General features: G+C 41.0%; 2 protein-coding genes across 6 annotated transcripts in view; both read right to left on the bottom strand.

Moving 5' to 3' along the window:
- Positions 1-21,433: 21,433 nt before the first annotated feature.
- On the bottom strand, positions 21,434-59,448 carry TOM1 (target of myb1 membrane trafficking protein). 3 transcript variants are annotated; one of them, XM_042467600.1, is made up of 16 exons: positions 59,291-59,448; positions 46,703-46,787; positions 43,026-43,104; positions 42,335-42,484; positions 41,297-41,431; positions 40,170-40,316; positions 38,113-38,229; positions 37,748-37,881; positions 37,610-37,643; positions 35,421-35,532; positions 34,662-34,782; positions 29,774-29,849; positions 28,526-28,588; positions 25,346-25,405; positions 23,524-23,563; positions 21,434-22,597 (listed from the first exon to the last, which is right to left on the bottom strand). In XM_042467600.1, exons 1-16 carry the CDS (start codon positions 59,340-59,342, stop codon positions 22,449-22,451), a joined length of 1,554 nt encoding a protein of 517 aa, XP_042323534.1. In that variant the 5' UTR covers positions 59,343-59,448; the 3' UTR covers positions 21,434-22,448. The 3 variants fall into 3 exon arrangements, with proteins under 3 accessions (XP_042323534.1, XP_042323535.1, XP_042323536.1); XM_042467601.1 differs by lacking the exon at positions 28,526-28,588; XM_042467602.1 differs by lacking the exon at positions 46,703-46,787 and having other exon boundaries at positions 59,291-59,437.
- A 3,790-nt stretch (positions 59,449-63,238) lies between these two features.
- The window catches only part of HMGXB4 (HMG-box containing 4), a 21,204-nt gene continuing 12,353 nt past the window's right edge, over positions 63,239-72,089 (bottom strand). For all 3 annotated transcript variants that reach the window (XM_042468557.1, XM_042468559.1, XM_042468558.1), the window contains 2 exons: positions 69,018-69,140; positions 63,239-65,841 (listed from right to left, as the gene is read on the bottom strand). In XM_042468557.1, coding sequence (XP_042324491.1) covers positions 65,797-65,841; positions 69,018-69,140 — 168 coding nt within the window. In that variant the 3' untranslated portion in view covers positions 63,239-65,796. The remainder of the gene's footprint in view (positions 65,842-69,017; positions 69,141-72,089) is intronic.

The following is a 72,089-nucleotide window of genomic DNA, read 5'->3' as shown; positions in this document are numbered from 1 at the left end:
TCATGTCATAAATCTTTTGCTGTCATCTTACTTTTTCATGAGTATGGAAGATGACGTGACCCCATCCCATTCCCCCCCATTTTTGTCTCAAGGAAATATAGTAAGCCTAAGCAGGACCCAAAATAAACATACTAGAGAAGGCTGACTGAAGACTCTTTGGTCAGGCTGCAAATTAATAATGTTTGTCTTTTTTAAAAAGAGGATGAGGAATATAGTGTCCCTCAGTTGTTGCTGGACTTAGCTCCCATCATCCTTGACTACTGACTATATTATCTGGGACAGATAGGATTTGAAGTGCTGCATCTGCAGGGCCACTCATTATCCTTCTCTGTTTGCCTGCCTTCTATCTCTCTTTTCTTGTTTTTGGGGTATTTTTTTGCTATTAATGCACAGTTGTGTTGAGTGTGCGTGTGCACACGCACACACGCACGCACACACACACACACACACACCAATAGTGGTAGCAACTCAACAAGATAATGGCATGAATTAAAATACATGATTTAGTCAAAAAAGGCATGACTGTCAGCATACCAGGGGTTTGTTTTACTGCAGTTTGAGCTATAGAAATAGTAGCAGTTAGTTGTGACAGAACTTGGAAAAGTTATTAGTTTGACTGTCTATGGAGAGTTGCTCAAAAAAAAAGAAACTTTTAAAAGCTCCGAGTTCAGAATGAGAAGTTCTGCCATTATAGAACCTCTTTGGTCAGCAGCAGTCTATCTCTGCATGTAATATTGGAGGCAGATAAATGGAAAAGCACTGCTGTTGCTTTCATGATTTGCTTATCAGAGCTTCACAGAAGCCAGATATTGTTAGACAAAACTTTGATTGGTTCAACATCACTGTGCTTTTAGGAACCCACAAGACAAGCTTTTTCTTGGCATGGAGATTAGTGGACCACATAGAAGTATCTGCAAATCAAGCTGCTGCACAAGGCACAGGAACACAGAGAAGATTTTAAAAGTGGGTAATGGAAAGCAAACAACAATAATAAAACTCAAATTAATGATGGGAAGTATAGTGTGCTGAGAAGAGCCACAATGAAAACTATGGAGGACAAAGTGTGGCCTGGCCATCCACATATTGCTAGATTGCATCTCCCATCAGCCCTACCCAAGATAGCCAGTGGTCAGGGATTGTGGGAGCCGCAGTCCAAGCCACACACCCTTAATATAAATATCTATGTTTTATGGGTCAGGCAACCTGTGGCTCTGAGGCTAAAGTCAAAAACCCTCTGAGTGATCAGCCCAGGCTTCTGGCATGAATAACCCACTCCTAGCAACATGAAGGAAAGAGAGTGGGAAAAGAAAAGAGGGAGGCAGAAAGAGGGAGAGAAATGGGGGGGGGGGGGGGGGGTATCAACTTTTGCCTCTGGCTTTGCCCATTACCCATACGTGAGGCACCTGACCGTTTACCCCCCCCCCCCAAGGAACATGACCCCAAGAACAAGGATCCCCAAATGCGATCTTCCATTTGCAACTCTAATGCAGATTCAGGATCATTCCATTACTGAAATGTAGAAAAATGCTGAAGCAATTTTTTTTTTTTTTGTCTTAGCTGAAGAGGTAGACATTTGAGTGAGCTGGGTGCATACTTAGGACGTTATCAGACAAGAGAAATTGGAAGTATAATCCAATGGCAATCCAAACGCAATCATGGGGTTTAATGTTATTGTGTGACAGACTACCACACGCAATTTCAGGCAATGGGAAGTCAGTCCAAACACAATCATGGGGTTTCACGTTATTGCACGATAGACTACTACACGCAATTTTGGGCAATGGCAAACTATTTTTGGGCAATGGGAAGTCAGTTCGAATGCAATTCAAATTCACGTAAATTTGCTGAACTAGCGAATTCACATGAATGCATTCTGGCCCCACTTTCTTTTCATTCGAAATTAAGAGAAATTCCTCCCGTGTGATAAACTCCTTAGGCAGTAAGACATGCCATAGCATTGCTACTGGCTCAGCTGAGCTTCTTCTCAACTTCTGTTTTCTTCTTTCAAAGTAATTGGAACCATTTAAAACACCACCGTAAAACATTCTCAGTTCTACTGACTTATTCCCTGGCCAATAGTTGTCTCACAGTTGTATTCATTCTGAAGTATAACATAAAACAGTTATACAGTCCTGCCAGAAGTCATCATGTACCCAACATCAGGCTGATGAATCTTCTCATGGGACCAAATTTGTGGGTGAATATTTAATTGATCCATGTGAGATGACTACTGCGTTGTGTTCACCAATTACTGAGGAACTCTTGACAGAATCCAGTTTAAGAAAGGAGTAGCAGAGATGAAAGCTTTCAGAGTGAATGCTTTTCCCACAGCCCACCTGAATCACATAGGGTACTTTCAGACAACCCATTTACCTGATGGAAAACACAGTAATCATGTTACCCTAGGAGTTTCGCTGTCATCACCCATCTGATCATCAATTCTGCCCAGTGGTTTTCGGTCATTTTTTTCTGATGAAAAGGGGGGGGGGGAGATAGAAAAGGAGGAATGGAGGTTAGGCAATATGGTATATGTGATGTCACAAAGACCTTGCATTTTTCAGTGATGAAGAACAATTCATATCCAGTGGGATATACTGGAGAAAGCAATGGACTCTGACCAGAGTGACCTAGTTTTGAAACCTTGTTGTTGCTGCTGTTGCATGCCTTCAAGTCATTCCTGTCTTATGGCAACCCTAAAATGACCTATCATTGGGATTTCTTGTTTTTTTTAGAGGGGGTTACCATTTCCATCATCTGAGGCTGAGAGTCTGGCCAAGCCAGGATTTGAGCCCTGGTTTCCCAGTGGCCTCATTCAATGCTTGAAACAATATACCATGCTAGCCCTTGCTCAGCTATAAAACACATTGGATGACCTCACTCTGACCTACCTCACTGGATTGCTGAGGGGACAAACCAGATGTACCATTAATGGCTCTACCATTAAGCTGAGAGACTAGGCCACCAATATGTTTCTGGTCTGAATGTCTGTGATGACATAATAAGTTTTCAATGACCTGGGATTTCCATACATGAAGGGACACCATCTTCTCCTACTATGTATCTACCTGAGCACTGGGATCTGCCAGAGAGTCCCATTTGTGGAAGCAATGCACTGATATGAATTCAAAGGAGGCAGTTTTCTTTGCAGTGGTACCACAGTTGTGGAGTGCCTTCTTGGAGACAGAATTGGCACAAACATGGATTTCAGTTGGGCACAAGCATAAAATGTGGCTCTTTACCACTTTAGTGTGTCTAAGGATCTTGAACTGAATCTGTATATAAGATTTGAAATTGTCTTAAACTTACGTTGTTTAAATTTACAGTGTTTTCTATTTCTCTTTATTGTTTTAAATGTTTTCTTTAAATGACTTCTTTTTGTCAGAGATTGTCTCATACAGGGCATGATTTTAAACTGTATCAGGTAGCAAGTGCTAGAAGGCAAGGGTCGGAGGCCCCATTGCTCTTCCTGACCCCCAGTTACTTCTCTCTTTAGAGGATAGAGATATCTGCAGAGCCATACAACCAGTTGCCTTTTCGCTTTGTTCCATGTTGAAGATGCTTTTCCATTGCCAGCATTGATGGAAGATTAATCTGCCCATCCAGTCAGATTCTGTACATAAAAATGGTAATGGGTACCCTCTTGTTCTTTGTCTCAAGTGGAACTGTTTCTAGGCACAGCCCTATGGCAAGATCTCCACAACAAATAGCTGGAATATTTTATTATCAACTTCTAGAATTTTAATAGTTTTGCTTCTTTGCCTTTCTAAGGAATGATTGTTCTTGTGTCCCTTCAAGTTGTTTCCAACTTTTGATAACCCAAAGGTGGGATTTTCTTGGCAAGTTGTTTCACAGAGGGGCTGCCCTTGCCATTCTCTGAGCCTGAGGAAATGTGACTTGCCCAAGGTCACACGGTGGGTTTTTACGCTTGAGTGGCAATTAAAAGAAAAGTTCATTTATGATGTTTTAGACGGTTATAACGTATATTAATGTTGTTTTGTTTTCATTGTACGCAAGTTTTAATGTATTTTAATATATACCTTATTCTTCCCTTGCGCTTGATTTGATGTGTCAATTGTAATAATAAACATGACTTGACACTGATGTATTTCCAGTCACTGCACATAAGAGTAAATCTAAAAGTCAGCTTTAAGTTCTTTTCCAGACTGGCTGTCTTTGTTACAGCTGCAGGGAACAAAGCCAGAGGCTAAACTTGGAGGAGGATGTATGCATTACTCAGCAAAAGCAATGCCTTCCTTTCAGGATGTATTGAACAATGACACAGCAAAAACAACACTGAAGGGAAATGCTGACTCAAGGAACATCACATGCAGCTGTGCAACAGGAAAAAGCAACGGCTTTGGGAGATGTGGCAACTGCTTTGTGAAGATTTAAAGGTGCCCAGTTGGTGCAAAAATAATCTAATCATTTTTATCCAGCTGTTAACACCACTATCAGCTATCAAGAAAGGGAAAGTATTGCCAGTATCCAACAGAAGACTTGTTGGAGGACAGGTGATAAATTCCTACAAATAAATGCAGCTAAGCTGTTGAGACATTTCCTGAGTATAAGCCACAGAAGCTATTGTCCTCCCTCCATTTGTCACCCTCTGATTATATTGGCAGAAGGTAATTCATCCAATTTGTTGTTGTTACTAACTGCCTTCTAGTTGCTCCTGACTAATGGTGAACCTGTGGATGAGACATTTCCAAGACCCTTTATATTCTGCTTCTCTGCTTAGGTCCTGTACATTCATACCAATAACCTCCTTAATAGAGTCCACCCATCTAGCATGTGGTCTTCCTCTCATCCTGCATCCTTCCATCTTTCCTAGCATTATTTCTAGTGATCCATGCCTTCTTTTCTAGTGATCTAGGCTTGGTTTCTAAGGAGATTTCTGGCTTTATCTGTTCTAGGACAGATTGTTTGTTTTTGCTTTCAGGATACCCATAGTATCATCAACACTCTTCTTCAGTACTACATCTGAAATTAATTCATTTTCTTCTTGTCCACTTTCTTCACTATCCAGCTCTTGCATCCATATGTGTTAATGGGGAATACAATGGCTTGTATGATTCTTTCGTGCTCAGTTGTATGTCTTACTCTATATGATCTTCTCTAGTTCTTGCAGAGCTGTCCTCCCCATTCCTTCTGGTTTCCTGAATGTAGTCCCCGTTCTGATCTATGTACCTCTCACATAAACATTTCCTCCAAATGTCGGTAGAAACGCTAGACCCTTACCAAAACACCTTTCTCACAATTAATCACAATCCATGACCTTGGACCATGTTTGTTTCCCTGAACAAAGCCAACAACACTATCCAAACAAATTTAAGCTGGACTCTTTCTAGCCTACACATATCCAAACCCAATGAAAGATAGTGAATATCATCTGAGGGATGTCCCTCATGAATGTAGATGTTAACTTCTGTGACAGAACAAGTAGTTGAGAAGATTCCTAGAGTTTATCCTTTCAGAGGACCTCAGCTCTGTGCCCTGAAGGAGCTTCCTCTTCTTGACAGGATAAATTTTTGACAGAAGAAACAAAGGAACAGAAAACAGTTTCTGCTGTGGGAGCAGGAAGAAAATCCATAAGCACTTTCCATAAGCAGCCTGGCAGGTGGGGGAAAATGAGATGTTATTTATTAGCAGCTGGCAGCATTGCCACCTGCAGCTTGGATAGTGGGGTTCAGTTCCCCAGTGGAGAGCATCAAGCTCTCAGGAGGGACCATAGCGCAGTAACAGGATCCCTGCTTTGCACACAGAAGACCCCAGGTTCAATCCTTGCCATCTCTGCTTGAAAAGACCAAATAGCAGATGAAGTGAAGTAATGGCATCAATAGGGGCGGTGTGTGTGTGTAGATGCACCAGGTGACATCTGAGAGGAGGGATGACACACGGTTGGGTCCTCCTCCCGCTGAAGAGGCGAGCACACCCCTCCAGATTTTTTTGCAGGAGGAGGCCGCTGTTGAAGTGATGAAGAAGGGCAAATGTGCCCTTTTGGCTGCCCACCCCCCATACTGGGTGACACCAGGTGTGGGGGCATCACTGATGTGAGGCAACCTTTCCCTGGGATGCTGGAGAAAAACTTGGTTTTTCCAGTCTCTAGGCCTCACAATCTCCATTGATGCTGTCCCACCCAAAAAAATCTTTCGGGAAAAAAGTAATTTTCTGACTGTGGAAGCTCAGGAGATATGGTTTTGAAATAAAATGGGAGATAGGGAGAGTGCTATGGGGTAAAGGTGATAGGAGAGAAGTGTGCTTCCTTGTTGAAGTACCAGATGAAAAGGCTCAGCTCATCAGGAGCCTGATGATGTCAGATGGTGTGGCCATGCCCCATGGCATCATCCAGCCTGTGGGAGGTCACAGGGTTGGCCCTCCACTCTGATATGCTTCCTCAACTCTGCTATAAGTCCTCACCTAACATGCACACCACATGAGAGGTTGGGCCATGTGCTTAGGATTCCATGAAAACAGACTGTGATCCTTTGGCATATGGATCCATTGAAACGTGTCTGTTCATGCTGATCAATAGGTAGATTGTTAGATAACAGGCTTCAACATGGGTTGATCTGACTCAGTAATACACACAGCACAGATGAGATGGAAAGACATGTGTTTCTAGAGTCACAAATCAGAAGATCACAGAACAATAGGATGTCAAGAGGTCACGGGAACATGAACAGGTAGCAAAGTCAGCTTGACAGGCAGACCTCATTTTATGCCAGGCACAGGATCATAAGAGGAGCAGGGCATGTTTCAAAGAAGCTTTGCCCAGCTTGGCATCCTCCTGATGTGTTCAGCCTCAGTTCCCACTGTCCTTGCTAATTGGGTTAGCATAAATCTTAATTCAACATATTGGGAAGGCACTAGCATGAGGAAAGATTTAAATGATTAATGGCTGCAAATTGATCTTGGAGATCAGGGGCTGTTGTCCATCCAAACGAGAAAACAGGAAGCTTTGCTTCTTGTAGTACTTTTCATTCCACTGCAGCAAAGCTCAACATCCTTAAGAAGGCTCATCCGCAATTCTAAAATACCTGATGACTTTGATTCTCATTACTTTATCAAATGACTCTTTGTCTAGTTAGACATAGGCACACGAGTTCTAGCTAATTACTCAGAGGTGATGTAAGTACATAGCAGATATTGTGTATGGCATGGGAACTCACCTTGCTGAACCACCACACACACTTATACAATGAGTCAGAACATTAACATATTTGTTAGGAATTCTATGGGAAAAGCAGCTGTCAGGTTGGTACTCAGAAGAAATAAATAGACTTTGGCCTGCCAGATGCTTTGAAGTACTGTATAATACCCACAATCCCTTACCTTTAGCCTCGTGAGGCTGATGGAGGAATCATCTGGAGGAAAGCTTCTCTACTGTAGTTCTTGAGTGCAGAAAATATCTTCTGACACTGGGTTGGAAAGGATAACATTTGTCTCATACAGATGCATGAGCATAATGAGCTAAGGTGAAAGATCTCCTTTCACCACTTTTACTATGGGATGTTCTGGCCTCCAATATTTCACAGATGAAATCAGAGACACACGTGGCCAAGCAACATCAGACTCTAATCCAAAGACAAAATGGCAAAAGATATTATTGAGGAAGAATAAACAAGCTAGGAGAGGCTGCAGAAATTTGCTTTTGCCGTCTCCTTTCCTCTCCTCTTCCTGCCTCCTGAATTAATAGAGTGCAAACTACAGTCAGCTGTCCATATCCACATTTTTTTTATCCAGGGATTCAAGCATCCACAGCTTGAAAATATTTTAAAAATATATAAATTCCAAGAGGTAAACCTTGATTTTGCTATTTTATATAAGAGACATCATTTTACTATGTCATGTATTTAATGGAACTTGAGCATCCAAAGATTTTGGTATGCATAGCTGGTCCTGGAACCAAAACCAAACCCCAGCAGATTAAGGTCCACTGTACTTTTGCATGTCAAACTCAGTTTGCGGCAACTAAAATAAACTGAGGACAAAGGAGGAAAGTGGGAAGAAGAAAGTTGGATATTTTAAAAGCAGTAGAAAACATGGGGCAATCAGGACTGTCCCTGCCATATCAGGACAGTTGGAGGACATGCTCTTCTGGTTTTTTTTCTTTTTTGAGAATGACTACTCTATTTGAAAACTAAGGGAAGAGATCAGAAAATAAAAGATGGTGAAATGTGGGAGATTTTACTCTCAGTTCAAGCCAGGGGTTTATAACATAAGATTTCCAGTTGTCTTTCTTATCAAACATTTCATTTGTATTGGGTTTCTCTCACTAAAATCGAGTTTCTTTGTGTTTCTCTTATTGGCCTCTCATTTACCATAGTTATTAATTTGCTTTTGAGTATTGAACCCTTCCCCCTATTTTCCTGCCTCTTGTGTTGGAGGCTTGGTGTTGCCACCATTTTGTTTTTTCCAGAATGCCCCCAAACATTCTGGGCATTGTGAAGGGAAATGATGTCCATGTTTAAATGCAATCAGCTATTTCCTTCAATAGTCAATTTCTCCCCTGGAAAAACTCAGTCAGTAGTAGCTATAAATAATAAATAAAATAAAACTTTTATTTCTATCCCTCTTTTCTGTGACGAAACAATCAAAGCAGCTCACAACACATTAAAATCCACATTTACAAAATTATATCCCAAATTCCCCCCCCCTTAAAACAGGATTAAACAAGTTACAATTAAAACATCTATTAAAAACACAATAAAAAATACAGCGAGGACAGAGCGGTGGGCTAATACATGATGTGAGGGGCAGTGATTCTGTGGCCGGGCACTTTTATTTGGGAAAGGCTTGCCGGAAAAGATCCGTCTTGACAGCATTTTCTTCAGTGTTCCATTTATTGACATGAATGGCTGCACATGCCTAATTGAAGGAAAATGGAATACAAGCACATGGTTCCACAAATATATCCAAATTCTTTTAAAAATAGAAATAATGATCTTCTAAGTTATCCACCTCAAGAGCTTTAACTCTTTTCTGGACTAATGATAAAATCATTATAAAGTGATTTTTAAAATCTTTGTTGTACGTTATCTTATTTCACTTACACTATGATGATTCAAGAGAGCCAGTGTGGTGTAGCAATTTGAGCATTAGATTATGGGCCTGAAAAGACAGACCAAAATAAAGCTGCTTCAGGTCACTTTGGAGGTATGCTGTTTAAATGCTTAATGTGTCCTAAGAGGCTGGAAGCTGTGCCAAAGCCATGCTCTAGTCCTAAGGACTGGAGTGCAGCTTTGGCACAGCTTCTGGCCTTTTAAAATGCATGTGTTATTTAAACAGCATACCTCTAAAGTGACCTGAAACAACTTTATTTTGACTTGTCAGTTCGGGCTCAATGACTGTGGAGATCAGGGTTAGATTCTACACTTGACCATGGAAACCCATTGGGTGAGTCACACACTCTCAGCCAGAAAATCCCATGATAGGTTTGTCTTAAGGTTTGTAACCATAGGTTTGAAACAGCTTGAAGGCATGCAACAACAACAATTTAAGAGAGGCAGTGTGATATAGTGGTTTGAGTGTTGGACTATGACAGGCTTAGATTTCACACTCAGCCATGAAAACCCATTGGGTGACCCACACATTCTCAGCCCCAGAAAACCTGTGCTAGATTCGCCTTAGAGATGCCATAAGTCAGAAACAACATGAAGGCACACATCAAAAACATGAAGATTCAATGATTTATTAGCCATCAAAGGAAAAAAGTGTAACATTGTTTAAGAAATGGCTGTAATTTTTAATACAAGTTTATAACATTATTCAAAGTGACTGTTCAATTTCTTCTTTTCAAAACTGCATTATTTTGCAGGGTTTTTTTAAAGTTTAGTTTCACATTTTGCAAAGCTTGCTACAATTCAACCCATTTTTTAAAAAAATGTTATTGAAAGGAAAATGGAAAGGGAAAAAAACATAGATCTGTACAAGAAATGGTTAGTCTGTATAAGATCGTGTAAGCTGTACTTCCTTCTCCTGTAAAAGTCTTTAGGGCCCGAAAGAGGTAAAGGGACTGGAGCTAGATGGCTTAGAAGAAAATTGTTTCCAGATCATGAGGCGTGTTCCCCAATTGGGACATGAGCCAATTCAAACATCTGCAATCTCAGAACAAGAACAGGAAACCACTTGATTTCAACACAGACTCACATGTCCCACAGTGACTTAGCAAAAAATGCTCTCAAGACTGAAACTTTGACTCAGCAATGGGAAGAGGCAACAAAAAGCTACCATGACACAGCAAAATGCACAATGAGGCACATGCCTTGAGAGGCTGCTGGAAAAGTTAGTCAGCACAATCCCCAGACATCTATTTTTCTTCCCATGTAAGCTACTAAAAAAGGATTGCCAGAGTTTCTAATTCACAACAGACACACATAGTTTTCTATGCTAGAAATCTCTCTGTGACAGAAGAATCCATTTAAAAACAAAATCCAGTCCAGTTCCACATTAGTGAGGAAGAATTTGTGATATCAAACCCAAGGGAGAGAAGAAGCAAGAAGAAATCTTTACCTTCAAGGCAAAATGGGGCTGTCCAGATGTTGTAGGACTGCAACTCCCATCAACATAGTCAATGGGGAAGAATGCTGAACATTGCAGTCCAGCATCATCTGGAAGATAAATTTTGCTCATTTCTACTGCAAAGTGTCTAAATGGTGATGACTGTAATATTTGGTTTTTATTTTTAATCATTCTGGTATGCTGAAAGTTGAGATGAGATAGGATGAGATATGTATCTTGACATTTCTTTGTAGTTCTTGTGTGCCTTTAAGGTTTCTTGGATTTGTTCTAAGCCTTTCATAGGGTTTTCATTTATTCCAAGGAAGTTTGCCATTGCCTTCCTCTAAGGTTGAGAGAGTGTGACTTACCAAACATCACCCTGCAAATTTCAATGTCTGTGTGGATTTGAAGCCTTGTTTCCAAAACTCAAACCATTGTATTGATGTTGTTGTGTGCCTTCAAGTCTTTTCTGATTTATGATGTCCTAAGGGGAACCTATTATGGAGCTTTCTTGGCAGGTTTCTTCAGAGGGGGTTTGCTATTGCCGTCCCCTGAGTCTGAGAGTGTGACTTGCTCAAGGTCACCCAGTGGGTTTACATGGCAGAGCCAACATTTCACAGATGAAAACTGAGACACATGTGCAAGCAACATTAGGATGTGATCAAGATGGCCAAAGTTGTTAATAGGATATTGAAAGGAATAACAGATACATTAGGAGAAGGTGCAGCAGTTTGCATTTGCCTGAGCCTACTGGCAAGAGCAGATACCAACCCTCTTCTCCTGCTGCTGAATTAACTCAGTGCAAAGTGCTTTTGTACTTTGAACTCATTTGCATCAGTTGAAGAATGCAGAGTACAAAGGAAGACAGTGGGAGGATGAAAGAGAAACTGAGACATTTTAAAAGCAGCTGAAAAAGCAGACAACTGAGGATTAATCAGGACTGACCCTTCCAAATCAGGACAGTTTGAGGGAATGTACACCACACTGGATCCTTTGACACTCCTTTGTTGTTATTGTTATGTAGAATAGAATAGAATCATAGAGTTGGAACAGACCGCAAGGACCATCCAGTCCAACTCCCTGCCATGCAGGAAATCTAAATCAAAGCACATCTGACAAATGGCCATCCAGCCTCTGTCTAAAAACCTCTAAGGAAGGAGATTCCACTACACTCCAAGGGAGTTTGCCTAAGGTGAACCTATCATGGGGTTTTCTGGGGCTGAAAGTGTGTGACTCATGCAAGGTCATCCAATGGGTTTCCATGGCTGAGCAGACATTTACAGCCTGATCTCTAGAGTCATAGTCCAGGGCCTCATTTTCACTAAGTTTTAAACTGGTTTTCAAATTGGTTTGAAGTGGTTTAAATTATCCTGGTTCGCACTTTCGAAGAGGTGGCCATGCACTGGACCTATTTAACCCACGCCTTTTTGACGCTGATTTTTTCTGTGTCTTTTTGGATAAATAGATTCTGCGCAAGTGTGAACCAGATGCGGATCAGAATCGATTTAAAGAACTGATTTGAAGAATTGAATTCACGAATCAGTTCAGTGTCAGTGTGAATCAGATGTGGATCGGAATCGATTTACAATGACATAAGGGGTCACCAGGTGGGAAGCGGAAATTAACAACCTGTGTCCACCCACCCTTTGACCCTCCCCCTCTCTCTTGGCCCAGTGCCAGAAGAACGTAAAAGAGATTGCAGTGATAGACAGAGAAAAAAAATCCTGCTGAAAATGCTTCCAATTGAACCGATTCATTTGCCAATGTGAACTACAAGTGGGTTATTTTGAGAGACTCCCACAGGAAACAGTTTAAATTGAATTGATTCATTAGTCAGTGTGAATCACAAGTGGATTATTTTATTTTGTTTTACAGCAAGAAAATATGATTGAGACAAATGTAGTGTGAACCACGCTCTGCTGACGAACCGATCTATCAATTTGGATCGCAAAGCAATTTATTTCTAAGTGGAAATGAGGCACAGTGTTCAGTTCAAACTACTACATAGTGCTGGCTCTCTTTTGACATTCCTGTTGATAGCAAATTATCCTGCTCTGCATCAGATCTCTAGAGAGAAGCTCAGCAATTTCCCTTCAGATTCTGGCTCAGCTCTCATCTCTCCCTGCTCCCTGTTCTGCAGGAAGTACTTTGGAATATTTAGTTCCCCTGAGAAGTATTATATTAATGTTCCAGTCTATTAATATTCAGGTTTGAGATTCTGGTCAAGCAATGCCTTAAGGCAGTGTTCTTCAACCTGGGACGCTTCAAATGTGATGGACTATAATTCCCATCATCCCCCAGCCAGTATAGTAATAAAGGAGTTGCTGCCTTCCCCCCATATCTGTAGGGATGCCATAAGGCAAACCCATGTTGTTAGTGCTAGTCACACTAATCTGACTGCAATCCTATAACCAAACTCTGATTATCTGAGTTTAAGGCTTGGCCAATTAACCTTGTGCCAGTTCTTTGTGAATCATCCAGCAATGTGATTGTTTGTTGGTAGCATGCAAGGTGTGTGAAATCACCTTTCTGGTGGCAAAAAGTGGTTGTACTTGACTTTCCCCAAATATTGCACTTGTAAAAACAACTTTGACCTCAAATAACATTGAATCGTTTTAGCGATGAACAGCAATATATGCAAGTGACAGGAAGGGCACTGATAGTCATTACAGCGCAAATATTTCTAGCCATCAGCAGTTCATAAAGGGTTATTCCAGATCACTGTATATACTCATATATAAGTCTAGAAATTTTTGTCAAAAAAGTGACCCCTCAAAAAAAATTAGTTATCTTATCCATGGGTCAATGTAAGTATTGTACTTTAATTCTTATTAAAAAGGTACCACCCCCTGATGAAAGGCAAAAGAGTTCAGTCTGTCCTGCAAGCATTCACCCTCCACTGCTCTCTCATCCATCCAGCCTTTAGTCTGAGCACAAACAGTTATGCCTGCTGGATTTTTGCAAGTTCTTTGGCATTGTACTGCCTTACTTCATCCTTTAGATCCTTTGTTACATGCTCTTAAGTTTTATCTTTGACTTCTACATGGGTCAAATCACAATCTGTAATTTTGGCCCCATCTTGCCCTTGACTTATACATGAGGTCAATTTGTAGTCATGTACAATCGGCCCTTCTTATACACGAATTTCTTATACACGCTTTCAAGCATCCACGGTTTGAAAATGTTCAAAAAAGTATAAATTTCAAATCTCAAATCTTGATTTTCCATTTTTTATAAGGGACACCATTTTGCTATGTCATTATATTTAATGGGACTTGAGCATCCACGGATTTTGTTATCCACGGGGGATCTTGGAACCAAACCCCAGTGTATAACAAGGGTCCACTGTATATATGCCTGTTGTTAGCATTTCTGAAAAGAAAGAGATTAATACCCAGTCTTCAACGCTGGAACAAAATCAGGGCTAGTGGCAGATCTTTGAGGTGGTAGAATGGATTGTGAGCCAGTGTGGGTGTAGTGGTTTGTGCATTGGACTATGACTCTTGAGCAGTTTTGCCAATTTCCTGCGAATCCGGGGAATTTAATTAATTTCTTTCTGGAGATTTTGACGGAATAATAATAATAATAATAATAATAATAATAATAATAATAAATATTGGGGAATTCGAGGGATTTGGGATTTTGGTAAAACATTCCAGGGAATATCTTCGAGGCTTGTTGGCAACACTATTCTTGAGACCAGGATTCAAGTCCCTGGCTCAGCCATGGAAACCCACTGACCTTGGCCAAGTCACACACTCTCACCCTCAGAGGAAGGCTAACCCCTTCTGGAGAAAACTTTCCAAGAAAACATCTTGATATGATGTGAAGGGACACAACAAGAAAGGATTGTCTCACTTTAAACTTTTGACTGATTGGAGGGAATAATAAAGCAGGATGGGCAACTCTGCTGGGTTCACCAAAGATGCACTCAAATAAAAACAGGTGAAAGATTCACTTCTGGTATTGAAAAACAGGTTTTTAATCTTTTTTAAACAGTGCAGGGATGGAGTGCAACTAACAAATCAACTTAATTATGATAATTAAACAGGCATAAAAGGGCAAAAGTAGAACATAAGGGAAAATCAAGGTAAGAAACCCAGCCTTCAGGTACAAGAATTTCTGTATGTATACTTCATTGGCAATTCAACAACCAGTTTCTAAATCAATAACAGATACACAGTCTTGACTAGGATTAGGGTGAGCCATGATGAGATTTTACCAAAGTATTCGTAGTGGAACATACTAACAATGAAAATCTCCCAAATAGATTCTTTAGAAGAGAAGAAGAAGGAAAATATCGAAGCTATCAAATCTGTTTGGGAACTTTTCAAGATCGGATCTATAAATTGAGAACTAATATCCTTACAGACAGCTAGATAGAAGACAAGAAAAGAGGGGGGCTGGTTTGGGCTCCTCTAAAAAGACTTTGTAAAAAGGCACTTCTTTCTCAGAGGCTTTGTTAATTGAGGTATGTCTGTAACAAGTAGTTATTAATTTTAAAAACTTTTTTATAATAAGGAAAGCATGATAAAGGCTCTGGAGGACAGTTTGCCCTTAGACATACAGAGCAAACATTGCAAACTGCCGGTCATTTTCAAAATCACAAGTCAGTAATTATATACTTTAAAAATGCTCAAAGTATGTGTTCTTTTGAAAATGAAAAAAGTTGGGATCTTACTTCTGCTTTCTGAAACAGCACTGCTGTGAGACTTCTAAGTATTGCTCAACAGTTAAGTAGGATAGTGCCCCTTTCTTTCCTCTCCTGGAAGTTTCTGTATCTACCACTTCTCTTTGCCAGGAAGAAATACAACTGGTGCAGTTTTCCCCAACATGGAGGAGTGGTTGCAGGAACAATGCCTGCCTATATTAGAGTAGAGAATTCCTGAGATGAGCCACAGTGTTTGTGTGAGGAATGGTGAGGGGACAGAAACAATTGAACAAAACTCAAAAGTTTGTCAGTAGTGCAGCCAAAAGAATAAATCTGCCCCTCCTACTTAAGATAAACCACAAAAAGAAGAAGAAAAAGGACGTTGAAGAGCAGAATGCAAACTTCATGTTGCCAAGAAACAGGATGTGCGTCAGCAAAAAAGGAGAGAACAGAGTTTTGCAAGCATACACATAGGCAAATATAGAAATAATAAGAAAAATATAAATCAAGGGTGGGAGTTATGTGGCTTTTCTTATATTGTTGCATTGCAGCTCCCAGCAGCCCTTGCTACTAAAATGGTAATGATGATGAATGGTTGGAGTTGCAGTCTAACAACTTCTGGAAGGTTGAATGGTGAGAAAGGGATCCAAGTATGCACTGTTGAAAAGAGCCTTAAAACCTATGATGTCCCTTCTTTATCCTAGTGCAGCAGATAGATGGGTGCACTATTAAGGCACCCATGGGTGCTTCCAGGCGAGGGGATACTACTAGTCAAACGGATTGTGCAGTTATTCCACTTTTTCCTTTGGAAGAGATATTTTATTTTGGGAATAAAGGCAATGGAAGAAGCTGTGGTAAAATGCAGGAGGGTCACAAGAGGAAGACAATGTTGCCCAGAATCGCTGATGAAATTCTATGAAAAAGGGAGGGCAATTGCATGATGTTGGTGGCATTCCCACTGGCCTAAAACGTGGATTAGGATGCGAATTAAGGAGGCATCGTTCTCATTTAACCCCGAATCTGATCTCCATCCCCATATGAGTGAAAGTCAGCCTTGGATTGGAATTTAACTGAAACAGCCTGCGGTCTTTGCATTGTAGAACTCTGCTGACATCTGCTGGTTCACTTGGTCATGGATATGCACTCTTAAATGGTAAAAGAATGAGATTTCATTTTCTATGTTGGAAAAGGTGTGAAGTTGGTAAGTAGCAGTTTGAAAGCTGTAATCCTGGGACTCTTTTTTATTATTATTAGAAAGCACTATGGCATAATCTGCCCCAGCCTTGGATGTTTGTTTTCTCTGCAGTTTAATAATAATAATAATAATAATAATAATAATAATAATAATAATAATAATTCATTACCTGCTTCTCCCCATGGATTGAGGTGAGGAGCAACAACAGATTAATATACAACAGAACATCAGTTAAAACACATAAACCAGCTAAAACACATAACATCAATCTCACAGAGATAGACTAAGCTGGTAGACTAAGCTGGTAGTCTCAAAGGTGCTACAAGATCTCTCTACATACTGATTCTACAGACTAACACGGCTATATCTTTGAACAACAATATAGTTATATCCCACCTTTTCTTCAGCCCTGGGAGTCAAGGTGGCTTACAAAAGTTAAAACAGATACATCATATAAAAGTATAATTAAACTATCAACAGAACTGAAATCAATTGAAAGTATGACCATTAAAAAGAAAACATCATCAGCAAAGTATATAGACAATATAATACGTGAAAGCCCTTTCTCCATTGAGCAATCGTTCAGCAAAGGCCTGTCAAAACAAAAATTCTTCACCTCTTTAAGGCATTCTGTATATGCAGACCAGAATTTGGAAAACAACTTAAAAAGTCATTTATTCCTATTACTAAATCAATGGAAAAGTGACTTGTTGCTCATTACGTTCTCATTAGTGTTATTAGCATAATTTTTTTTAAAAGGGAAGAAAATCTTGTGAAAATGTCTTTAAAATACCTCTAGAAACTAACTCCTGAAATAACTAGAAATCTTTGCTTATCATATCAATAAAATAACTTAAAGTATCTTACTTACCTAAAGTATCTTATTTGTGTTGCTTTTGAATTGTAATTTGATTACACCTTCATTACCCAGAACATAACTAATTGCAAGTAGTTACCTTTCCAAGGCATTGGCCCTGGGCATCGCTTGCCATGTAGTGCTTCTGTTGGCAGAACAGGCAGATTTGTATTTTGCCAGCATTGACACAGGCAGGTTATGGCGCTGGGAAATATGGTTTTACTACCAGCTACTTGGATCCATTGTATTTGCACCTGCTCAGTGAAATATGACCATATCAATTTCAGCAGCATCTGCTGCTTCAGTGGCTCCAATCACATCTTTTGTGGTAAACAATATGGCTTCCTCATCATTCAAATAAGGTTTAATTGATTTACTAGATTTAATTTTTAATTGGTCCAATTGTTCAGAGCTGAACTATCTGTCCACTGTAATATCTAGTTCATTCAGTAAACAATTGTGGCAGATACCATTGAGACTACTGCTGCTGCAACAGCATACACTTGTTATGGGCCTTTTCTCTCCCTCTTTTTAATTTTACCTGTTCGTTTTGTTTATTTGATAAATCAGTTCTTTCCCTCCATTTTATACATAGACACTCTTGCACTTTTTGCTTTCTAGCTCATGGTAGCACATGAACCAACAAAACTGATAACACCAGAGCTTGGATTACAACTCCCAGACTCCTCCAGTTAGTTTGCCCTATGGATTCTGGGAACTATAGTCCAATACCTAACTTTTCTAGGTTGTAGTTAAAACTGTTTTTATGTAGGAAAACTGGGGACAAGGAGTTTAATTAACTACTCTAATTATATATAGGCAGAATAGCCAAAACAGTGTACGAGTCAAGAGGAGAATAGCATGCTGGCACAGGTGAGAAACATGCTTATATCTTCTCTTATATTCCTTTCAACCAGTGGTTCTCAACCTGTGGTCTTCCAGATTTTGGACTCTAGCTCCTAGAATTCTTCACCATTGGCCAGACTCTTTGGCGCTCTGGGGAGCTGAAGTCTAAAACATCTGGAGGGGCAAAGTTTGAGAGGCATTTGTCTAGACCAAAGTTACAGTCCTCCCTCCATTCTTGCGGTCTTCAGACTCGCGTCCCTCGCTTATGCGTGGAGGATGAACAGAGGGAGAATGAATGGGACATGTGCCCACACGCGCTTGCACCTCTGTGCCGCCACACACCTGCGCCAATATTCAAGCCAATGGGGCATGAATATATGCGAAACTCCATTTTCACGAGGGGGTCTTTAACGGATCCCCTGTGAAAAAGGAGGGGTGACTGTACACAAAAATAGTGGCCCACAGATGGGTGCCGGCCCACAAGCCATGGGCTGCTGGTCCTTGGTAAATGTCCTGGAAAAAACAAAAAGAAACAATTGCAGCCAATGAACACAAACATGGTACCAGTCCTTGGTACGTGGTGTATGTGTGAAATGCCAATCTCACACGTCAGCTAGCTTGACTTTAGTATACACCTGAAGTTATATCCCTTTTCAGACCTTGGAATTGGACTTCATGGAACTACCTATCAAGATTATTGGTAGATGTGGTCTGTAACCCTCTGTCTGGAAGCGTGTGCTCATGACCTCTGAGCTCCACAGCAGGCAATGGCCTCCTGCTCCTGGCATTTACAAGCAGATTCTGGGATGCTCTGGGACAAAAGTGTCTGCAAAATATGACTACGATATTTTACCTGTTCATACTTTTTCACCACCCTAGATGACCATTGCCCTTCTGATGCTTTTAGGGCAGTCCTTGCAACATCTCAGGCATTGCTGAGTGCCTCCAGGCTTCCTTTCCCCCTGCAGCTAGCTCTTACATGTCAAGGCAATGCCTGACAATATCGTGATCATGATGGGATGGTTTATTTCCAACAGTTCATGAAATGCCAAGCATCAAAACGGTTGAATACTTCCCTTTTCCAGCTGCTCATGTCCCAAAGTAAATGAACCTGGTTCAATGCTGCCTTCATGGCAAACCTTGGGAGCAGAAGTCCAGGAAGCCAAACAGCAGAATGAGCAGGAAGCTTCCAATGCTGCAGAGCTGGCTTGGCAGATTTTAATGACCTTCTCTCTCATCGCCCATCCCTTTCTGGCAGGAGGACTTTCCCAGTTAATATAGGGGTGTTTTATGTATAACTCAATTGGGGGGAGGTTACTTGAACCAGTGATCCTGGAAGCATGTGTGCATACATTTGTATGCCCTTGTAGCTGTACAGAACATCACCATCCTCTTCCCTGCAACTGTGACTACCATGATAAAGGAGAAAAACCCTATGTGGATTTGAGCCAGTAATCCTTGGAGAAAGTCTTATTTATTTACGGTACTTATACCCTGCCCTTCAGCCCTAAAGGCTCTCAGAGCGGCTTACAATTGTTATTATTTTTAATTAGATGGTTCCCTGCCCTTAGGCTTGTATTTTCCATATTTGCTATTTCTTTGCTCTCCCCCTCCCCTTCCTTTCATGTAAAATGTTTTCCAGTGTGGATCTCAACCTCAGTTGGTTTCAGCATATAACATCATAGGGCTCCCATGGCTATATCTAACCTGTGACCACTCCTAATTTCTCTGTTACTTGCAAACAGGGAGCATGGCAACATGGTGGACACACTCCTGGCTTAGATTCTCTTCACCACCCATGGTCCATATGGAACATGAATTTTGGGGGCATCAAGTGGTAAAAGTTCATAGGGATGCTTTATATGCACCTGCCATTCTGCTACTATTTGAGAGGCACACTTTTCCTCCCCTCCTCCTCTTAGATTCTGTGACTATAGTAGGTAAAGCTGTTCTCCAGAAGCAACACTGGTGTATCTGAATCCCACCATAATTAGTGTATAGGATTGCCCTGTTAAGGCACCTCTTCACATGCATTTCCTGTTTATTATGGAACTGAATTAAACATTTGGTAGTGTGTAGTTTATTTGCTAAGTGAGCTTGGAAGTCCATAGGGTTGCTGCTTTCAGTTGACTTTTGTCCTATACCTCTCCTGGATAACATAGGTAGTGTTATTCCTTTCTGTGTGCTGGGGGTGTCACCAATGTTAAACCATCACATCCTCCTCCCTAATGGTGTTTCTCCCATGATGTATTTTACTGGAGCAACATGGGCTCCAGTAAAAACTACTAAAGGCTCCTTTTATCTTACTACAGTCATACAGGAGTTGATTTGATTGGGTGAAGTTTTCTAATAGCCAGAGGAGCCATCTCTATGCATTTCTCTCCTCTCTCCATTCCTGAGGCCTCAGTCTGTCTTAGAGTTAAATCAGTTTTAGATTCTTTACACATGCTAATTCAAATGTAAGCAAATGTATAGCTAGCAATTAAAAACTCTACAAAAATCCATCTGGCTAAACAAAAAGTTCAATACAGAAAATAATAGGTTCAGTCAGTTTCAAATGTAATTTCTGGGTGCCAAGCTTTGCATTAATACAAACCTATGCTTTCCCACCTGGGTTGGACAGAAAAGAAGGAAAGAAATCTATGCACCCAACATCTGAATTTTGCAATCACAGTGGGCCCCCCACATTTGCTGGAGTTGGGGGCACAGGACCCCCATGAAAGTGAGAAAACTGCAAATTAAAAAAAACACACCTTTTTTTACCTGAAATAACTCTCTAGGAATCTCTAGGTCCTCCAACACGACTCTATTATCAACTTCCAGAGTCATGCTAGAAGACCTAGAGATTCCTAGAGAACATATGAATCAAATCCACAAATAATTGAAGCTGCAAATGTTGAGAGCCAACTAATTTTACAAATTTATCCATGTCTTCTTAGCCTGCACAACTTTTCCCAAATATGTATCTTCTATTACTTGCCATGCAACTTGGACAGACTGGACTTAATACAGGGAAGGAGAATAGTTGGCTCTCCTGATTTTGTTGGACAGCAACTTCCAGCTACAGGCAATTGGCTAATGGTGAGGGATCATGGGAGTTGCAATCCAACATTTATGGTGGTGAAACATATTCTTCTTCACTGATCTAATAAATAGAATTCTATAACCAATTAAATACAAATGGTGTCCCTCTGTGAGCAAGAGAATAAATTTTCCCTCTGTCCCTGCACTCACCCGGAAAGATGTCATTAAGGAGCTATTCACACTCTATGGCATGCTCCTAAGAACCCTCATTCAGAAGCCTGGTTGCCTCTTGCTCTTCCTCACCAGACTGTATTTCATTCTATCAAGTAGAATCCAAACTTCATAAAAGCACACAATCCTCTTCTGAAGTCAAAGTTTTTATTGTTGTTGTTTTTAATATGGAATATAAAAGACAGGTCTCCCAGTTACATGGAATAATTCAGCATTTCACTGCAACCATTACCTTGCCCACTGATCTTGAATATACTAAATGCCACTTCCTCAGTTTTCTCTGCTAATGTGCAAAGAATTCAGCCTCCACTGTAAAGAAGGAGGGGTCACTGGGCAGAGCTTTAAGGGCAAAGGCTATGGTGGGGACACAGAAATCATGATTAATGGATAATATGAATTCTTTTTGAAGAGAAAATCTTGTCTCTAGGGTGTTTCAAGCTTTGAAGAATAGGAAGAAGCCAGTCTTAGAAGGATTTTGTACCGCCTAACACCCCTTTTCTCTGTGCTCCAGATGACTGGTACCTGGAATGGCTACTTGCATGTCCTGCAGGCAAGATTCTGAAAAAAATGCCTGCACAACAGGAAGGGATGTAAGAGTGGCCTGGCCGATATTACTGCTTTACTCCCAACTTCACTCTCTTGCCACTACAAACTGCATCCATAATTCTTGTTTCTGTTAGGGGAGGGCACAGTGTGGAAAGCTGTAGGGGAAGAGAGCTGCACAGTGTTTAAAATTCAGTGAAGTCATTTGTGAGACTGGTAAGTAACTACAAATCTCACTACCAATTTTCAGCATGGCTTTTACAATCTCTTCACTGGAAAAGGAAAAAAAACGGAATAACAGAGAACAAATTTGGTTTGCCTAAACCACACAGGAGAAATGCCACATCCATCAAACTCATCTGGCAATACTTTTGGCAGCTTTGTAACCCTTTTCCAGCATTCATTTCTCAATTCCCCCAATGCAGCAATGATTAATCTAACCCCAAAGCAGCTTAGAAAAAAGAGGCAGGAAGTGAGGAAAGAGCAAAGATCTCTTCCTCTAACCACTGCCTTCTTGCTTCTCGCCCCCTCATCCAAGAAGGGGAGTGTAGTGCAGCACACAGATCCTCTTGCAACCACAGCACACCAGTTCACAATAGGACTCATAAAGCAAACATGGCATCTTCTTCTTTGTCCTTCTTTCGGTGGGGTCCAGAGCTGGTAGAAGGGGGAGGAACCCCAGCAGAGGGACTGGGAAGTGTGGGTAGTCGGTCGGCCACCTTTGCTCGCTCTTCCAGGAACTTGTCAAACTCTGGTAAGAGAGAACATGCAGAGAACAGTAGGAGATATGGAGGAATCTAACTAGAACCCTGAAGAGTACTTGGTATTTTGCAGCACATTAAAGGGTCAGATTAATTTCAGATAGTTTTTTGTGGGTTTTTCGGGCTATGTGGCCATGTTCTAGAAGAGTTTCTTCCTGACGTTTGCCAGCATCTGTGGCTGGCATCAAGATGCCCAGATGCTGGCGAAACGTCAGGAAGAAACTCTTCTAGAACATGGCCACCTCGCCGAAAAAACCACCAAAAAACTATGGATGCCGCCATGCACAAGCCTTCAACTCAATAATAATAATAATATTTATTATTTATAAACCGCTTTTCCAAATTTGATCAAAGCGGTGTACAACACAAAACAAAAATGTGAGACAATAAAACAAATCAATAACACATATCATCAATTAAAATTATATAAAAAAGTTTACAAATATTAAAACCCAGAAAAACAAACTAGCTGGATCACCCAATTGCATATCAAGGGGAGAACAGAATGGAATCAAGACACATGGGGGAAAGCTTGTCGAAAAAGAGAGGTCTTAAGATTCTTCTTAAACATGTCAAGGGAGGAGACAGAGCGGAGCTCGTCAGGAAGGGAGTTCCAGATCTGCGGGGCCAAGGTAGAAAATGCCCTAATTTCAGATACTTTGGCAAATCTGTAATTCATATCATTAGTGGAGAATAAATATCATTCATAGCATTTCTGCACATGAAGACACGGGAATATAGTTATGGTTTAACAACCATCTTATGAAAAACTGAAAATTGCAGAAATCATTTCCATGAATTCCTCATTTATACAGGATGTTTTTATACATTTGCAGAGAACATTCTATATTCAAATGAACAAATGGGAGACTAGACTTTCAGGGTAGATAGACAGCATGGTTTGAAAGCAATTTACCTTCACTGGTGACACCCTTTGGATCCTCTGTCTCATTTTCCTAAGAAGGGAGAAAAAAGGGCAGTATAGGAATCATGGAATTTCAGACAGAAGTTCAGAAGCCTTAATTATAAGGACAAAGAAGTGTATTCTGACCAAGTCAGGCATCTGGTATAAGTTTCCATACCAGTAGAAGTAAGGTAGAATTTTAAGGAGGAAACAGGTTAGGATATGGCTACCAAAAACTATGCTCAGATAATCATTTTACTTGCACCATGTCCCCAAGAAAGGATGAAATGCAGAGAAATTTCATCATCATCAGAAGGGACACATTCAAAGGAAGAGAGAAAGGCTAACATTTTAGCCATTAACTGATAACGATGATTCACATAACTGATTGTCTGCTGCAAGCAGCCGAGGCTAAGTTTTGGCTGCATTTTGCCCATGAGAAACTAGACAGGTAATGAAAGAAGATTTAGATAACATGTGAAATTTTTGCTGATGTAAACCTGGCTGCAGTGTGTGTTTGTTTGGGGAGGGGGAGATGACCCATCTCAGATAATATAGTTGTGCAATCAGTTATTACCTTATATACACAACTATAAATTGACCTCATGTATATGTTGAGGGCAGGTTTGGTGGCCAAAAGTATGGATTTTTATATGACCCATGGATATGTTGAGGGTAAAACTTAGGGGCATGTAACAAAGGATCTAAAGGAGAAAGTAAAGGAAAACAATGTAAAGAACTTACAAAATTCCAGCAGGCACAACTGAAAAACATGCCTTTGGATGTGGCTGTCAGTTAAATGGATGATAGGGAAAATAGATATTTTTGCAGGGATAGATTCATCTTAAAGGCTGGATGGATGAGAGGGTAGAAGGCATCAGTGTTTGCAGGACAGATTACATTCTTTTCACTAGGGGATGGTTCCTTTTTTATATGAGTCAAAGTTAAAGTACAGTACTTACATTGACCTGCAGATAAGCTGACTCAGGTTTTTTGGGGTCAATTTTTTGACTAAAATTTCTAGACTTATATGTGAATATATGCAGTAGTTCAACACACTGCAAACTATATAACTAGTAAGTAATGAGAATGGTGAAGGTTACCAGTGGGTGTTACATAAAAGAAATTCTTCTCATAGAAAGATTATGATCCATGTAACTCAGTAAGGTGAGCAGACCTGGCAGGTACAAAGGGCAATATTTATGTTTGCAGCAGGCTGCACTACACAATATTTTGTTGGAAACTGGCTGAATATCACAACTGAAAGTGATTTTCCAGTGGCAGGTTTTCAGATGCTGATTTAGTGGATAGGGGCTGTTGGGCCTTTAAAAAAGTAAATCTTCTTCTAGGGTGGTACAACCTTGTTGATGTACCTTTTAAGTAATTTCTGATTGATGGTGACCCTATGGCGCCCCTATCACAGGGTTTTCTGGGGCAGAGAGTGCATGACTTCCTCAGTGTCACCCAGTGGGTTTCCATGGCTGAGTGGAGAACTGACACTTGTTCTCCAGAGTCATAGTCCAAAGCTCAAACCACTACACCATGCTGGCTCTAAAATCCAGATGGCTGCAGAATGCCCCTAGGATTACATGTTGTCCACAGATCCCTACATTTTCACCCCAGGAATACATGGACTGGGAATAGCTTTCCAGGGTTTCAGACAGGTGTATTTCTTAGTTTAATTGAGAGATGCCAGAGAATGAACCTGGACATTCTACAGGCAAAAACCATTTTCTTGCTACTGAGCTATGGCTTTTTTCCCAAGGTAACCAATAAAAAAAATACATAGTTGAACTCTTAACTGATATGCATGTGCTTCAACTCTACTACTTACCACATCAGTGGAGAGCCACTGCTCAATATCCTCCATGACGGCTGCCTGGGGGACCGGAATCTGACAAGGAAGGAGAAAGGGACAAAGCAGAGAATGACAGGGAAAAACAGGCAATAAATCTATCCCTGAAAAAATAGTCTATTTTCTGTATCATCCATTTAATTGACAGCCACATCCAAATGCATATTTTTCAAGCAACATCACTCAGGACCCACCACTAGTCCAGTTTTCTTTTTAAACATAATTTGGCAATGTTACTTTTTTGGGGGACAATTTCCACAACTCTGCAGCCAGCATAACCACTGACTATGATGACTGGGGTATTCTAGGAATTTTAGTCCAAAAAAGTAATTTTTACAAGTTCAAATCTTAAATGATGCCAGTGTCAATTAAGATTAATTAATCATTACTTTCACTTCTCTGTTTTGGACTTGTGTTGGCTGAGTGGAGAACTGAAGCTTGTTCTCCAGAGTCATAGTCCAGAGTAATTGAATATTCCCCACCTTCCTTTATATTTTTCCAAAGTTACATAGGCAGAATATTAAAAGCTGCTATGAATTAAGTGGAATTTTTTGAAAGTGAACCTGAAAGATGCAAAGCTATTGATCCTCATGATGTACACTAGATATAGATTGTACAGTGGAAGGTGTCCACTGATATTAGATTTCAGTAACACAGTGTGGGAGGAGGAGAAAGGATCATGTACATTATAGGTATGCAACAGTTTGATTTTTGTGCAGTGAAGAACAATTTTCATGTACCATTATGTTTCTGAGAACTGCAACAAACTGGCTATCACAAGGTGTAATGAATATCAGATAGAAAACCATGACATTGGTGTAAAAATCATGACATGTCCAAAACATATACATTTTAAACGTTTCTGGACACTTCAGGGCATACTACCATATTCTGCAAAAATTCTCCGTCTTTCCCAAAGAGGAGAAACATTTTTTTAATGAAGTAGAATTTACACATGGTGAACCACATTCCAGTGACTCCAGTGACACCAAGTGCCTATGTGTGCTACACTTTCCCTTGATTTCCTGATGTCAATATCACTTTATATTTTTTCTGTATAGATTCTGTATAGATTAGATAGATTATCAGTCAAATAGGGTTACCCCAGCACTGACATGTCAGCTCTTTTAGGGCTTCTTCATCCATTCTCTCACTTCATGTTATTTTCTGGGTAATCTTTACTCTGAGTGAAATTCATAAAAGGTGTAATGCTCCAGTGTCATCTAAACCTTTTCCTTCACACTGTCATGTAAGAAAATTACCACATTTCTATGTTCAGTTGGTGAAACATCATATAGTTTGTGGAAAATCTACAACTGCTGGAATGGATCAAAGGCTTTGTCTTGCACATAGACTAAATTACTTAAATGGAAACAACAATATAAGATTCTTCTGTTTTTGCTTTTTTTGCAGAACCTTGGGCACTTGAATAATCCACCCATGTTCAGCATGCTTCTTTCCAGTTGCTTAGACAGACTCATGCAAGAGAGACTATGCTTAATATGAAACACATCAAATGTCTATTACTTTTGTGCTATGATTGTGTGTTATTTGAGGTAGCTGGCTGCTGCTGGGATCAGACTGTTGGTTTGTGACTTGATGGAACTGGATTTGATTCAAGAAAGCAATTTATATAAACTTACAAATAATGGAAACTAGGTTATGCAGACACACACTGGTAACAACTCTGCTAACCCGAAGATATTTGATCTCTGTCTGAAACAGATGCATGCTGTATTCTCATGCGAAGAAAATGAAGGAAGGTGAAGAAACACTCACTCCCAACCTTTTCAAAACTGGTCCCTGTGCAAAGCCAAGCACTTGAGTTTGAAAAAGTGAAATTTATCTCAACCACAAGCATTTTCAAATGTGAGAGCTTTCCCTTTTGCAATAAAATTGATCAGTGGAAAAGTACCTCCCACAACCCTTTGATGTAATGCAAAAGAAGCTGGCCCAAATCCAGAGACCTTTGAACACAATAGGAAATTTCAAAAATAAGTGAAATGAAGAAGGAATACCAATTGTTCCCACAGATCACCTTAGACAGAACTAAAAAGCAAAGAGGCGTTTGACATTCAGTGCAGTTAAATTTGCAGATCCTTTGTTGCCACAGTGGTGGAAAGGAAGAGAGCAACCCAAAGCATCAGAATTCATCTTCCCTAAGATAAGAAAGCTTCTTCAAAGCAAGTATCCAGAGCTATTCCTAGGTCACTCTCTCTTTCCTCTGTCAAGGGAAAGCTCTTCTTTTTCTTTATCAGACTGCTTATCATAACAGCAGTGGGGTTTGGGGAGGAGAGGGATAATTTAGGATTATGCCAAAATTCCCTTTATCCCCCAGAAGAGCTTTCTTGAACAGAGGGGAGAGAAGCTTACTTATACAAGCCAGCTGGAACGATGTGTGGGGGCACCTTAGACAAGGCATCTCAAGTGGTATGTTTATGTGGGTGTCAGACAATTTCCTCAACTGATTCAATTATTTTTATTACACTGGGGACCTCAGAATGACAGGCAGCCTGGTGCTAATCATGTTGCTAGGATACACTCAGGCCAAGCTAGAATTTACTGCAAGTTGTAGAGAGTCTTCAGAAGAGACAGACACTTAAAGGGAAATTTTTAGTGGGAAAAATAGGGAAAAAAAGGTGATTTTAAAGAGTTAAATCTTTTGTGTGGTATAGAAACTTAAGAGGTGGCCACCTGTTGACCTCCCTTCACCCCACTGGTGATCTTCCTTGTTTGGAAAAACAGCTATATTCTCTAGTGCACACCAGTGTTGCTTGTGTAGACAGTGGTGCAATGCTAGTGTTAGTTGGAGATGTGCTCTATTGAGAGACCACATTTTTTTTTATCACATTAGGCAAACCAGAGTGGGTAAATTTTGCCCCTCCAAATGTTGCTGGAGTGGATCTTGTATCATATCCCACTGGCTATTTTGATTGTGTTTGATGGGACATGGAAGTCCAGCAACATCTAGAGGGCCAAAAGATGTGCAATCCTACAGTAAATTGAGGGGGATGGAAGTCTTAAATATACTTCCTAGACTGTTTTCATGGCCCAGTCATACGATTTTGGTGTTTGTCCCCATACAGTGTTCCGTCAGCTCCACACCCTTGCTTAGCAGCCTTTTGACTTTCCTTTTCTCTAACAGAAACACATTCTCACCATTCCTTGACGTTCCATCCAGTTTGCAATGGGGGCTCCATCATTGGACACACCTGGCTCCAGCTAGTTAAAAAACAGTTCGCCTTGAAAAGTGGAAGATGTGGGGCAGAGTGGAAGGCAGACAAGCAAATGTTCCATGTTCATTAGCCTAGCAAGAACACCAGCCCTCCTCTACAAATAAAAGTTGGTAGATATTTCCCTTTTTCCTGTAATATGAGAGAATTACAAACTGAGCTTGGGGCTAGAGATCACAAAAGAGCGGGTTGCATTGCCTCTAGTGATATAAAGATATGAGACACAGAACCAGTTCTTTCTTCTGTGTCTTTAGTAAGGGTCGCCTGCTAGCCTTCAAATCAAAGTTACAATTTAGATAAACTCTTGCTGGTGCTTGCAGCATCATAAAGCCAGCCCAATCTCAAGATGATGGTATATTTGACAATGAAACAACTGTCTATAGTCTCTGGATGGATCTGCTGACAAGAATAAAGATTTGCTTGTTGGGGGCTAGAAGAGTTACTTTGATATTGCATTGTATTTTTGTAAATTGCTGGCCCCATTTGGCTGTTGGCTTTTAAGGCTTTACTTCCTATACTTTTATAATAGCTGCTAAGGTTTTGTTTGTTTACTAATGTGCAGTATAATTCAAAGATATTATTGAACTGAGCTATTACTATTACTAGCCTTCAAATGTTTTACGCTTCTGTACATGCTGAGAATAGTTTTTAAAAGTTACTCTACTTTTAAAAGTTACTGCCTATGGTGTACAATCTAAAAGTTAATTATGTGGAATTAGGTGGCATATGTCAGTAATATCTCAAGTGGTAAGGAGATACATACAAGCTATGCATCTCTTAACCATGGGGAGGTAGATAACCACTGTAAAGCAAAACATTGGGGAGATGTAAAAGCCCTGGTTTCGATATTAAGTATATGTTTAAATACAAGAAGCTGTACAACTGTCATCTAAAGTAGCTCTGATATAGTTTTTTGTTTTCGGGCTATGAGGCCGTGTTCTAGGATAGTTCTAGTGTTCTAGAAGAAGTAATGATTTGCATTAGCCTTTCCCAATCTAATCCATGATTCCCATCATCCCCAGCCAACGACCATGCTTGCTAAGGTTAATAGGAGTCTAATTCAAGTGGCAGGCACAAGACTGGGGAAAGGTGATCTCTATGGATCTACAACTAATGCCTTGGGTGGTTTGTTACAGTTGGGTTGCATGAAACTCCTTTACAGATTGCTACTCACCGCGCCTGTATTTTGCTGTCTGGCATCCAAGGCTCCAGCTAGTCCTTTTGTGGCTAGAGGATCTTCATACTTCACCCTGAAAGATGGAACCTGATTAAAGGTAACATACCCAAGCAGAGAATCTCTTAAAGATTATAGCAGCTTGTATCCTGTCTGAAGCCAGAAACATAAATACAGTATTGAAATCTTTAGGGGATGTGTCAGCATACACATGCTCAAGTGGACAATAGAACCAAACTAAAAATGGGAGAAGGAGACTTTGTGAATTTATGGAAGCACTGTCCATTGATTTAATGCTGCTTTGAAGGCAGTGGGTTTTTGTAAATTAAAAATAGAAGCTGTGATTCTTATACAGCTGCAAACAGTACAATATTGCTGCTGCAAAACTATCTCATATACATAGCCCCACATTTATCTTTGTTTCATTCTACTTAAGCATTCGATACTAATGCATTTTGTAAACTTTCACATTTCTTTGACTCAGGAGAAACTTATTATATTAATTATAATTGGCCTTGGACAAAGATAATTGTCCTGATTAATCAGGGCACGCACAAATACAGAAATACTTTTGCAACCAAATATAAACTCAGAGAAACTGTTACATGCTTGCAACCCACAAGCACCAATTGTTCCATGCCTTGCTTTAGAATGCACACCACCACACCCTTTGCCCTCACCCTCTCACTGATGCAGATTATTTCTTACACAGGTAGGCCAAAATGCCCTGGGACGATGATGTGCCAGCAGTGAGTTCCCGCAGGCCATGTCTTTGACCCTCCCATGGTCACTGGGAACTGTTCCTTCTCAGAGCCAGGGGATTGGGCCACCTTTGTTCAAACTTTTCAAAGAAGTGCTTGTCAGTGAAGGGCCCGCTGTGCACGATGGCATCAATGATGAAGAAGAGTGCTACCACCATGCCACTGATGAGGCAGAATGGCAGAAAGGGTTTGAGCTGTTGCCAAAAATTCTGCACACACACGTTCATGGGGTTCTGGGAAGACAGGCAAGTCCAGGTCCTGTGGTTGCCCAGAAAGGAGGTCTTGTTCAGGCAGCAAAGCTTAGGAAAAAGAAAGGCAGACCAATAGGTGTGGGGGCTGCAGAACAGGCTGTTCCAAGCTGGCAAGAAAGCTGAAGTAGAAGGCAGTTAGTCCAGTGAGAGAATGAGGAAAAAATAGAAGGTGCCTCTTTAGTGGAAAGATCACACTCCACCCACCTCGGTCACAGAAGGATCAGGTTGTGCTGAAGAAAATATACCACTCAGTTCCTCTATAGCTTCCAGGGTGGGAGAGAATGACCAGAGTGTATGTCCAGAGGTTGAGCTTCAGCCTCAGATCAGCAGCTTCTGGCTATTTCTCTACACACATCTACTCTATTTCATGCCCAGGCTTACAGCGAACAATTTGCTGAGAGCACCCTTCATACACTGGTATGTGTACTCAGCATCCGGACTCCTTTCAGTCAGTGAATCAGCCAGGCTCTTTGAGAAAGCAGTCTCTGAGTCAAGCATTATAAAACCTTTAGAAGCATTGAGAACTGTGCCAATGACATCTAGAAGCATACTGGCATCTAGCCTAGTTTGCTAAGTGTTTGGATGTGTGTATGGGTTTTATGCTCAAAGAGAACTGTACATTGCCCATAACAAACATCTGTTTCTAGCATCAACAGGGGTGAACCTAAGTCAAACCACAGAGTTGAGAGGAACCAGAAAATTAGCCAAGTAAAAGGTCAAAACAAGCTCCTCTACAGACTAGCAATGCTTTGCATTTGATTTCTATACTTCTCATAGTAATTTTTAAAACAGTCCTCCTGCAAGCTAGGTCAGTATTTTTTTTAATCATCTTTATGTTTCAGATTTAGAATCAAGTTCCTGGTACAATGAGCTGGAAAGGGCTTCTTATCTTTCCTGCTCTATTTGAAGGCGATATGTGTATATTTGGCAATTTTTCAGGGGATAGGGGCTTGAGAAATTGTGTGTATGTGGGGGGAGGGAGAAGAAACATACACAGCATCTGCTGTGCCCCCTTCAATAGCCACCAGCCATTACTTTTCCTCAGAGAAGATGTTCTGTATAATGCTACATCATGATGGGAAGAGGTTTCTAAGAGGGAAGGGACTTGACAGATCCCTCTTTCATGGCAGCCACCTTCTCCTACTACTCCAATCATCCTCTGTGTGTGATTCTATGGCATAATCCAGGATGTAACATGATGCACAGGGGATTTTTAAAGCAACAACTGTAGTCATCATAAACAGCAGTGCTACTGTCAATACTTGGACAGTAGACTGGGAAATGGAAACTGTAGTAGCTAATGAACCATGAAATTCACTAGATGACTTTGATTATTCACTCCCTGTCTGACCTGTTTCATCATTTTTTGTGAGAATAAAGAGGGGTGGAAGAGATCCATGTACACCACCTTGAGATCACTGGAGGAATGTTTTATAAATGTTAAGTACAATTATTTTACTTTGATCAAACTGATTTTATCATTTTTGTGTAGTAAGGCAAGACATAAATATTTTAATAACAATAATTACAATAACAGCTGTTGTTGTAAGGGAGTGGGAATAGTTTTGGCTTTCAAAACTTTTGGCCCATCTTTATATTGAGGCCCACAGCTTGTGCTCTTAGCTTGTCTAGCAACTTTCATAACATCTAAAATTACTGTCACTGGAAGAACAGGCGCAAACAAGGCATATGACCTAAGAAGTAAACAACACTACATAGTACAAGGCGAAGCAAGCTCTTTCCTTGTAGAAAAAAAATCCTTGCCAGCCAAATATAAATGGCTATATCCAAGCAGGCATGACAGCATCTTGTGTTTACCAGATATGTTTTCAAATGGAAACAGCACACTTCTCAAATCTTCAAAATTCCATTCTAGCTTGCCACAGTAAAACACTGCAATGCTTTCTAGTTATGGCATGACAGGTGCACCTCCATTTCCAGGTTACCAACATGAAAAACAGAAGAAATGGAATTGGAAGATGGCTCACAAGGACCATCCCATCCAACCACCAGAAGAAATTACTAGCTGAACATTATTCTGCATTGGGGGTTACATTTAGACTGCCCAACATTCTCTAAGGCACTTACACACAGCGCTACACTCCATTTGGACCATACTATTAAAAATAAAATATCCACCCCACTGCTGCTACAATTCTTGAAGGCCATTAGAGAATGAGAACAAGCCAAGGAAAACAAGTAGTGGAGAACAAAGTATGTGCTAATGAAGACTCACAGATACCATCTGTATATAAACACACACACTCTTACACACGTGTAAGCAGTGTGTGTGTGTGTGTGTGTGTGTGTGCGCACGCGCACAAAATGAACAATAAAGCCATGCCTTCTAAAAGATCAGTCTCTGTATGGGGTTAGAAAACAGACAGTCTGTTCCTGAAGTCTAGAATTCTAGCACTAAAGAAGATCCCAACCTGGGAAATCAAAAGTGGCCTGAACAGCTGTTGCACTTCAATCCATTTTGCAAAAGGCAAATAGAAGGCAGTAGAAGAGCAATAATACACATGTGGTTTTTTTTCTGTATCCAGACAAACTGGATACAAGCAAGCTGAATCAAAACAATTTGAAAAAATAAAATTCTAATTAAAATACACTGGAAATGGAAACCATTCATCTTTAGGAAACATATTCAGGGATAGCCATATTGGCCATGCAGCAAAGTACAATAAAGCTCCAAATCCACAGAACAGTAATACCTTTATTGGATCAACCAGAAAAACACAAAATACATCACGCATGGTTTCAAAGCTCCACTGGCTTTTTCATCAGACAAGGTGTTAAAAACCATACAGGAGAAGGAAAAAATGACAACGTCAGAGTGACAGGCCTACATTTTGTCTTAAGAGGTTACTTCAGTTCAGTTGAGATCATTTGGGATATCAGTGCACCCAGAGACTACTCGCATTTTTTGGTCATGTGGGGACTGGGAAACAAAGAGCAGTAAAAGCCAGGTAATAAAAATTCAACTCTATTAGCAAAAGAAAAGTAACTCTCCTTGAGATCCAAGCTGTCCCTGTCCAGGGGAGACTACTAGACCTTTGAATTTCTAAAGAAGCCTCCATGCTGTTTCGTATGCAAAAATGTTTAGGTGCTGTATAGGCAAAACGTGCCAGCTGTGGTCCAAATGAGAAAGTTTTACCTTCATTGGAAGTAGAAATCTCAAAGAGTTAAAGTCCCAAGTGCTTTAGCTGAACCAAGTTGTTTACGAATTTCTGCTTCACCTGCAGCATGCCAGATAGCGCTGTTATCTGAGCCAATCTAGACCCTTCTCGGTCTCCATCCTACATACATGTTTGCAATGTTATAGTTCCTAACTTTTCTCTGCTCATGAAATGCTAGATATGAGAGTTTAGCAACTTGTTAAAGTGACATGGAAAAGGCATCAACGGTCAGAGGATCATGGTGTTATGTTAAATGTATGTGTTAATATTGTTGTGTTTGTGTGCCTTCAGATCACACATGCGTTAATATCCATATTAAATATATAGTCTGCATTTAAAAGAAGTGACAGTCATATTCACACGAATCTTCATGGATATAAACCAAAAGTGCCATATGCAGGCGCCTTTTATGTGGCTTTCAGCTTATGCTGAAAGGTGCGCGACGGAGTTGAATGACATGCGTGCGTCATGCACAAGCCCACTGTTTTCAATGGGGATCGAGCATACCCGCTATTTGCTTTACGTGGAGGGGTCCAGAACGGATCCCCGTGTAAAGCAAGAGCGCACTATACAACAAAAACCTGAATTCCACTCTGTATACATTATGGGGGTCTGCAAAAATCATCTTATTTTAAATAATTTATTCTGTGACATACATCATTGCACATATATAATTATAGCATGTGCTGACACTCACTCTTTGCGTTGCTCAGCTAAGGAGCTGCCACGGGTTAGTGCGAACATGTCAAACTCTTCCTCCAATTTGCCAGAATTATTAAGAGATTGCAGGCCAGCACTGACACTACCTGAACCCAGATCTGCAAGGCATAAGAGAGAAACAAAGTGATTTCTAACACTTTTTGTGTGTGGAAAAAACTGTACCAAAAAGAGTACATGAAATACAATGGCTATAACAAACCAAATCAGGATAAGCACACATTATTTGTTTACTGACCATAAATAATACACATATAGGGGAACATCTGAATAAATGTTTCCTCATTCTAGGATGTTTATTTGAAGGAATTCAAGGTGGGAATTCTTTGTTGGCATGTACAATAAATAAGTGCCAAATTGCTCTGCCAGCCCACATACTGTACATTAAGATGATAGTATGAGATTGTTCTGAACGTTTGTGAACAGGAGTTCTCTTAGCCTCATCTCTTAGGTGAGGGTTAGGATACTGATATAAGCAGCTGTGCCAACACACACACACACACACACACAAAAAGAGCGTAACACAGACTTATTTTGCAATCAATACTTAAGGATATTCAGCAATTCACATGTTGCTGGTTCTACACAATTGATTCTACTACCATATAGTCATAGAATTTTGGATTTTTTTTAAAGCAAGAAAATATATGGAAAGATATAGCGTCTGGAGGCAGATATGCTGGTGACCAGGATCATGACATTAGGGAGTCAAGAACTACACAGGTCACGGGTTACTCACTCATTCCTGCAAGCTGAGATGAGAGTGTGTTGGTGGCTTCTGGCTCTTTTTCGACTGGTGCAGCACTGGATCCCATGTTAATTAAATTGCTGGTATTTTCGGCAGTTTTTTCCTAATTTAAAGATAATGTTTACTTGCTGTTTCAGTGACTGTGGTAGAAGAGCCAAGCATACTTCCACTGAGTATTTTAATATTTTGGGATTTGTAAAACATTACCCATTACTCAAAAACCTGGAAAATATGTGGTATATGTACCATATATGTACAAATGCAAAGGCCATGGTGCACAAGACACTGAAAATACACTTGGTTACCCAGGCAAGTACCATTCATTTTATTAATATTTTTGTGGTTCCTCTGTATTAACTAGCAGTTCAAAAGCACTACATAAACAGTTAAAAAGTAGACATTTTGTCTGCAATGACACTAAAATTAGTGGGACATGCAAGCTTAAAAAACAAGCCTCAATAAATCAGAGGTAGACAAAGTGTGGTCTGTGGGCCATATGTGGCCCCCACAGGTCTTCCCCCCTCCAAATGCCTTGAAATAATTTCTAGCAGATGTGGAGGGCATTTGCTCCTCATTTAAAGGCTTCTTGGATGCCCAATAGGTCAAAATGTTTTCCCCAAAATATCCTCTAGGGGTACAGGGGGTGTTTACACCATTTCTGGGGTCCTCCTGGGCCAATTTATGCCTTATTTGAAACACAAATAACAAAAAGTGAACTAAAAGTGCTTTTTGCTCACTTCCTGTTGTTTAAAAAAGGCACTTATTGGAATAAGTGCACTGAGTGTTTGCATCTTTCCTAGGTCTCCAGGGTGGGGCTAATGCAGCCCCTTAGCCTTCTACATGTGCCCACCCCTGTACTGTAAAGTCAATGGAGTTCCAACACAATACTTTCCTCTGGCCTTCAGATTGACTTCAGCAACAATACTGTATGTCTCCAACCAATACACTTGATAGTAAAAACTCATACACAAAATTGTAGACAGGTTTAATAATTGTAGAAATGACTGCAATCCTTAATATCACTATTTTTTGCTAAACATATAAAGTGTGAGAAGCCAGAAGACTTAGGTTTGTCATGTGGGGAACAACCAGTCTTAGATCAAGTGCATCCTAAGTTAAGGTATCCTCAGTGTACCATTACACCAGGTGCCCTGGTGGCGCAGTGGTTAAATGCCTCTACTGCAGCCACTCACTCAAAACCATAAGGTTGCGAGTTCAAGATCAGCAGAAGGGCTCAAGCTTGACTGAGGCTTGCATCCTTCCAAGGTCACTAAAATGAGTACCCAGATTGTTGGGGCAAATTAGCTTACAGTTGTAAACCGCTTAGACACTGCTTAGGTGGTACAGTGGTACCTCGGGATACGAAATACCCAGCTTACGAATTTTTCGGGATACGAATAAATCCCATAGGGATTTATTGTTTCGGGTTACGAAAGTTTTTTCGGGTTACGAAAAAACTCCGGCGCTGTTTTAAATGGAGCCGCGGCGGAGCCGCGGCTTTTTTCCCCATTAGCGCCTATGGGTTTTCGGCTTACGAAGGCTTTTCGGGTTACGAAATTAGCCGCGGAACGAATTAATTTCGTAACCCGAGGCACCACTGTATAACGCAGTATATAAATGAAGCTTGAACCTTGTATTACTGACCAAAATATATGACCTATCCTGACAACTAAATTGCTTAACTGGGTTAAGCTCGCTTGGGGCCAGTTTCCCAACTAACCAATCCCTTCTGTGGGTTGCACCTTCCCAGTGGTGCCCAGATATACTTTGGGTTTTTTCTACAGATATTTCCTGGCCCAAATGATGACTCAAAATGATACTGAGCTATCTTCAGTCACCATTCTGGATGGAAGAGGGCTGAGGAATATGTTTGCTCCCCTCTAGGGATATTCTAAATAGATGGGAAAGCTGTGGACAGTGGGACAGCTGACATATTCTGGCCTCAAAATTGCACCCTCTCACAAAATTAGGGGACTAGTGAGGCGTTAGAGACTGCATGTAACCTATAGATTGCATCTTCCTCTCCCCTCATGACCCTCTCCATGTGCAATACCAAATATATGGATCTACCACTCCAAGTTTTTCTTATAGCATCTGACCATTGTAACATGTTCTAAGTAACCAACAGGAATAACAAAATGCTGTTAGCATGCTTCAAAAGAAAGGAATGTGCAACTTACTTTAGCAGGCTGTCCAGACTGAAGTCTTTCGAACCTATGAGAAAAAGAGAGACAAACTTCAGAGGAACGTGGTAGGCTACTCTGCTTGGGAGAATGAGAAGGAAAGAGCAGGGGAAGGGGGAAAGGATTTAGGAATACCGTTCATGGCGTAGGAAAATGTTGTTGAGATTGTCATTGACAATGAGCAGCTCCTCTGTTAGCTGTTCATTGAGGATACGGGGAATCAGTTCCAACACACGCTGCTGCATTGCTTTACACGTCCGGTTCAGTTCCTACCCATGGTAAGAGAATGTACATTGTGAAACCCAGATTAAGTAAATTGTTAAGAAGTGAAAGCTAATAAGCAGCTGGAGCTAAGAATCCACGCCTACTAGTCAGGATATGGATATGACAATTTGTATTTTGTTGGGTATAATAATCCAACTCTGTTGTTACTGGGGTGAATCAAATTAAGCCCCTACTCACAGGGGAAAGAGAAGTGTCCTGTTCCAGCTACTTCCTACCTGGAGCAGTTCAAGGTCAGAAGGTTCAGCTTGTCCTGGCACGAGTTCAGTTAGCATCTCAGACATCACTTTCACATTTCCATTCACTACTTCTAGCTCACTGCGTAGTTTCCCAATCTGAAAGCAGAAATACAGACATGAGATTCCAGTGGGCTTCTCAGTAGCAAAGAAAGGTTTACATATTGTGAGACCATTGATCCATCTAGCTCAAAATAGTCTACTTTTGCCAAGATTTCAGATACATTCCTTTCCCCATTCTGCTATATATAATTCTAGAATCTTACATAGTTGGTCCTCCACATTTGAGGCTTTGACTTTTGCAGATTTGATTATTTGCGGTTTTGATTACTGTGTCCTCTCTAGGAATCTTTAGGTCCTCCAGTGCAACTCTGGCAGAAGTTGACCATATGAGTTGTGCTGGAGAACCTGAAGATTCCAAGAGAGGTGTTCTTTCAGGTAAAAAGAATACAGTGGTACCCCGGGATACGAATTGATCGCGTTACGAAATTTCCGGGATACGAAAAAGTTACATTGGAAAAAACTGTTCCGGGATACGATGTTTTTTTCGGGTTACGAATTTTTTTCGGCGCGAAATTCAAACCGCAAAGCGCGGCTAGCGGCTTTCCAGCGCTAGCCGCTAGCCTTTTCGGGTTGCGAAATTACTCGGGTTACGAACGGAGCCGCGGAACGAATTAATTTCGTAACCCGAGGGACTACTGTAGTGGTTTTTTATTTGCGGTTTTACCACATTCATGGGGGTCCTTCACTCCTAACCCCAGTGAATGTGGAGGGACCACTGTATAAGCAAAGCACATGCTCACTCGAGTCTTTCTCTTTACAGTCTTTGGGCTGATTAGGGATTTCTGGGATTCCGCTTTCTCATCTTATGGGCTTCTAAATTAGCAATATGATTTGAAATATGTCCTGTCTCCTGATCTAAGGTTCAAGCTCTTTGCTGGGTTCCTCCACTGTGGAAGAAACCAGCACAGACCACTGCATTTTAGAGCTAAATTATATACAATAAATAAAATGTGATGAGAGAGGTTTAGTCTACATAGTTGAATGGGCAACTGGAAATCTGGTCAAATGAGTTTCACAGCCAAGTAACAGATTTAAACCAGTACTCCCTAGTCCTAGGGGCTGTCTATACTGATGAAAAAATTCAGCTTCACCTTGCATTTTCCTGGTCTGCAGTGACCACAGTGCCACAACTACCCAGAATAAACTAGTTTCACGTTGTACTGATTGCCACACATTTCCTGTGCCTAAATTCAAATTAGTACAAAGGGATTCACCTTCTTTTCTTCCCAGCTTGTCAAAACCTATCAGCCAAACAGCCTTAATCTTAACCTGTCAAACTTGTTAGCTTGCACTCTAATTAGTTGCCTCCCCAATCCAATCCTCTTCCCCCATCTGGTTCAAGTGAGTGATCGTGAGTAAAGGGGGGAAGTCTACATGTCTCCTTTCCCCCGACTATCTGTTGATTTTTGTTTAAAAATGTTTTTTTTAATGTGTTCTGATGCACACTCACACATACAAATCCACAGGACACAAAGTATTCATTTCTTTTGCTGCAATTGCTGGCAATGGAGCGCTGCACCCTGGCTGCTGCCAGCCCCTCACCAGCAGAGATCCTGTAGTAAAAGTCGTTCTGAAGTCAAGCAACAGTGAGGGAATTGCCTGATATACACCCCCAGAGTTGATCTCATGGCTAGGTTTGGTTGGGGAGAATGCAGATATGTGGGCTTACAGATGCGCCGACATTAAGAGTGCTCAATGAGCACACTAGCATCTCTCTTTCTTTTCACTGCAGATTCAGCAGATACTGGTCTTTGTACCAACAAATGATCAGAAAGCACACTTGCTGCAGAGATAGAACAAACCAAGGCACTCCCCCCTCTTAGAGCTTGAAAAGTTTGAGGCAAATGGGATCTCTGGTCAGGGGCAACTCTGGAACTTGTCATTTGGAAAGAACTTTAAATGTGCAGTTCAGTGATTATAGAAAGTTTAAAGCAAAGTATGTTGCAATGTAACTACTAAGCACATTCTGTTCTTACCTGATCTGGTGTAGGTGCGATGGGAGCATCAGTTGCAATTCCTGGAGTGCCTGGTAAGGATACAGGATGCAGGATAGACTCTATTACTTGAGGGGATTCTGCTGGTGGTGAATTCACACCTGATGAGGATTCTGGGGTATAGACAGTCTAAGAGAGGAGTCCAGAATGGGAAAAAGCGATTTCAGTACAGGTACAGAAGGCAAAGGAAATCTGTACTTATTCCAACCCAAGATTCCACCCAGCAGTATTCTATCTAGATTCTCTTTCTCTTACCTAATGTTGCCCTTATCTGACATTTTTGGCTTTGTTTCTGTAATAAATTCTGTTTAGTAATAAATTCAACATGCAGTACACAATCCTTTTCATGTATTCTGAACATACCCTCAGTGCTTTTAAAGAGATCTTTTAATTCATATTGATTTGCTAACACAAGCACTTTCCCTTTCTCCATATTAACCCCAATAAAGCCTTCTGCAAAGAGCTTATCTATTTTTCTTAAGTAAAATCAGTTTGGATCTGAATTTTAAAAAAGAAGCTAATACATAACATTGACCTAAATCCAATGTAACTTCAGCAGAGTTAGCAGAGTTCTGTCAGCTTTTCCAGTTGTATTAATAACAGTGCACTTGTTCTTGTGGTCCCTAGGCACACTACTGTATGCACAACTACTGGTGCAACTGAGTGCGTAACCAGGTATATAACCAGTTCTGCTAATGGAAACTACATTGGGTTACCCGTTTTGCATATACTCAGTGTCCGTGAGACACTATTTCTGCTAGTAGAACGACATCTTAAGATGTTGGCCATAATTTTAATTAGTGTTCTACATCCAAAGCAAGTCTAAATCCTGCCAAAAATTCCAAATCTTGCAATATAACATCAAATACCACAGGGAAAAAAAAATTATCTTTGAATGAAACAACTACATTTAGAATATGCTGGGAAGATTTGTATTTTTTTATATTTTATCTTAATTTCAAACACTGGCTTCTCATTATATTCCCTTTCACCCCCCCCCCCCCCCCGGGCACATAGTGTTATCTTTAGCTCTTCACCTTTTTTGTTTCACTCTTTCAATAGTCACTGAATTTAAACAGACTCTTGTGATAGAAATCAGTTAATCTCACCCTCTGTGGCGTATGGATGGGTGACAGCATATCCAGATCAGTCATGGGAAACTCCAGGCCTTTTCTTCTCAGGTCCTCATAAACAGCTACAACTCCTGTCAGGTCTGGTGTACTACGGAAGGCATCAGCCCAGGACTGGAAGACAGCGGGGAAAAGTACCATTTCACATTATTATAATTTTTTGTTTTAGTTTGCGTGAAAAAAGGAAAAGTGCCTGTATTTCATGATTTTGCAAGAGCACAGAGAAAATATCAAATGTAAGATTGGATGACAAAATTATCTGAAACACTTAGCTTTATTTTGAAGACATTTAATTTTTTTTTTAATTGCCTTGGAGTGTACACAGCCCTGAAAATAATTTGGCAGTGTGCCACAGCCCAGAAAGCCAACATGTGTAGTGAGTGTTGGACTAGAACACCAAGAGATCAGGGTTTGAATTCTACCTTACCCAAAGAAAACTAATAGGTGACTAGACACTCTCAGCCTTTGAATAAGGCAACAGTAAACCACCTTGGAACAAAGCTTGTCAAGAAAATGTTAGGATAGGGCAGTGATGGTGAATCTTTTACAGACCGAGTGCCCAAACTGCAACCCAGGCCCCACTTATTTATTGCAAAGTGCCACGTCCCTCTGGCTTTCTAGTATGAAACTGGCAAACTCTGTGCTAGGGAGAGCATGTGTGCCCACAGAGAAGGCTTTGAGTGCCACCTCTGGCACGCGTGCCATAGGTTCGCCATCACTGGGATAGGGTCACCAGCTGAAGTCAACTTGAAGGCACATAACAGTGGCACATAACAACAACAACGATATAGCTCATGTTTAGACAGAGAGATTGTTTTCTCAGTCACTGAGAGCTATGCTGGCAGCCCTCTGAAGACCCACACATTTGTAGAGATCTTAATATACAAAATGGCATCCTGCAGTACTTGAAGTTTAAATGGATTTCTTTGCTCCTTTCTGCTCAACTATTTGCCAGTGGAGAAAAACAAGGAACTTCCTACAGCTGTGTTTCCTTGTGCAGCTCCTTTCTGTACTCACCTGTATAAGAGTCAGCACCTTGTCATGCACAATTGTGGGAGGATTGTTCTTGGGGAGGATGGTTCGCACCAGCACACCTTCTACAAAATCTTGGCTGGCAACCAGTACATGGAAGCGGTGACCACAGTTTTTGACACATGTTTCAAGGACCTGAAGCACAGACAAGATATCAGTGTTTTAGGCTTCCCCTACTGCCTTCCTTCCTCTTTCCTGGATAAAAATAGAAAGTCAGCAACACGTACTCATCATCTATTCCAAATGGGCATATTGATAGTTCTACTGCAAAAGGCCCAGGAGGCCAGCACAAGGATATGGGCCTACTGAAGCTGGTCAGCAAAACTGATATTTTGTTATGCAGGTTATTTTCACTTACTTTCAACTCAACCAAAGATTCATGGCATATTAGATGCAGCATTTGCTGCTTTCCCACTAATGAATCCAAGACTTAACATTCCAGTTCAGTGATCACACTACTTTTCCAGACCTATCCCTGAAGCAGATAGCTTCTGAAATGTCCCTGCTACTGAAGTGTTCAGTATTCCAGTAGTTTGTTTAGCTACTGAAGTCAATGCAGTTCTATCATGACAACCTACCTGCCTTCCACAAACCAATAGATGCTAAGAAATAAAGAGTGGGGGAACCTAAAGGGAGCAATGGCTTGTTCTTATTGAAAAAGGGGCCTCATACTCACTGTCAAAGCCAGCATCACCTCATGGAAGTTCTTGTTCCCTACAATCCTTTTCTTTATGGCTCGGAAGGCATCTTTGGGCCTAAGAGCAAGAGAAGCAAGATTAAAGGAGCAATCACAATGTAGCAGAGACATGAGGTAAGGCTGCTATTTGTCTGGAAATAATACTCAGTTGGACTGATTCCTCAGACACAGGTCACAAAATATAAATAATAAACAAATAAAATATTTTTTAAAAATATCTATCCCACTTTTTGCCAGGCAATCAAAGTGGCGTACAACAAGCTAAAATACATCTATATATACATAGTACCCCTCCTTTAAACAAGATTAAACAGTATAAGATTAAAAACTATATGCTAAAATCCGAATAATCCAAATAATAATCATGGGCAGAGTTTGATAGATGGGAAGTCTTATTCGTGCCCGAGTATTCTATTCCAGGAAGGCCTGCCGGAAGAGATCTGTCTGAATGGCTTTTAAAAAGCTCTCTAGATTGGTAATTTGACAGATCTCGTCTGGCAGGCCATTCCATAAATTGGGAGCGGCTGCAGAAAATGTCCTCTGGGAGGTCGCCGTCAATCTGGTCTTTATGAGCTATAGTAAATTCCTCACAGAGGACCTGAGTGTATGGGGCGGATTGTTTGGAAGCAGGTGATCCCTTAGATAGGTTGGGCCCAAGCCATGTAGGGCTTTAAAGGTGATAACCAACACCTTGTTCTGTGCCCGGAATAGCAAGCCAAGTGAGTTCAGCCAAGTGAGCTTCCTCATGATACCAATAAGTAAGTAAATAAGTAAGTAAGTAAAATTTTATTTGTATACCGCCTTTCTAAGACCAAGGCGGTTTCCAACATTCCACATAACAATAACAATATGACAATATAAACAGTATAAAATCACTAAAACATAACATTAAAAACCTTATACAATAAAAACAATAAAAACCACCACTCATGCCAGCTGACATGCTGACGAAGGGGGCGAGGAGAGAAAACTTCAGGGGTCAGAGAGTCAGGGGTAAGCCTGCTCAAATAGGAATGTTTTTAACCCCTTCCTAAACTGAACAATAGAAGCAACAGTGGCATTGCTAGAGTGTCACCTGCTGCTCGAGGGGGGAGAGTAGCAGTGGTCAGCCCCCCAGTTGCCCAGGGACACTAGACAGGAACTAGCCAAAGCAATAGGGAAGGGGGTGTGGTGCATGCTCACCTTTCCCAGTTTCTTTGACTAGCTTGAGCAAGCTAGCCAAGGCAACTGAGATGAAGGGTGAGTCATGCCCTCTCACTTCTCTGTTGCTATGGCCAGTTTGCTCCAAGGCATCTGGGACAGAGGGCGACTGCATGTCTGCCCCCCCTTCCCTGTTGCTTTGGGTAGCTCGCTCACTCTCCTCTCCTTTTTTGTTGTCTTGTCTGCCTTGGCTGAGAGAGCCAGGGCAGCAGAGAAAGGGCAGGTACCGGCGGCAGCAGCACCACGCCCCTCCCAGTGGGAGGACAACTGAACCAGGTGTCACCCTGTGTGGTCTGCACCTCCTAGTGACACCATTAAGCAGCAACTTGCTCCTCACCATCTTAGTATGCTTGAATTATTCATATTAATATCCTGCCTTTCCTCCAGTTTGGGATTCAAGACATTTTACAAGGGACAGAAGCATAGGTACCAAGAAGAACAAGAAGTGAAATGAGCAAGGCAAACACAAATAGAAACACAGATAAGTGGAACATTTGCAGAAAAAATGTTTTTTTTTTATGAATCCATCTTAATTGTAGTATTATGGTATTGGATGGCTGGAGTAAGATTTAAATCCACAGCACATATAAAATGGATAGCTATTAGGCAGATGTAGAACAGAATACACCAAGTCTACCCACAGAGGAAAAGAAAACTTAACCTTCCCCCTAACAAATTGACTTCAGAGCTCCACTAGTATTTTTAAAAGTGGCACAATACACCTGCTACCTGTTGCCATGATGAGAAAGATGGGAAAATAAGGAAGTACAGTAGGATATCCAGGACATTCTTTTAATTTCTTGGATTTTTCTTTTCTTTTTTTTTTAAAAAAAAAAATACTTTACTTCACTGCCTTGGATACCCAAAGCAGGTTTATGAGGGGGAAAATGAAGAATGAAATATGCTGCAGGGAAAAGGATAAGAACCAGAGCTAGGCTAATGAGAGATTGACAGAGCCTTGCACAAGGCCATGAATTTTATATATGGCAGGTGATTATGTATCATGAGTACTGCTGCTGCCTGACAAGCCCACTGAGGACCCACTGATGTGTGTGTGTGTGTGTATGGGGGGGGGGGCAAGGAACAGCAGATGACATTTTGCTAAGAATTCTGTCATGGTAGATCTGGCCCTAAATAGAAAAATTAGCCATAACAAAATTTGACCTTTCCAACATGCAAAATTCTTCATAATAGTTATTTCAATATCAATGAAGAATCTTACGTCGCCTTGAAGACTAATACATTTATCTTGACACATGTAGACCAGACCATTTAATCAGGTGCACTTCTTTTACCCTGACAACCAATTGTAGGCTAGCATATACAGAGTCCAATGTTCGTAGGTAAGGCAAGGTGCCAGTTATCTCCCATAGCAGGTAAAATATTGACTTGATGAGCAATGATGGAATGTCTGGGGCCAAGAAAGGAATATTAAGAAGTGTTTCTGCGAGAGGAGGATATGATTCTGGGCTGTGTGTGGGACCTGCTCGGAAGAGATGTATAACCTAGGAAGACAGAGATGAGACACAGTAATAATAAATGGAGGACAAGGCTGCAGAGTTTGAAGGAAAAGTAGCAGACAACATCTCTCAATTTCTGTATAGGGAGACAGTTGCAGCAACAGAAAACCACTGCTTTGCATTCCAACTCCAATTACATGCTGTTCTTGCCCTTACTGAGGTCACCAACAAACCCACCAGCAGTTATTTATAGGGTCCAGCATGGATGGTTTGGCATTCCTCAGATTTCTGATTGTTTACACTAGTTTGCCCAGAATATGTAATCTAGACACAGAACAGATGAGGAAACCGTACAAGGCAGGAATGAAATTGGAAAGTCCATACTCTTTTCCCCAATACACTCTCTAATTTTATTGTACTATAAATATACCTGAAAGCCAAGCCACAGATGAAAATGAATAAAATCAGAACACTGAAGGATCAGCTGAAATTCTTGAGGTCTCCAGTCCCCAATAAAGGAGAATATTAAACTCCCAGGGAGAAGAGGAAAGGAGAGACAGACAGCAAGAAGGAAATTGAGATAAAAAAGAAGGGTTTATACAAAAGGAATACACCCCAGTAACCAAACTTTTGTGAGAAAAGAGTAAGAGAGATCTTCAATAAACAAAAACTAGAGAAAAAGGATCTGATTGATTTTATTCCCTCTCCCCACAAGAATTATGGCTAATGGAGCTTTTGGCAACTGACAGTATAAAAGCAGATTTCAAGTAGCACATTCTAGCAATATTCTCTTCTGAAAGTGTCAAGGGATTCAGGCTTGGGCTTTTAACAACATCCACAGCCTCCCTATACACAGAGAACTTTTCTGGAACAGGGTGTGTCTGTAAGCATTTTAGAAGACTCATGCACAGCAGGGTAGGCTGAAGCAAGTGAAACAATGAGCACATGTTAGAAGATGGAGAATGTTACTCATAATTTTTAACAGTACTTCCTCACCCTTCTTCTGTTTCATTAATGATGTCGCAGATCTCCATGTTGAGGGCCCAATCTTCATTCTGCAGGGAGCCATCAGTAGCTTTCTCTGGTGGCAGCGGGGGGAGGGAGGAGAAGGAAAAACAACCATAAAATGATGACCCCCTAACATTGCTTTTGAAGTATGAAAGCATGTTTGGGGCTGGGACTGGAAGAGAAGTAGTAAGGTTCTAAATATATACCTCCTGTCTGAGAATATTATGCTTCATTCAAACAGTGGACCTAAAGATAGTATTTGCATTGTCAGAAGAATTGGCAGCATGGGAAGTTGTCATATCAGTGGCCTGTGCAACTGTACAGGCTACAGCTAAAAGCTAATACATCTTTGGTAAGAGAAGTAGGTCCCCTCCTTCACACAGCTGCCAGATGGTGATAGCTTAAACCACAAGTGGAAATTGTGTGGCTCTCTAGATGTTGTTGCTGAATTGCTACTTTCAAGAGACTTAGCCAGCATACCCAATGGTGAGGGATGCTGGGAGCTTCAGTTTGACAATATCTGGAAGGTTCACAATATCCTTCTTAGAGTAAACTATTTCTGAAGCCACTGGCCCGTAACCTCTAGCTAGCTGTAGAAACTCTGTGTTGTGACAAGCACTGCAGTCAACCAGTTAACCCAATTATAGCTCCCCACTGCCCACCCACTCATTCTTGGGCAGCGTAAGGATTTTCCTTGCAGCACAACACTGTGTTGTATGGAGAACTGTGGTGATAAGACACTCCAGGTAAGTGACAGATAGCTATCACGGTTGGCAACTAGTAGAATCTCCATGTTCAGAGGCCAGATTGTAAAGACAAAAAAATGGGGAATGACCATCTCCATTAGCACTCTGCTAGTTATGATGAGTATTCAGTAGTCACATAGATAGATAAACCGCTCTTTTCACATTCTTACTCTTTCTTTCCCTCCAGCTGGGAGTCTAAACTGTCATAGAGGATCCCCATCAGAAGTATGTATGAAAAAAGGGAGAAGAAAGTTAAGTATTTTGTTTATATATGGATCTTGCCCATTGTGGACTCTTCCATGAGATAGACGGTGCTGGCTCATTTCTGAGCTATTCTAATAAATCAGATTATTGCTCAAGTTTATTATTGTATTTTTATCACATGCAGTACAGCAGGGATCAAAATGTATTGGACTGTCTCCAGTTCTAACAAAAATTGGTATATAGTGAACCCTTGTTATACACTGGGATTTGGTTCCAGGATCTCCCGTGGATAACAAAACCCATGGATGCTCAAGTCCCATTAAATATAACGCCATAGCAAAATGGTGTCCTTTATAAAAAAAATGGAAAATCAAGATTTGATGTTTGAAATTTATACTTTTTTTGAACATTTTCAAACTGTGGATGCTTGAATCCGTGTATAAAAAATCTGTGTATAAGAAGGGCCGACTGTACTCATAAAACAGGTAGGAAATTTTTGGCTTTCAACTTTATTGGCCATTCTGGGTGAAGCTGATGAGAAATGAGGTCCAAAGGTTCCTCACCCTTATTATAGAAGGTTCTTCAGAAGAAGAAATTGAAAAAAAGGCATCCCGTATAGCAAGAGCACAAACTATGCAGTGGTCCATATGTTGCTGAAGCTAGTATGGCTAATGATGAGGAATGCTGGGAGTTACAATTCAATAAAATTCTGGGGAGCACTGAATGCTCAGCTCTCTATATAGAACATAGGACAGAACTGAGTGAGAGGAAATCCAGTCCTCCTTTCATGGTGTCCCATCCAGATATCTCTTCCTGTATTTGTTTTGATGACAGAGTGATAAATAAGCTGTTATTACCGGTTCCCAGTGTCTCCACCCTATAATAAACTCGGCCTCAAACTCTGGTGGCAAGTGGGCTAAATAATTATAGGGATAGTTCCAGCATACAAAGGGAAAATGGATATCTTGCCAACAGCAGAAGCAGCCGGGAGTCTAGAAAGCAATAGGATGAGGCGAAGGAGGGGAAGACTAGCAGAATCCATAATTCACAGTAGCGGTGTGGCCAAAGAGGTAAATCAGACCACCAGTGGTTCACTCAGAAGTAGAGATGGGGGTGTCATGTATTTTTCCTGGAATTGTTTCTCTGCCTTTTACATACATGTACACAGACCTCCTCTTAACAAGTAAAGCGTCTGGTGGCATCATAATGGCTAACAAGATTTATTCAGAACCTGTACTCTAAATGTGTTCTATCTCTATGCTATAAAAGCCAGGAAAAGCTGTTTCAGTTGAATTCTGGCAGGCTTAGTAAAGGGATGGGGTGGAGGACCTGATATTGCTTATTATTTCAAACATTTATACTTCATCCTTCCTCTTGGGAAGCCAAGGAAAATAACAGTAAGGATAAACCCATACTTTCAGTTCTCACAGTTTAAAAATACAGAATTGCCTCTACAGATTGAGATGGTTAGTTCAGTTGGCTTACTGAAAGGGCCAGTCCTGTTCTCCTACTACACATACTGTCTGTGTGTTTGTGGCAACTACTCTAACCTCTGTCTTGAAGAAAAGATATCCCATCAAGGTCCCAAAATTTTTTACTTTGCAGAAAGGAAGGCAAATAAGCCACATATAGAGGCTGGTTTATTGGGAGAGGAGCAGGGCCGGCTGATCCATATAGGCGAACTAGGCAGTCACCTAGGGTGGCAAAATGTAGGAGCAGCGCAGCGGCTTTCTTGTATAATTTTCTGCGTAATTAAACAATATTAAAGTGAAAACTCAGTACAGCAAGCGACATAAAAGCTACCGTATGACGGTTTCTTTGTACAATGGCCAAAACATAAATATGCCCCCCCCCCCCCCCGGTGTCTGTGGTACAGTCACATGGTATATCATCTGCCTTCCGGGGAGTGACAAAATATTTCTCGCCTAGGATGGCCAAATACCTAGAGCCGGCCCTGAGGAGGAGACATCCCAAAAAGTATAACATAGCAATAATATGCAAAGTCTACTAATCTGTAATAGGCAAAGTCTATTAATCTGACAACACAGAAATCTACATTCACGTGGGCCAGCAGCTTTGGAAGGTGCAAAGTTCTTGATGCACATAAGGTACATGAAGAAGTGAGAACAGGGAGTGACATGGTGGGAGGAGTACAACTGGGAAAGAAGTCTGAGGACAGTGTGACCAACTCCCTGAAGGCGTATAATAGTTTGGTATATTGTATATAGGAACCAGGGGGTGGGTGGGAGGGAGGGAATCCAAAATGCTCTTAGAATGAAGTGGGCACATTTGCATAGTGCAAACTAATTTTGGATAATGTATCTCCAATATGGAGAGTATATAAATAAAAGCAAATATTCACTGAAGGGCAAATTTCACACCACTGCCTATGCTGGGTTTTATGGTCAGCATGAGCTACACACAGTTCTACATACAAGAAAGGCTTTACAATGAGAGTGTGAGCCAGGGAGTTCCCAGTACAACTTGCATTTCACGTATGAACTCACTATAGGACCACGGATTATTTCAGTCATAATGTCCTCCTTCTAAAACTGGGATAATAAAATTGGCCTCTACCTGACAATACTTTTGTAAGAACTGTTGAGATAATGAATGTGCAGCTCACTGATTTCAAATTCTGAATGGGTTGCACTAATGCAGTTCTAGGAGGAATGAAATGTGATAAAGGAAACTGTTTTTGAAAATGGAGTGCCTGGACCCAATGGAATTAGCCATTCTTCTACTTAGGAGTATGTAGATGCCAGGATGTAGATGCTACAATGACAGTACTGAGAAAGGGGATTACTAGCTGGTGGGCCAAATCCAATTTATTGATAGAGAACCCCTTCCCTTCCATTGGTTCCACCCTTTCCTCCACTTTAAGAGATTCTCAAAGAAATTCCTATTATTTCTGAACACTGGCAGGAGAGAGTAAGGATAACTTTCTCAATCTCAGTTACCAATCCTATGTGAGGAGGGGGTTGACGCTGCCCTCTAGATAAGTTAAACCATAAGCTCCACCACTTCTCTACCATGCTGACTGGGTATGACAGAACTTGTAGACAAACACATACACAGGTGCCAAATCTGTGAATGCTGAAGCATGTTGACAGTTTTTCTTTTGTACAAACTGACTGTAAAGCAGAAATCAGAAATACAGGGAAATTTAAGTCTTCCATTTACTAACTGAAATCCTATTATTGTTACTGATTAAATTTGCCATGTATGTGTACTGTCAGTTCTATCTACAGATTCAGACCATCTGAAAAATGATGAATTCAGTTATGAAAGTGTGTGAAGGAAGAAGTGGACATGTAGGTGAGACAACTCATCACCTGACAGTCTACTTGAAGAGTTTTTACTGTTTGATACAGTCCCTCTAAATTCATTAATGAAAAAGATGCTGATATGCAAGCAGAGATAAAGTGCATGATTATAAGGCTCTCATTCTTCCTTTAGAGTAGTGATTCCTAAACTTTGGTCACCCAGATGTTTTGGACTTCAGCTCTCAGAATTTCTAACAGTTGGTCAAGCTGGCTGAGGCTTCTGGGAGATAATGTCCAAAATATCTGTAGGACCAAAGTTTGGGAACCACTGCTTTAGATGTAGGATGAACAGGTTAAAAAGTAAGGAGAGAGTAGCAGTACAGTACACAGGACCACTGGGGATAAACCTAAAAACAAAGCATTGCTTTGACAAATCCCTGTTGATTCTGTCTAGGAGGTTATCACACCTAATAGGGAAAAAAAAAAAACCCAGCAATTGTGTGTGGAGGGAGGTAGTGGGGAGGATAAACAGGGTCCAAAAACACACTGCAGAAATAATCCAATTTGAGACTGCTTTAACTGCTTTGGCTCAGTGCTAGGGAAATCTGGGAATAGTAGTTTATTGTGGCACCAGAACTCTCTGACAGAGAAGGCTATAGGTCTCACAAAACTACAGTTCAGAATTGCCTACCACTGAGCCAGGGCAGTTAAAGTGTCTCAGATTGTTTCGGCAGTGTGTTTTGGACCAAAGAAAAAGGGACACTATCTTAGTGATTGCTCTTTCTTCTCTGAAAGGTTAATTATAGGCTAAGAATCACCAGCTGGATTCTAGCTGATTCTACAGTACCACTTGTATCACTCTGACTGGATGTTTTAAAGAGCACCTTTTTAGGTTAGAATTTTAATCTCTGCCAGCCTCTCAAACAAGGCTCCTTACTTTCATAAATCCATTGAATGGATTTTGAGTTTGCAATATTTTGCAGGTTTTTAATTTATTTATTTTTAAAAACGGAAATCCTGCATTTGACTCTTCTAGTGATTTTTTCCCCTCCATAAACACAAAGGCTATTCATTGGTCACATGAAAGATCTGGATGCTGGCCTCTGTTTCAGAAGCCGTAATTAGAACCATCCACACCTCCTGAAATCTAATCCAGATCAACATGGCTTCTGAACAGAGTGACTCAGACAATAGGCACAGAAGTCCAAATTTCACTTGGTAACAAACATTCCAAATTGTAGGTTATGAAAAGGGGCACTAGAGAATAAATGTGATGAGCAAACTGAACATTTCAAGCTGGCACCATGTGAGCATCTCTGGCAAACATCAAACTTGGTTATGAATGTTAATCTGCCTCCAGGGTGTGGCACATAATTCTGAAGTGTTAGGTCTTACAGGCTGGTCAGGTTTTTGTGGATGTCAAAGAGTTCTGGTATGCTCCGAAACTAAAGTGTTTACTTGTTTAAATTCCAAAGAAAAATGACAGAAATATTTCAATGAAGATTCCCAGAATCTGTGAGCATCAATCGAGGATGGACTATCAGAGATAATTTACTACTAATACCTAGTATGAATTGAACTAATTTTACAGTTTACAAAAATGACAGTTTAGCTCTGCTTATTCCCTTAGAAATGATTATTAGTGTTCATTACGAAGCTGTAAATAATGGATGTCCCCCACTTGAAAATTAAGCAATGCTTTCAAAATTGCTTCTAATAGAGACTTTATTTCGTAAATATTACATAGTGATTTGAGTGCTGGACTACGACTCTGGAGACACAAGTTCAAATAGCATGCTTGTGAGGTTTAATATATCTTGTCAAGGTTGTTGTAGGTTATGACGACCCTAAGGCTAATCTGTGATGTGGTTTTTCTGGCAAGATTTGTTCAGAGGTTTGACTTTGCCTTCCTGTGAGGCTGAGACAGTGTGACTTGCCCAAAGTCATCCAGTAGGTTTTCATGGCTGAGTGAGGAATTCAAGCCCTGGTTTCCCAGTGTCCTAGTCCAATGCTCAAAGCACTACACCACTTCTCAAACTTGTCCTAATGTATTTTAGTGTATGAGCAACATTCCCAGTGCATGAAATCAATGAAATAATAATCAGTGTACAAAATAATCAGGATGTTATCAGAAAAGGACTATCCTCTCATTATATTCTCACTCCACTTTCAAGTTATATATCATTCATTAATCAGTCACTCTACGTAGGCCATTCACCATGTAAAGTAGGTTTACACAATCTTTTTGGACCTTGATGACAACATATGATGTTGGCTCAGGGATAGTTAGGAAGGGGAGTACAAAGCTTCTTTTTACACTCCAAGTGGATTTCAGTGAGGATTTCTATGGGAGGGAATATGGAGGGTTGTCAAGGCTACCATAAGGGGGTGCATGCAATGCCTGATGGGGGCACATGTGATGTCCTTTTAAAGGAATAAAAAAGTGCTTCTGGGTGACATCTCCTAGTGCTACAAATCAAAAGGAATGTGCAGCTATTCTGCCTTTCCTCCTTAACAGATTCTTGTCCGGTAAGAGAAAAAAAAGAGAGAAGTGAGAGAAAAATGTAGGGGAGATTACCAACTGAAGATGTCAATTCCTGAACCTTGTGTAAAATCTTATGAGCATAGCAGGACTATTTTATAATAAAAGGCATTAAAAAGCATACCAAGTCTATTTTGAATGGCAAATGGATGTATTTAATAAGTAGTAAATCTGATGATCTCTTAAATGTCTTTTATTCCGCTGATCCCAACTGTTGATCCTGAGTCACCAATGGGTCAGCAGTGTGTGAATGTTGATAGATTCCAGTTTTTTGCTATGCACTGCACTCCTAAATTAAACTTAACTTGCCAGAAGAAATATATGAATTGAAGAACAGAGAGTTCTAATATTTCCAACTTTTTAGTGCATTCAAAACTAGTCAAAAGTGGGCACACAGTATGTTGGATTACATCTCCAGTCTGTCAAGTCTGTTTTTGGGGAGAAGGGAAGGGATATTCTTCTGTTGTGTTGACCAGAATTCCTTTCAATTTTACATAGATTATATATTAAGTACCTAGAAAGGAAAGCTTTCTGTGGGGCCATTCAGACTACAGAAAAAAAAACGGGTTTGAAAGCGATTCTTGCACGTGAAGTTCTTTTGAATCCAAATCCGTCACAATCCATGTTGGGGCTTGCACAAAGAAATGCCCCATACACCGAGGTATCCAGATTCGGGCTAAAATCCGTCTTTTCCCCAAAGACTCGGGTTGTGTGAAATTTGAACTTGCCTTTGATCATGATCGGGGCAAATTAGGGAGGGATTAGGGTCAGGGGGCAGGCAGAGGTCAGAGCATTCCCTCCCATCATCAGAAGGGAGGGAGGGAAGGAGGAAGAGGAGGAGGAGGAAAGAGCCGAAAAAAGGGGAATCTGGATGCAAAGGGTGACAGGAGGAAAGGGGGAAATCAGGGGTGACTTTTGGGCTGCAGAGGGCTATCAGAGAGAGGTGGGGGGTGGTGGAGAAAGTGATGAAGGAGGAAGAGGAGGAGAAAGGGAGGAAGGGAGCCATGGAGGGGATTCTAAAACGGAGCAGGAGGAGGATGAAGGAGCTGGGGGAAAGGGTTATTATTATTATTATTATTTGTGTTATATGAGGATGATACAGGAATGCCTGCGCTGCATTTCCATTTTATTCCCAATTCATTCCATGGGTCTACTTTAGTTGGAACTGACAGGTCACACTCTCTCAGCCTCAGTGGAAGGCAATGGCAAAGCCCCTCTAGCAGGAGGAAAAGGGTCAGGTCAGGTCAAAGGCAGGGCACAAACGGAGCTCACATCAGTCACCCCCCCCCCTTTTCATATTTTTTTAAAATTATTTTTGACCAAATATGCGCATGATTTTTTTTCTTGAGGCAGATAGAGCAGGGCTAGCAGCTTGTGCTCTTTCCCTTTTCTCTGCTGGCTTCCAGTAAAGGGGAAATGTTGCGAATGCAAATGTTACAATCAAAGGGCAGACCTACAATGCGAATGTTACATTTTTTGCTCTTGTCAATTAGACAAATGATACATGCTTTTGCTACTGAATTCAGAGGCAGCCCTGAATTGCTTTTAAAAGCAAAAAAAGAAAAGAATGTATGGCAACTGCATCCTTTACTGGCATTTCTGAGGTGAGGAATGTATTATTATTATTATTATTATTATTATTATTATTATTATTATTATTATTTCTTCATGTGTAAGAGGCATTCTGGGGGGCAAGGAGTGGGGGATGCATTAGCTTGCATGGGATTGAAAATAGAGACAGGGGCAGATCTGACCCAAATGCCCACATATACACACAACACACAAAAAAGAGGTTTTAAAAAAAAATTGACACTTTGGGGCATTTTGTACATGGCTCTTTAAAAAAAAGGAGGTGGGAGGACACTTCCGATGCCCCTGCAAAACGTCACCATGACGATCGCTTGATTGACAGCAGGCACAGAATGCATTTGATTTCAAATGCCCCTCTTTTTGTAGTAGGCACTTGCTAACAGAGAGATTCGGGGGAGGGGCATCCGAATCAGCCCAGTTCCTTCCAGATTTTTGATGCCAGTCTGAATGGGGCCTGTGAAATCATGAAGTGGGCCAGGGGCATGATGCAGTGAGGAAGGAATTCTGAAGAAGCATGTAAATGCATAAGGTATGCTTTTATCTAAAATACACAAGGACACGTTAGCAAAGAGCAGCTCTCATATAAACACAGTGAGGCCTCACTATCTGCGGGCTTGTCATCCACGGACTGAAGCAACCATGGTCACTAAACCATGTTGTCCCCATTAACGGTATGTGTACACAGCTGCATACATGTCATGCTACCATTAGGGACAATGGGACATGAGGTCCCACCTTTTTTTGTAATCGTGGGGGCGTTCAGAATAGACCCCCCAGCCCCAGGGATACAAAGGTTTGACTGTAACAAAGTTGTCTTCCAAAAACAAGCCACCTGTAGCACACCTCCTAAGTGTATCAGGAGATTCTCCCAGTAATCAGTTGGCCCTATACCCTGCTTCACAGGGCATATACCAGTACCTAGTATACATGGAAAACTCTCTCGGGGTCTTTATTGGTAGTGCTTTTCTGCCAAAGGTTTCTGCCACAGCAAAATCAACTGAATCTTGTAGCACCTAAATGTAGGAATGGAAATAGTGCAAAACACATGCCATATATCTTCACTCCTTTTTGTTCTCTCCCACCCCGCAACTTACAATTTCTTCCAGGCAACCCTCCCCCAAAGACCACTGCCACTTTTCTGGTATTCCAGACCACATCCGTCCCCCAACAGTCCTTTACTCCAGCCCCCAGAAATGCTAACCAAAAGCCATGTGGAGTTGCAATTTTCAGTCAACAGTACTCTGGTTACAAAAATTGCTCTCCATCCCAGTGCTGCTGCCCTCCCCACTTTAAGGACTAGAAAATTTATTAGGGTATACATGCTTATGGATTGGAGACAGGGAGTATGATTCTCAGTTACAAGTATATATGCACATGTAGGGAGGAGACTGTATATATAATGTGTTCAAAAGGAAATGAAATGCAGAGTTCAAAGGGAAATATTGCCTTCTGTACTTTATGGTACAGCATTTCTGTTCTGAAGCACTAAACAGCACCAAGTATTATTATTATTATTAGATTTATTATATCCCACCTTCCTCCCAGTACATGGGGCTCATGTGAAAGAGATGGGTTTACCTGTAATGCCCTAAAGAGCAACACTATGTCAGGAGCACTATAAGAAGATAATTAAACAACAGTTAGACCCAGTTGTCCAGTATTGCTGCCACAACTGCCTATCTAAAAGAGGGCATATCACCCCAAACTCCTGCTCTGGAGCTGACCTTGGCCCCAGATCCATTCACTTCCCATCATCCCCTGAAAACAACTATTTTTCTCGTTGGAGGGCCAGGAATGCCTGAGTTTTTGGGCTGGTCTTTCATCTCTTTTCTATTAGCAATGAAGAAAACAAGAGCCCTGCTGGATCGTATCCAGGGGTAGCTGTACTGCTTTGTTGTTGCTCCCCGCCTCCATCCATAGGGAAAGGTGGGTAAGAAATAAAATATTATTATTGTACAACAAAGTACAATGACATCAAAACAGTGATACCTTTATTATTGTAGTTAATTGCTCTGATATTGTTCCTGAATCATTGCAACCCTGAAGACGAGGCATCTCCAAGCCCCCACTGTCCTCTACTGTTCTGCTTAGGCCCTATAAATTAAGGTCTGTGGATTTTCCTGACTCAGTGTATCCATCTGGTATACAGTCTTCCTGTCTTTCTACTACCTTCTACCTTTCCTAGCATTACTGTCTATTCTAATCACTCATGCCTTCCCAGGATATGGCCAAAGCATGACAGCCTCAATTTGATAATCTTGGCTTCCAGAGAGATTTCAGGATTGATTTGTTCAAGGACCCATTTGTTTGGCTTTCTGCCTATCCATGGTATCGGCAAAACTCTTCTCCAGCACTGCATTTCAAATGAGTCGATTATCTTCTTATCCACTTCCTTCACTTCCCTGGTCTTACATCTGAACATGGTGATGGGGAACATGATGGCTTGCATGATTCTGAGTTTTGTGCTCAGTTGTATGTCTTTGCTCTTTTGGATTTTTCCCCCTAATTCTTTCATAGCTGCCCTTCCCATCCTTATTCTCCTTATGATTCCTTGACTGCAGTCTCCATTCTGTTCAATGTTTGATCCAAGGTATACGGGAAGTCCTTAACTACTCTGATTTCTCACTTTCTAGGTTGAATTTATATAGATTCTTCCTATCCGCTTTTTTCACTGTCCACTAATCAAAATGCATAAACTATACAACATGACATAGAGTATGCCTTTTGGTTGTTCCCATAAAGATATCACAGTTTTGTGGATTTGGGATGTCATCGCACTAACCCAGTGGTTCCCAAACTTTAGTCCTCTAGATGTTTTGGACTTCACTTCCCAGAAGTCCTGACTGCTGGGCAAAGTAGCTGGGGCTTCTGGTAGTTGAAGCCCAAAACACACAGAGGGCCAAAGGTTGGAAACAGGGTGACCAGAGGCCCTTTTATTTCAGCCTTTCGTTCAGGAGGAATTCCAAATTGCCCTCCATTTCGAACATGACTAAGAAGCATGAATTTAATATTTATATGTTTTTATGTATGATTGATGTTCGTAATGTTTTGTAATAGTTGCTGTGCCTTATACAAATAAACCTTTGGTCTTACAGGTGCTTTGGACTTCATCTCCCAGAAACCCTAGCCACCTTGGCCAACAGCCAGGAATTCTGGGAAACCGAGTCCTGAACCTCTGGAAGGTCAAAGTTCGTAGTGTTTTTAGCTTTTGTTTGGTAATGTATTCCATTTCTTTTGTCCTACATTTTTGCAGTGCCTTGTCCTCCTTTGCGGTGAGGACATTGGGTCAGCCTTGCTGGGGAAAAATTGCAGCTTTGACTATTTGCAGTTTTGATTAATACAGCCCACCCTCCCCATAATTGGGGATCCGTCCCAGACGCCCTCCTCCGCTTACGGGGAAACCGCCTGTGCTCAAGCGCCATTAATTGTTATGGCAGTGCGCTCCCACACGCCATGTCCCCCTTTTTGCCACGGATGCAAAGGGCAAAGGCGGATTGTATGTCCTTTCTAGGAATCTCTCAGTTCTCCAGTGCAACTCTGACAGAAGCTGACCATAGAGCTGTGCCAAGGGACCTAGTGGTTCCTATAGGAAACACTTCTCTAGGCGTTTGCAGGTCCTCCAGCGTAATCGACTTCTGGCAGATGTTGGCCATAGAGTTGCGCTGGAGGACCAGGAGATTCCCAGAGAGGCGTTCTCTCAGGGAAACAGAGCAGCGGTTGTTTTTACTTGCAGTTTCCCCACATTCTCCCTTAGCCCCAGCCAGGGAGGAAGGGCCACTGCAGCAACCTGTTGGGCCAAGGCAAGGAGCCAGCAGCTCAGCCTCCACCTGAGGAGCCCGGTTGCGACACACGCCAGTTCCTCCTCCTCCAGGGCCTCCTTTGGGTTGAGGAAGCGGCTGAGGAAAGGAACCGGTTCTCTTGAGCCGAGGTCCCTCACAGGGTCCCTCAAGAAGAAGCCCTTCAGGAGCGCTTCGAAGGAACTAAACTTCAACAGGATTGCCCCAGAAGGGCTGCCCACAGATACCCGCTCCCCATTGCTTAGCTCCCTTGTCGTTCCAAGCAGCTCCGGGTTCCCATTGGCTCCCTCGCCCTCAGCCCCGCCCTCGTGGGGGCTAAGCCCCGCCCACCTCCAACCGTCCTGAGGTCTTGAGGTAAATGCCTCCGCTAAGAAGGAGAAGCAGCACGCGCGGTTTGGAGGGGAGGGGAGGGAGTCCGGCCCTGGCCTTACCTATACGCTGCCCGACTGGCGAGCTGAAAGGGTTGCCCAGGAGAAACTCCATTGCCTCGACTACTATGCTGCTGCCGTCGCTGCTTCCACAGCCTCAGCGGAGAGATCAGCTGACCCGGCCTCCAGGGCGTCGTCACGTGATCACCTCGGGACCCAGCCGAGGAGGGAAGGGGCGTGCCGCTGCCTCTTCGCTAAAGCCCCGCCCCTTCCTCGTTCGTTCGCTCGTGCTCTCGTGACGTAAGCACCCTTCCGAGCGGAATTTAAAGGGCGAGGCTGACAAAGCGTCCCTGGCCCCGCGCATGCCTACTGGGGACCGGCTCCGTTTTCCCATACTCTGGCCTTCCAAGCTTTGTGGACTTCAACTCCCAGAGGCCTCTGCCATCTCGGCCCTTATTATGGGATTCTGGGAAGTGAAGTCCGAATAACCCTGGAAGGCCAGAGCTTGAGCGCCGCTGACTGGAACTCGACTTCAGCCCTGCAGAGGCCTTTCTGCGAAGGCTCTGGGGATTTAGGGCAACGGCAGCGTGTGACGTCACGGAGGGATGCGGATGTTTTTGCCATTCGCCAGTTTTGCCATCTCTGCGTTTTCATTTTAAGGCTTTTCAACTATAGGCAAATCTGCAACCCAATGTTGTTGTTATAGTTACTTTCCCCCGCTGGGCCTCAGAGGGGCTTACAGATCTAAAATATCCTAAATACAGGTTAGAAAATATCATCAATGTAGCCATAAAATTAAAACCACTTAAAAGCATAGCTATAAAGAATAACAACCACACTGTGCATGGAGAGATCTTGCAGCACCCCTGAGAGCCTCATAGACTTCAGTCTACTTCCTCAGATGCCTTTCAGTTAAGTCCAGGGAAGCTCATGCTGCCAACTTTTCTTTCTGTTAGTGTCAAAGGTTCTAGAAGATTTCTCTATGTACCGATTTCGCAAAAACTAACATTGCTATATCTTTGAATACAGACACTATGCTGCAAAGCCCAGTCCCCTTGAGCAGCCTTCAAACAGCTGCCAAAATAGGTTTCATCTCCCCGTGGAAAGACAGCAAGGAGGGTGCCCTTATAAAGGCCCTCCCAGAAGGAGCTCCAGACCCTAGAGCAGCAAGGAAGCCTCTCCCAGGTTACAACCAGACGTGACTGCGAAGGAAGGCCCTCCGCAGATGGTATCAAAACACAAGCATGATCATATAGGCATAGGAGAATACAGTTCTTCTGATAACCTGGATCTGAGCCATACAGGGTTTTAAAGATCAAGGCTAGCAGTTTGAACTGTGGCTAAAAATGAACTGGCAGACAGTGAAGCTGTTGCAGCAAAGGAACTGTGTCTTGTAGCCAGCCTCAGTGAACAATCTGGTTGCAGCCTTTTGGGCCAACTGAAATGTCTGACTCTCTTCAAAGGCAGCCCAGTGAACAGTTATGTGTTAGTTATCCAAATGGGATGTAAGTAAGGTGATTTTTCTAGCAATGGGAACAGCTGGTGCCCAAGCCTTAACTGTTCAAAGGCGCTCCTGGCCACTGCTGGCTCTGGGGTGAACCCAGTATACCCCAGCTGCAAGGGTACATCTTTGTGTAATCCCATCCAGCACAAGATAAATCCCTGTTCCCTGACCTGACTTTTGACTGACCAGGAGCACCTCTGGCTTGCCTGGATTAAGCTTTAATTTGTTTGCCCTCATCCAGTTCATTGCTGTTAGCAAGCATCGGTTTAGAACCAAGGCAGTCTCTTTGGAGAGATGAAAAGTAGTCGTACAGCTGGGTGGGCCCCAAAACTCTGTATGTTAATTCCCTGCTATTTCATGTATATGTTTAATAACATGAGAGACAAAACAGAACCTTGTGGAACAAGCTAATTGAAAGGAATTAACATTTTCAGATTTAATAGAAAGGAACAAATAACACAAGAATCACAACTTGGTCAGGAGGACTGGCACATCTTAAAGAATTAACCTTTTATTTTTGGTTAAAGTCTCTTTCACCTAACAAATGTGTGTTTATTTGATGTGCTAAAACATCCAGGAATAGAATTTTCCTGTCTTGTATCAAAATACCTGAAGCAGCTGTTGGGATTACTCTTAAGTAATTCTACTGCTGCTGCAACATTTGGGGAGCTATTTACATCTCACTGCTGCCTACACCAAATTGGGGAGGGTTTCTCACCATTATCTCACTTTTCACACCAGTACCACCTTTGGGATTCCTCTCAGGCAATCCTACCACTGTGGCCAAATTTGGGGGGGGGGGTGTCTTTACTTTTGACCCACCAAATATGAAGCCTCTCAGTGTTTACTTCAAACACACAGTGTGATAACTTTCCCTGACCCCCACCTCTGGCCAGATGACTTTCTCCTGTCCCCTTGTGTGACAGCAACTGTGGAGTCAGTCTAAATGCCCTCAAGGTTCCTTAGAACCAACCTGTCCACCTTTAATGCCACCAAAGAAATCTTCGTCTGTAATTCAGATCAGAAAGACATCAATTTGAGAAGTCAAATGTGTATAAAAACGAAAACAAAACTTTATTTACAGTGTTAAAAAATAAAATTGATTATTTATATATAACGTTTGAAACACTGACTACACTCTCCCTACTCAAGCTAGATCAGACCCTTACCAATCACTCATTCTTTTTCACTCTCTCATCTCACTCGAAGCCCTCTCAGACCAATTTTCCTGCACTCTACTCAAACCTCAAGCAAAACTCCCCAAAGCCAACAAAAGTGTCATTCATCAACTGCCATGCAAATCTCTCCAAACATTCCACCAATCATCTTCCACTTCTGCACTCCATTTTCTTCACCCTCCCAACAGCTACTTCCTTCAAACGACAATTTAGTATACAAATCCATGACATCACAGCAGGTTATCTAGCTCAGACTGCTGATTTTGAACCATTACTCAGCTGGGAAATTATACATCAAGTCATTTTGTCATACTTTGCTATACAGGTTGAGTCTCCCTTATCCACAATTTCCTGAAATCTGACATACTTCCAAATCCATAGTTCTCCACATGGCTGATAGTGACACCTGTGTTTTCTGATGGTTCACTGTACATAAACTTGGTTTCATGTGTAAAATTAATAATCCCAAAGAGCTCCGCTCGGCTACCTCCCTAGCCCAGTTCAGGAAGGATTTAAAAACCTTCCTGTTTAAGCGAGCATTCCCCGAAATAAGCTCTAGTTAGTCCCCCCCCCCCCCCCCGATGGCCAATGATGAGCTGGCTAGTATGTGGTTTTTAATGTATATTTTAATGTGTTTTATTGCTTTTGTGTATTGTGTCTGTTGTTATGTTGTACACCGCCCTGATTGAAAGAAGGGTGGTATACAAAGCATTTATTATTATTATTAAAATTATTTTAAAATATTTTGTATAAAATTGCCTTCAGGCTATGTGTAGAAGGTATATACAAATCATAAATGAATTTCACGTTCAGACTTGGGCCCCATCTCCAAGGTATCTCATTATGTATATGCAAATATTCCAAAATCCAATGCACTTCTGGTCCCAAGCATTTTGGATAAGGGAGACTCAACCTGTACATGCAGTTAGGTCCCCAGGGGGAAAAAGGACTCTGATTATAATGTCTTTTGAATCTTGGTGTGGCCCACTTTTGGCTGAGTTTGCGGAGTGGCTACTGATTAACCTTGAAATCGTATGTGAGAATTACACACAAATCCAATTACAATTAATTAGTTTACACAGCAACTGTTCCTAGTAGCTCACAACAATTGGCTACAATCTAAAGACAACCACTGTTGAAATGAGTGAAACAAACAGTTATGGACTATTAAAAGTAAATTCCCCGCTGAGGCACACAAAGAGTACCACATAGATGCTATGGAGATGGGTGAAATATGCAAAGGAATGTTGTCCAACTGAATGGAGAAATAGCCTCTCTGCATTAAAATGTTGTAGCTTAATGCAAACCTGAAACAATTTAAGATGCAAATTTCAGTTTTTTTAAAAAAAGTTTATACATATACATTATTAGCAAAACATTTATACAACACAATTTGGACCATATGGGCAGGAAATAACCAATATTAAAAAACCAATAGTCCAAATCCTTCTGGTACCAAACATCACAAGATACAGATTATACAAATGTATACAAATTTGAAATAAAAATACATGAATACACCATTAAAAAAAATCTTCAGGTTTGCCACAGTGCAGATGGCAAAACTGAAGCAGATTTCCTTTTATTGTTTAATCAGAGACAGACACGTTCAAATCTAAGCCAAATATTGGCTTGCGCCAGACTATGCAAACTGGGGGAGCAAGAAATCAGTCCCTCTTTCAGTAGCATATATGTGTTTGACTTGATTGGGGGGAGGGGGGGGGAGGAGAGAGAGACAAGAGACAAGTCAGAGCACCACAGCATACCTGTGCTTAGATGACACATTAAACCAACCATGGAAGAAGGCAGTGTGATTTGCTAATCTCTTCCTCCTGAAAGCAGGAGCATTTGAGCAGTCTGCTCCAGGGCACTGTTCATGCTCAATAAACCATGGACCACTGGCCTGTCATGTTGCATCACCCAACCCATTATACCTCCTCCAGAAATAAATTTTTCCAAAATTACAAAGATGTCTTGCCACTGACAAGGTTTTCTAATCCAATGGAGGTTTCTGTTAGCAGAAAGTACGAGTGGGATTTGCTCACTACTCCTCTCTCCTGCAACCTGCCCACAGTATCTCAAAGTGTCCCCAGGCCTTTGCAACAGATTGCTGAGGGCCTGCACTGGAAGAAGGGAATATGCATAAATTACCTCCCTCCTCTACAAACAGAAGCCCTTGGCTGTATTCATCCATCAGCACGAGGGCATTATTGGAGGCAATGATACGTTTCAGATAATTGCGCAGATCAAAGAGATTGCACAATTATTTTCTTCACCTCCCTAACACTGCTTGAGACACTACTTGGACAAATATCAGATTTGCTTTGTAAAAGCAAAGGTATTAGTCCCCAGCACATGAATCCATTTATAGAATAGCACCTACTATAGTAAGACTGTTTCCCTTAGGTTTAACTAAGGGAAACCAGTTTAGAGAGGTCTTTAATGATAAAGTAACTATGAAAGAAGATAGTAAAAACAGCATTCATATTCTTAAATCTTGCTATGAACCCAGCCAATTTAAAACTACTTATAAGTATGTCAAGTCACAAGTGCCTGGAAAAACAGTGCATAAAATTTAGTCCTGGAATCAACATTACCCTCCTTTTTGCCCCACTGACCTTTAAATTATCACAGCTGCTATTGAGTTGTTATACTGTCTCATTCTGAGACTATGCTCTGATATAACAGATCAAATTCAATTATTATAAGGTATCCCGATGACAACAATCAATTCATGCTTTCTCTGCACTGCATGTGGAAGGAATCTGTTTTAATTACAACTATATACAGAAATGTACAATATAAATTAATCTACTAGAGATATATGAAAATGTAAATAAGCAAAGCAAAAATGTTACACGTAAGCATATGAGGATATGAAGTGCTTCCTCAAAGAGAAAGAGGCACCCTGAGGACTAAACCCAGTGTCAGTTTATCCAATCAGTGTCTCCCTCTTAATAGTAAGTCCTTAAATGTCACCTTAATCACTGCTTCTACAAACATATACATCAGCACCATGAGAAAAGATAGGCCATATGCTTTTTACTGCTGGTGACAAGAGATTCCAAATCTGAGTGTCAATTATATCCCTAAGAATTTTATAGTGGCACTCTTAGCTACTGCTTTTTAAAAGTCTACAAGGGATGGGGGCGCTTTTTTGGCTAAAACATACCCCTTTATTTGCTCCCAATTTATACTGAATTTATAACTCAAGCAATATTCTAAATACCACAGTCCAGAGTAACCGTCTATGGCAAAACCATAATAATAATAATAATAATAATAATAATAATAATAATAATAATAATATTTCTCTATTCATCTATATTAAGAAGACCTTGCTTCTCTTATATGTTTAAGAATTCATTCACCACACTTTCCTCTGTATATGGAGATTTAATCCTATGGCTATGAGATTTAATAAGATTCCTGATGCCACAGGTGTAGGGATGGAGTGGACAACGAAAAACAACATTCTTTCCAGCACTGACTTTGACAACACACAAATTCACTGTTAAAGCAAAAGTCTTTCAACTAATTGACTTCTCTCAGAGAAGTAACATTTGGGTTATACCCTACAATATGAGTGGTGTCATGTCGATGATACTTGTTCTTCACCAAACTTGCTTGACTTTTCCAGGTAATATCAATTCCACTGTTTTATTTTTCTTCCACATTAAGGCTGATGTATCAAAAGATCTCTCAATTCTAATTCTCAAAAATTAATTTCAGAATGTTTCATGAAATCAAGTTACAGTTCAATTTTATGTTCAGATTTTATGTTTCTTAAAACCCTTCATGTTGACTCCTTGAAGAATGCCAGTTCAGCATATATCTACATATAGCAGTCACATGATTTCAGGTCAACTCCCATAGTTCTTTGCCTGTCAGAGTCCAGGCATTATGTAGGCAATATTATCCAAAGTGTTTGACTGGAAAGAGAGGGAAAACATAATCAATCTGGTAATGTAACAGAACAAATATGCTTTCCAAGTGAAAGACGTACATAAGGAAAAATCTAACATCTAATAACATAACAAGGACAGAGTTTTTTCATGAGTTGCTTATTTCTGCTGAGAGAGAAAAACACTAGCAATCTTTCAGAAGCACAGGGTTGTTGTTTTTTTTTCCAATTTAGTATAGGTTTCTATAGTTGTGACTAAGCCAATAAAGAAATGAGTTCTAAATTAGCATTCATGATTCCACCCATTTACTCTGAAGTTAACTTGACAGTAATTGGCTTCCATGGCAATCCGCCCTAAATTTGTGGTCACTAATAACAATGCATTCCTTCAAATGTCTACTCTTTGACTAGCCACTTTGTTCTCATATGGGAGAAAAAAAGAATATACATATAATAAAATAAAGTAAAATAAATACTTCAGCGGTGGGAATCATGCAGTCCCAGGATTCCTCTCAATTTAGGGGGACAAGGAGAAATGCTGCTCCTGGCACTCTTCTGAAGGAACATCTTCCTCTTAAACAAAGTAAAGCCTTTTCTTTGCAACGTTCAGTACTTAAATACACAGTTGGGTTCATTCTTTGTTGTGACACTCGTGGAGAGTTGAGGAACTGAACTCTGGACTCCCAGGGCTTGGCCATCCCTGACTCATTCGATAAATCCCATTGTGTATGATGTAACACTGCATTGGTGGTTCCCACTCTCATGCTGCATCTCTATGTGATCTGATGGACAACCCTGTCATCCCCTTCCAAGTTTGGGATTGATGAAGAGAGAAGAGCTAGTGTTTGTTTTCTGCTTGCCAGGTGAGTTGTTCATATTGTCCCCAGTACCACAGAGACATTTCTAGGTTTTCCCTCCAAAGCCAGGGGAAAAAGCTTGGGCTTTATTTGGTGCTGGATGGCAAAGATCCCTTGAGTACAGACTCCTCTGCATTAACATAAGACATCTCAGCCATCACACCAACCTGGAACTGAAGGACGGAGGAACACAGATCTTCCTGTAGTTGTGTTGGATGCTTTAAAGTTCAGTGCACCTGGAAGGGCAATCTCCCTTCTTTCCACTCTAAGTTGGAAATGAAGGTTCTTGTCAGTTGCACTTTTTTAGTAAACTGATATTCTTATGTTTCCACTGTTTCTCTCTCTCTATTACATTAGTGTCCATGATTTAATTTTTAAAATGTAAGCTGCCTCATGCATCCCTAAAAAGGCAGCACATAAATATTTCAAATAAAATCTCAAAGACATATTTGATGAAATGGCAAGGGATGTAAGACAGTCCTTAGGCAGCACGGCCACCTGCTGGTAGAAAATATAAACAGCAGGTTGCATGATGCATAATACAGTGCGCCCACACCATACGCGGCCTTGAGCATACGCGCTCAAGCCGCGGGGCGCGTGCAGGGCGGAAGGGGTGGCACATCCCATTCAATTGAATGGGCGCGTGCGCCTGTTGCGCCCGCGCCGCTGCACACAAGCCCCATTGTTTCCAATAGGGCTCGAGCATAGGCGGAATTCACCTTACGCGGAGGGATCCGGAACGGATCCCCCATGTAAGGCGAGGACGGACTGTACTGTAACATCTTTCAAAAAATGGGTCAAAGAGAAGTCTTCTTGGTCAAATGAAGGAGTTTTTCTACACAATAGGGATATTCTTAAGCTGATGTGGTATATTTCTTGGAGCACTTAATGAGGACTGGGAAGTCTAGATTCAAATCCCCACTGAGGCACAAAACACGTTGGAAGACCTCGGACAGCTTGCTGTCAGTCTAATTTCATACTGTGGCCATGATTATAAAACTGCTTGGAGAACCATAACTACTGCCTTGAGCTTCTTGAAGGAATGATTAGAATATAAACACAAGAACATGTTAAAATATGTTCAGCGTACCCATGCCAACCGTGGGCTTGCCATTCACGGTTTGAGCTTCTGCGGATGGCAAGCCCTGGCTTTTTAAATGGGCATGTGTGCACCCATTCAAAAGAACAGGACTTAAGGTTGTGCATCTTTTGCTATCTGCACAGGGTGTGTGTTTCCTGGAACACATCCTCATGGATACCAAGGGCGTACTGTATTATGCTTTCATACTCCCACAGTCCTTTCAGTAACAAAATCAGAGCATGCCTTGTGTATACAAAAGACTAGAGTATAGTCTTGCTTTTGGTAGATAGTTTACAGTTTGCATCTCCTTTAAGGAACACTATAGAACTCCCATCCAGTGTAGGAAGAAAACGAGTTCTCTGAAGAGTGACAAATGTAACTAAGTGAGTGGATCATAAAACAGAGAGGCACTGCTTTAGAGGAACTGGTTTGTAGTGTTTATGAATGAATTTTCCTGTACTGAAGTTCTGAACTGGGAAAGTTCATTGCCTTAAAAAATATTAAAAGAATTCCCAATATTTGCATTTAGTGGGGAAACTATATAGTTCATTGTTTTTGTGGGTTTTTGGGGCTATGTGGCCATGTTCTAGAAGAGTTTCTTCCTGACGTTTCACCAGCATCTGTGGCTGGCATCTTCAGATAATACTGGCAAAACGTCAGGAAAAAACACTCCTGGAACATGGCCACATAGCCCCAAAAAAACACAAAAAACTATGGATGCCAGCCATGAAAGCCTTTGACTTCATATATAGTTCATTTCCAATTACATCACAGCCAATATCTAGCAATAGCTGTTCCTGCAAAAATTCCATAGTACAGCCATTTTACCAAGGAATGCAGTATCTAGTGAGCTGGCAGTAGGGGAAAATGTGTGTCACACTTATCTCATATACATAGTACAGTTTTTTAATCCTCATTTACCAACACATTATCCATAAAACAAAAGTGCAAATACAGAAGACATCTGGACTCTGATCAGAATACGAAACACTAATTTATACATCCACAGAGCAGAAGATTGACTGTAGAGAGGCTGAGGTCCATGTGATTGGTTCACCATCGCCTCAATGTTCTTCAAAAAGACCAACCCAATTTTTCTTTCTACAAATATACTGTGAGGAAAAGGCGTAGTACATCCTTGAAAGCCTGTCCATCAGGAAGTATGCTACAAATTACAAATCACACCTTGAAATGGGGAAAAAAATATAGTGGAAGCTGTAGGATATAGCAACAGCACTTGACATGCAATAGTAGCAGAGAACTTACCAAAACATGTTTGGGGCAACCATTTAGTTCAGGTAGTTGTGATGTCAGGCAAGTTAAAGGACCTAGGGCACAGATAATTGAATCCAGGAGCACAGATAAGCTTCCTGACACAGCCACCATCCCCTGAGAAGGAAAAAAGAGCACCAGACAGGAGTTAAAGTTTTAATGTAGATTTTTTTAGACACAACACATGTTCCTTCTACCTGCTTGGTGAAAGACTCTTCAATAGGTAAGTTTGGAATAAACTGAACATATTGAAATAGAGATGGAGATATTTTCTCTCTCACTTCATTGTATTTCTGGCAATCACCACTACAACCCTGAATCCTATGTAAAAGCACTGTATGTGAGTGGCACAGGCTGGGAAACTAATTTTCACAGGAAGCCAGCATACTATCCCTCTTTCACTTTCAAGTATGCTTATATGCCTCGTATGTTACAAGTTTATCCTTCTGAAACAGAAGTTCTTTCTACGCTGCCTCTGCTCAGATAGCTTTTTACAAGATAGCTCTGAATTCTGCTCTGTTCGCACTTTATGCACTATTACCACTTATATTAGTGATGGGGATCACACAGCTCTCCAGATGTGGCTTTATTACAACTCTAATCCACTTCAACTAGAAGAAGCCAATGGAGAGAGATTATGAACACTATAGGCCAACAACACATAGAGGGCCACTTATCCCCTGTCCTTTGCATTTATCATTAGAAAAACTTTGGGCTCTTTCATCCTTCAGTTTCTGTAACTGTCTCAAAGTGCACAGCCACTTTTCATGCAATGCTTTTTTGATCCCTATTATCACTTATCAGTGATTAATAATAATTTGTAACCCATTTTCCCTCCAAAACTAATATCTTATATTGAACTATTCAGTTGTTTGTTAATCACTCTAATAAATATATATTTTTAGTGATTAAGTCCATCCTTCCAAGATCCAGAACAAAATTTGAGAAGTCTTTGCTTTTAAATCACCTATCCACACACACGTAACATCACAATTGCATGCACATGCATGCACACACACAAGATGTAGATTAAACTGATCTCGTTTTCTACCATTGCCAGATTATCAATTTCAAAATTCTCAGGTTCTATTCTCAGTACAATGCAGAAAGGAAGCGTCATAAACATTTAGTAGGCCAAATATTTCCTACCCTCTCACAGTTTAATCATTCACTCTCATATCTGTGCAACATCTCTCCTGTTCCTGTAACTGTCATACACCATGTAAGAACATGAGAGAAGTTCAAGTGGATCAGATCAAAGGTCTATTCAATCACAACAGCCTGCCACAGCAGTGAGATGACTATAGAAAGTCCACAAACAAAAAACGAGTGCAGCAGCACTATCCCACTTATGTTTTCTAGCAACTGGTACACAGAGCCATACTATCTCTGAAATCTAGGGTTCTACAATAGTAACATGATCAGAAACAATTAATAATGGCTATATGGAAACCTCTAGTTCCAGGGAGAGCACTCTATTCCATGATTTCCTGACAAAACAAGGAACTGAAAATAAAAATTCTAATAGAAGCGAAATACACCATGGACACTTGCTATTCAGACACCAAAACTAACACATGAGTGTAAAATCAATTTGGATTAATTATTCTTTCATGCTCTTTACAAAAAGTACTTTCACTCTTAATGGAGGCATCAGTTCAAGGCAAACTCATTTGGGTACCTGCCAAAAAAACCATTTAAACATTTTAATTTAGTGACATTAGCAGTAACGCAGAGATTGACATTTTGTTCAATGAAGGGAGCCAGGAAAGGACAAAAGGCCAGCTAGTTTGCACAACAATACTTTTCATCTTACTTTCTCGAACATGGCAATGTGCTAAGCAAAAATTATTTTGCATTATATTCAGCTTTTAAAAGTATTTGTTAATTGACATCTTTTCTTAGCCTATGGATTATTCATTTATGCCACAGTAATTCCAATTGTTATGTATGGTTGTGAAAGCTAGAGTGAAGAAAACTCACAAGAAGAGAATCAACTCATATTAAAATGTGGTGCTGGAGGGGGAGTTTCAAACAAATGGTTTATAGAGTAAATTAGGCCTGAACATTCAGTGGAAGTTAATATTACTAAACTGAGGTTGTCATACTTTGGACACATCATGAGACAACATGACTAGCTGGAAAGATGCTAATCCTTGATAAAGTGGGAAGTGGTAGGGAAAAAGGAAGTCCTCATTACACACAGATAGACTTAATTAAGGAGCTTGCAACACATGAGCAGGGCAGTTGATGACTGCAACTCCTGGAAGTCTCTCATAAATCAAAGAGTTTGATGACAAATAACAACTCTTTGGCTTCCTTGTCTCTGAGATGCTTTAAGCTTTTTCTAATGATAATCATAGTGTTGTTTTTTTAAAAATAGCAAAACAAAGTCTTGAGAGACCAGAAAGGTGGGTGACCAGTTTTCAACTGAGGGCCAAACTAAAGTTCTAAGTAGTTCTTGGAGGTCAGATTTGTACAGTGGTACCTCGGGATACGAAATACCCAGGTTACGAAATTTCCGGGATACGAAAAAATCCCATAGGAAATAATTGTTCCGGGTTACGAATGTTTTTTCGGGTTACGAAAATTTTTTTGGTGCTTTTCGGCGCTATTTCACACGAAATCGCGGCTTTTCCCCATTAGCGCCTATGGGTTTTCGGCTTACGAAGGCTTTTCGGGTTACGAAAGCGGCCGCGGAACGAATTAATTTCGTAACCCGAGGCACCACTGTATAGCGAGAAGAGCCAAGGATAGAACAGAGGGACAAAAAATGCCATATTTTAGCTTAATCCACTTACTGCCATTCAGCTTTAGGAAAAGCAATATCAACCTTGTATAATTTATAATATACAAGTGTGTGTGTGTATAATAAAATTCTGGGAAATCAGCAGCATAGGGAAAGCAATGTAGACATTGGCAGAATCCCCAACAGCCAGATTTGGTGTTGGGACATTCTGTAGCTCTACATTAGAGATGTAAAAATGCTGTCATTAGTCTGCATAATATATTCTGTTGGAAATGAACTCTGCATGCAGAATAAGCATAGTCTTTATTCAACTCATT

Source organism: Sceloporus undulatus, chromosome 5 (assembly GCF_019175285.1).
Source record: "Sceloporus undulatus isolate JIND9_A2432 ecotype Alabama chromosome 5, SceUnd_v1.1, whole genome shotgun sequence".
Classification (NCBI taxonomy): domain Eukaryota; kingdom Metazoa; phylum Chordata; class Lepidosauria; order Squamata; family Phrynosomatidae; genus Sceloporus; species Sceloporus undulatus.
This window is presented reverse-complemented; position numbering and strand designations above follow the sequence as displayed.

Excerpts from the sequence above, each read along its gene's own strand:
- TOM1 (XM_042467600.1), bottom strand. The coding sequence starts at position 59,342 with ATGGAGTTTCTCCTGGGCAACCCTTTCAGCTCGCCAGTCGGGCAGCGT. Across the intron at positions 42,485-43,025 it reads AGGTGATGCTGGCTTTGACA|GTCCTTGAAACATGTGTCAA; the intron begins GTGAGTATGAGG and ends TCTGTGCTTCAG. Across the intron at positions 38,230-40,169 it reads TCGCACCTACACCAGATCAG|ATTGGGAAACTACGCAGTGA; the intron begins GTAAGAACAGAA and ends TTCTGCTTTCAG.